This window comes from Nyctereutes procyonoides, unplaced genomic scaffold (genome assembly GCF_905146905.1).
Source record: "Nyctereutes procyonoides isolate TBG_1078 unplaced genomic scaffold, NYPRO_anot_genome, whole genome shotgun sequence".
Lineage (NCBI taxonomy): Eukaryota > Metazoa > Chordata > Mammalia > Carnivora > Canidae > Nyctereutes > Nyctereutes procyonoides.
In genome coordinates this window covers 36037253-36097620 of record NW_026575020.1, presented here as the reverse complement: position 1 = coordinate 36097620, position 60368 = coordinate 36037253, and the positions used below count along the sequence as shown (strand labels likewise).

The window sequence follows — 60368 nt, the reverse complement described above, 5'->3', positions numbered from 1 at the left end:
CCTGCTCAGTGGGCAATCTGCCTCCCCTTCCCCGCCCCTTGCCCCCCACTTGTATTCTCGATGTCTCTCTCAAATAAAATATTTTTAGAAGGAAAAAGATCGAAAGAAAGAAAAGAAAAAAGAAAGAAAGGAAGGAAGGAAGAAAGAAAGAAAGAAAAGAAAGGAAAGAAAGAAAGATCCTGAGAGACATGATGAGAAGACAGAGAGAGGCAGAGACAGGCAGAGGTAGAAGCAAGCTCCATGTGGGACTTGATCCCAGGACCCCCGGGATCACGACCTGACCCAAAGGCAGCCACTCAACCACTGAACTACCCAAGTGTCCTAAATAAATAAAATCTTTAAAACAAAATAACAAAGGCTAATAATGAGTACAGTTTTTAAAAATATGGCAAAACTTGCCAGACAACACATGGCTCATTCAGGAATGGAAAGCAGAGAAGGGTCTTCCTTTGCAAAGCTGAATGACTGGCAGGTAAGTGACAAGCTGGAAAGATTTTTCTTTTTTCTTTTCTTTTTTAAGATTTTATTGATTTTATTTATTATTCATTATTTATTAATGAGAGACACAGGCAGAGGGAGAAGCAGGCTCCATGCAGGGAGCCTGACATGGGACTTGATCCCAGGTCGCCAGGATCAGGCCCTGGGCTGAAGGTGGCGCTAAACCACTGAGCCACCAGGACTGCCCAGAAAGACTTTTCTTTCAAGGAAACTGCTTCTAACAAATGTTCACAATGTTGCTAAGATCATTCCCATAGTTCACAATGTTACTGAGATTGGAACGTTGGAAAGGGGATTTAAGACTTATCTGTGACTTGCCTGAGTGTTCTCTTATACACTTGTCCTTTTATCTAAACACTTCCTTGCCCCTTGCTCGCGATGGTCATCCCATGACAGGTCTGCCACTGCTCCAGCCTTGGTCCCCGGTTATGCCATCTTAGGGACTACATGCCAAGGACCCAGGCTTGTGCTTTTTTGCAGTAAAGACAAAACATTAGACGATATGGTGACAGGAACTTAAAAAAACACACACAAAGCCAGCAATGTAGAGCCTGAAAAGTTTCTCATAATGTTAAAAACCATTTTAAATAAAGTTACCACATTTTCAATAAAACTTAGACGTCCTTCCTTGAAACAGAAACACTTGAGATTAAAACATGATTTTTAAAAAATCATGAGCCCTGGGCTGAGTGGATTGGGAGCTGCTTCCTCCTCTGAACACTCTTTCGAAGTCCACGATCTGTAGGGTAGGACACTGGCAAGGCTCTGCTGGATGAACACTGCCTGGGGCAATGCCTGTCCTGTCCCACAGGAAGCATTCACTTTAGTCCTCTTCCAGTGTATGGAGCTGGGGGAGATATGGGAAAAGAGCAGTGTTCCAACTTGAAGCAACTCCAGTGCCGTGTCAGTCATCGTAGTAGTAATCTAACTTGGTGAACACGGTTTTGCAGCCTTTGTCAGAGAAAACTCTCTCCTCTTTGGGGAAAAATGTCATCTCGTCGGCCACTTTGGTGACAATGTCCTCATCAATATCAAAGCCTCGGGACTGCATTTCAACTCTGATGCACATTTTTAGGTGTTTATATTCCAGGGGGAGGAAGGGAACAAAATAATCAATGAGATTTCGGTCAATTAGGCTGCTATGCCAGAAGCCACCTGGGAAAAAGAAAAAGGGGCTGTTCATCCATTGTCCACCTGCCCACCCATCCATCCCTCACACATCCACTAGGCGCCAGACCCGGAGGTGGGGCCCACGATCCAATGAGGCAGAAGTAACCTGGGACCTGTCCATGGGCACAATCAAGCTGTGATGCCTTCATGAGAGTAAAGCACAGGTGACGTGGCACCTTCCTTATGCCTCGGGCTCAGGGGAGGCTTCTTGGATGGACCTACAGATCTGAAGCGGGAGAGAGACAAACGAACCCAGGCTGCTGGGAACAAGCAGAGGCGGAGGGCAGTATGGAGGGGACCAGGTCTCCAGGCTGGCAGGGTTTCAGAGAAAGATCAAGGAGAAGGGAGTCCCCAGGGAGGGACTAGCCACTCCTTTACTTGGGGAACCCGGACTCAATGGACTTTTGGCAGCTGGATCAGCAACAGGGCAGAAACCGGCACCGCTGCCCGCACGTGCAAAACACAGCACATCCAAACCACATGGGGCATTGAGAGACCGAGAACTAGAACCCTCAGCACCATACTGTGTGAACACAGCACTCTGGTGCGGCCACAGGGTACAGACTTTGCTGCGTGTTTTCACTAGGGATGAGTGCTGGCTCTGTGCATCCACCCACTGACCCAGTCACATCCCCTCCTGGATTCCCGGGGGAACCCAGCACACGCTCCCTCCTGACAATAGCACACCTGCTGCTGGATCACACCCAGCACTTCCACACTTGGAACAGTTTCTGTTCTGCTTTGCCGCTTAACTCTGGTCTCACTCTGACACCAATTCTGACATGTGGAGGTTTTTTTTTTTTTTCCACACCTTCAAGCAATTCTCCAATACCAGCTGGGTGTGCTACAATTCAGTTCAGTAAAAGCCCATCACCCAGATGGAAGGACGGCAGCAAGATGGAAGAGATGCAGAGGGCAGGGAATGCAGAAAGGATGTGAAGCTTCTATGCCCCCTCCCTGGGGACCACTCTCCCCCACCCTCCATGCGTTCAATCTGGAAGCTCTCTGAACCTCCATTCTTTTGGATATTTATGGAAGCTTCGCTACATAGGCATGTCTGATCAAATCACTCATTGCCACTGGCGACTGATTCCACCTCCAGCCCCTGGCCTCTCCCCAGGGGTCACGGGATGGCGCTGAAAGTTCCACCCCTCCAGGTACAATGCTTGGTTCCCCTGGAAACCAGAGCATGCCCCTTAGATGCTTCCCCAAAGTCCTCTTATTTACACAAACTCAGGTTTGGTTAACAAGTTTGTTATAAATATCAAGACATCTTTATGGCTCTTGTTACTTAGGAAATTCTGAGTGTTTTAGGAGAATTGTACCAGAAATGGTGACAAAGAGCTAATACACATTTCTTCTTATAAATCACAACCAAAACATACTCTTTCCTTTCTTAGCAGTGCTTTGCATGGAACTGGTGCTCAATAAAGATCTCACTGCCTGGATGGGGTGGAGTATGGCCATGGGAAAGAACAAGGGGGACAGCTCATTTCCTGAAGGCCTGCTGTGTCAGGCAAGGCAAGCCCTACACCCTGGGGAGAGAGCACGGAGCCAGGCAGACATGGATGCTGCCCTCAGGGATTCACACCCTGATAAGCCGGTTCACAATTTCAGATAGTGACCGGGGCTGTGAGTACTGAATGGGGCGAGTGGGCAAGGAGGACAGGCTACTTGGCCAGGGTGGGCATCCAAGGCCCAGCTGAGAAGGTGACCTCCATGCAGAGCCTACACGGCCAGAACAGCACCACGGGAAGTGCTCTGGCAGGACAAGGATCTCAGTCTCTTAAGAAATCACCTATGGACGACCGCTCCCCAATCTGTACCCTTAGCTGAGCACCCCTGGGGAACCCCACTGAACAGCCAAACATCTACCCTGCATCTCTACAGGGGTGCCTCGCTCACCGTCCACAACTGTCTCCATCTCCCATCTGGCCCCAGAAACTTGCAATTCCATAGTCTGTCCCCTGAAATGGGGGACACCCTTTCCACTGAGCAAGCCGGATCCCTGATTCGGTGCTCTCTCATTACCACACCTATCCTTCAGGAAATGTGACTGCACCTTCTAAATGTTTCTCCTTTCAAAACGCATCCTCATCACACCATGTCGCCCGATCCCACTGCTGGCACAAGGGGCCAGGCCACCAGCATCTCTCCTCTACACTGTCAGACAGCTCCTGCCTGTGTCCCTGCCTCTGCTGCCTTCAGTCTGTTCACTTAAAACCAAGCCTGGTCATGTCACTGTTTGCTCAAAACACTCTAGGGGCTCCCTCCTCCATTGGGAGTCAAACTCAAAGCCTCTCAATGGCTCTCTGGGCCTTCCATGACCAGTACTGACAGTGCAAGTCTCACCTCTTATCTGACCCCCTCTTCTCCTTTGTTCCTCCTGGACCCCCACAGGAATCCGGGCATACCTACACCTCAGGGCCCTGCATGTGCTGTTCCCTCTGATGGAATGCTGTTCCCTGTGGTATCCACATGGCTCATCCACCCTCATCCTTGGATCAGCTCAAAAGTCACCCTCACAGTGAGCCATTCCTGACCACTCTATTTAAAACTGTAGCCCATCCTCAGTCCAGCACCCTCAAGCCCTCTTTATTGACTTATTTTTTACCTATTGGGGGTGGAGAGGAAAACATATCTCTATCTCTACATAGATACACATATCCCATCATCCGACCCACTTCCTTCCTTATTTATTACCATTAGGATATAAACTTGAGGATAAGGATTTGCTTTTGTTCACTGCGATGTCCCCAGCTAGACTAGTACCTGTTACCTAGTAGGTGCTCAATAAACATCTGTAGAATGAATGAATGAATGAGTTCAGCCATCTGCCTGAGGCCACAATCAGAAATGGCCAGGTCGGTCAATTCTGAAGCTTATTCTCTGGAACCCTTTGTAACCTCCCAGCACATGGGTTCTAGGCAACTGGCCTCATCTTGCTGCAGCATTTAGGCTAAGGTTTCTAGTGCATGTATTCATACTGCTTGCATGCCAGGAAACCATCCAACAGGTTACAAAATATCCTGGCTTTCATAGTAAATACTCCAGCTACACAAACAGATACAAAACACTCCATACTGGGCAGCCTGGGTGGCTCAGCGGTTTAGCGCTGTCTTCGGCCCAGGGCCTGATCCTGGGGACCCGGGTTCGAGTCCCACATCGGGCTCCCTGCATGGAGCCTGCTTCTCCCTCTGCCTGTGTCTCTCTCTGCCATTCTCTCTCTCTGTCTCTCTCATGAATAAATAAATAAAATATACAAAAAAAAAAACCCCACCCCATACTGTTCACGTATTTCTGCAATAACACAAATTCCTTATTTCAAAGGAGAATTTTTGTTTTCTAAGCTCATGAAGTAAACTAAACAAAGCAGACTTTAATGGTAACAACCCGCATGGCTCCCAGGTAACCTGGTGAATCATTCTGCATTGTGGAGTCTTCCTCCCTCTAAGGGTTCAAGGTCAAAGGTGTGGGAGTTCACTGGGAAAACCAGGAGTTTGGCAGTGAAAAGCTCAGGCTCTGGGATCAAAGTCACCAAACAGGCTGGGTGGCCTAGGGCAAGTGGCTCCCTCTGGGCCTCAGTTTCCTTGGGGACAGTGACAGTTTCTACCCCACAAAGTTATTGTGGAGATCAGAGGATATCTTCAGGTAGAACGTTCTACATGGTGTCCAGTAGACACCCACTGCTTGGCTGTTATTCTTGTGCACAGAACCTCAGTTCCTGGGCAACACAGAAAAGAAAGGGACCTGAGAGGTCCTCTCTTTTGGAGGCACAACTACAGCAGCCCTTCTTTGCTCAGCTGCCTGCTTTTCTTCCACAAAGAAATAGGATATAGCTAAAGAAAACAAGGAACTAGTTTTTAAGACCTTGGTAATCAAGAATGTCCCTCTTTCTTTAGAACAGCACTTTCCAAACTTTAGGGTATATAAAAGCCACTTGGAGCTTAACACAAATTCTTCCAAGAAATTCTGCCTCAGTAGGTCTGAAGAAGGGACTGAGAAGTGGCATTTCTAGCCAGCTCCCGGGCCACGGTGATGCCAATGATCTACAGCTTAGTGACAGAGAGTCATGAATGAGAGAGGTTAGTAAAAGCGGGCACTTACTGTTCTTGTTATTGAAGGCCGACACCGACAAGGCCGGCTCCATGTCTTTGAGCCGGATCTCTTCCCTCTGCTTTCCACTCCTCCAGAAATCCAAAGCCACGTCTGTGATCCTTTCTGCTCCAGCATTGCTGCAACAGAATGCCAGTGAGTGAGGACTGGGCTTCGTTCCGAAGCCCACGGAGTTGGGCTCAGGGTTCTTCAATCATGTCCCGGCCCGGACCTTACCTGAGAAATATGAAGATGGCTTTCTGGTAGGAAACCCCATCCACATGATCATAATAGTCTAGGAAAGGTTTGATGGCATCTATGAGGCCGGCATGCATCTTGTCCATCTCATCGAATATGAAGATGGATCTGGCACAGGCGCTCACGTTGCTACGTATCCATAATTGTAACTGGTCCTTGAGTGACAAAGGGGAAAAGCCAACACAAAGTTCTCAGTACAATGGAAACAACTGGTATAAGCGTCAACGCTACAACTGTTTCCACAATGGCCATGTTTACGGAAGGCTCACTGTGTGCTCAGCACTGTACTAAGAACTTTACACACACAAGCTCCTTGGTTCCTCACAACTCCATGCTGCGCATGTTATCATACCCATTTTATAGATAAGGAGACTGAGGTACAGAGCTTCATCATCTTGCCCAAGATTACAAAATTAGTACGTGGTAGAGCTGGGATCTGAACCCTGCCCTGCCTGACTCCAAAGCCCCACGTTGATTAGAATTCCTGTGCTGTGCAGATATCATAGTGATGCCGTGTCACTGAATTGCTGGTCCTTCTCATTAAAATGGCGATGTTGATACATATCCTTTGTGCACACCAGGCTTCTTCAGTCCCAAGATGACACAACTGGCAGGTGGGAGAGTTAGGACTCACAACCAGGTGTGTCTGCCACCAAAGTCTATTAATCAGTGAGTTAAATCGTAAAAGCAGTTTGTAACACTTCAGCTAAACAACCTTAGGCCTTTCTAGAAATGTGTCCTCTTTTACACACTGAGTGAAATGTGATGTTCCTTAGGTTGGACGTAATGACATCCACCTCTAACCCCACTTACTGAACTGAGAATCATACCGGGCTGTTTTCAGCAACCACCGCAGAGCCTGGATGGTATAACCGCCCCATACATGTCAAACCCTCCTAACTTCCACACCTTTCAAAGGGGAACCCACACGTGTAGACGTCTTCAGGGCTCACTCATTCTTTTTTTTTTTTTTTTTTTTTAAGATTTGTTTATTTATTCAGAGAGAGCGAGAGAGAGGCAGAGACACAGGCAGAGGGAGAAGCAGGCTCCATGCAGGAAGTCCAACGTGGGACTCCATTCTGGGTCTCCAGGACCACACCCGGAGCTGCAGGCGGCGCTAAACCACTGTGCCACCGGGGCTGCCCAGGGCTCACTCATTCTAACTCGCAATCCCCAAATCCTACCCCACAACAAAGAAACCCTCAACCCTGCATCATCCAGGAAGGATTCCAAAATTCTGCTCTTGCCTTATACAGGGTGATGTTGGAGGCATGTGGAAAGTGCAGCGTGGCCACAAACAGGTGGACATAGTCACTGTTCAGACCTCCCTCGTAAATATTCTCCGCGATGATCTTGCTGACAAAATTTTTGCCCGTGCCCGTCCACCCGTGCAGAGAAAGGGTGAGAGGTTTCTTCGGCTTCGGGTTGCTTATGAAGCCAGACACAGCATTTAAGATGACTTTCTTTGCGAGATGCTGTCCAAAGAGCTTGCTGTCCAGATCCTTCTGCAGCGCTGGGAAAACCAAAGCTAGTCAGCGAGGGGGTGTCTGTGTGTCTGGCGCGAGCTAGCCGAGGGCGTACAGGCGCGTGGGGCAGCCGGCAAGGCCGGCGAAGCTGCTGGAGCACCCGGCGAGCCGCGGGGGGCGGGGGGGCTGGAGGCCGCGCCCCGCCCCGCCCCGCCCCGCCTCGCAGGAGAGGGCTGGCTGCGGCCGCCGCCCGCGCCGCCGGGACACTTCCCACCACCCCTCCCGCCCCAGCTGGGAAGAAGCGAAACTCGCGGCGGAGGAGGCGGCCCGGCCCGCAGCCCGCCTGCTCGGGTCTCCGACCAACGCTGGCCCGTCCCCAGTCGTGGCCGGGAGCCGCTCCGGCTGCGGCCCCCGATCGCCTGGCCCGGCCCGGCCCGGCCCCTGCCCCTGCCCCTGCCCCGCCGGCCGCCCGCCCGTCCTACCCTCCCGGCTGAGGCTCCGCTTCTGGCCGCAGCACTCCGTGAAGAGGCAGTAGAGGCGCGGGTAGATGTAGCCGGTGAGGACGCCGGCCAGGGCCAGTCCCAGGCTGATGGGCTCCACCGCCCGCACCGCCAACGGCGCCAGCAGCAGCAGGCCCAGCACGGCCCGGCCCAGCTTCATGCCCGGACCCGCGCCGCCCCGCGCGTTCTGGCGCTGCCGCGGACGGGCGCTACCGCCAGACCGCGCTTCCGGTTCCTCCCCGACGCGGCCGCCATCTTTGTGCGGGGCGGGCCTCCTCGCGTCGCCATCTTTGCGCGGGGTGGGGCGGAGCCCTCTCCCGCTTCCGGGAGGCGAGCACCTGAGCGCCGGAGGCCGCGGGGGTGGGGGCGGCCCTATTTTAAAAGTAAGCCTATTTTCTGGGAACAATTTTAGATATATGGAAAAGTTGAGAAGACAGTACAGTGAGGTATGCCCTCCCACGTAATTTCTCTTATTAACATACTAGCATGTTATATTCATTTAAAATAACCTACATTGATACAACTAAAATTTGTTCATTTTTCCTTAAGTTTTTACCTGATGTCCTGTATCTGAGCTAGGATCCCATCCACGATACCACATTATATTTCGTTCTCATGTCTCCTTAGGCTCCTCCTTGGCTGAGACTTTCTCAAACTCTCCTTGGTTTTGATGACCTTGACAGTTTTGGGGGAGTGCTGGTCAAATTTTTTGTAGGATACCCCGCTGTTGGGATGGGATGTTTTTCTCATTATTAGACTGAGGATAGCAGCGTTGGGGAGGAACATTCTAGATGTGGGTACGGTGCTGTTTTCATGACATGATATGAATGATACAGCAACATGATTTATGACTATTACTGACCTTCACCACCTCGATGAGGTCGTGTTCCTCAGATTTCTCCAGAAAAATTACTTACACTCATTCACTCAGTCAGGGTTTTGAAGACTCCCCATGTGTCGGGTTATGGACTAGACTTTGGGGATTTAAGAAAATGAGGTAGATGTGATTCCTGCCTTCACTGACCATTCATTCTAATGGAGGAAAAAATACAAAAATAAAATAGTCTCCATTTTACAGATGAGAAAACAAGCTCAGAGGGAAAGAGATCTGTCCAAGGGCAAAATAGGCTGTGAGCAGGGCTCAGCTCAGACTCCAAGCCGAAGTCTCTAACCACAACATCCACTCTAAAAATCAGCCCAAAGGTCAACCAAACTGGCTCTTTTCTCATCTCAACTTGTATAAGTGCTCAGGTAAATGAAAGCACAGGGGGCACTGCCCCCAACAGCCAGCTGATTGGAGCCTGCCGAGGTCTTTTAAACTCAAAGAGAAAATCTCTCAGTAAACAAATTTTGCTTTTGAGCTACCAACCCCCACCTCCAGGCTCACAACACATTACCTAGTGTCAGTATAAGGAGACACAATACAAACAAGAAGGATTCATTTCATATTTAATACTTAAGTCCTAAAAATGATAGAAACTGTTTCTCTTTCTTAGTGAAAACAGGTGACTGTAAAAGTCAATAAATATCAGTGTCCCTTTGATCCCATCCTAGATTTTCCTGCTGTCAGGTGGATCCATCATAAACAGTGAAGGCTGTATCTCTGAACTCCAGGTATTTTAAAGTAGAAGACACGATTGCATATATAATAATTAGCAGCACAACCTAAAGAGTTTATCTCACTCTGAACAGCTGTTTCCTCCAGACTCAGGGCCAATATTAAGAGAAAGTCAACATATTTACAAACAAGATTTAATAATGCTCACAAGAATAGAATTTGCCTCCAAATAAGGAAACTACACATTGTTTCAAAAGGTTATAAATGCAGTGCCTGAAAAATCCAGCATGTAAGCAGCAGGACTAAGAGTCTGTTTTTGGAATGGTCTGCTAGCAAATAGAACAGAAGCAAACTTCTGTTCAAGAAGCATTTCGTCAAGGGAATATGGGAGGGACAACACTATTTACATCCCAGTCTGCAACTTCTCCCTTCTCCCACCCTTAGTACCGTCTGTTCATCTTCTTGAACTTCTCATAGTGATAGTCGTCAGTGGCCTTCTCATTAGCAGGACGCTTGCGGTTAGGAGGGGATCCTGCAAAGGAAGAGGAAAAGCTGTTTGCCGTGTTGGAAGCCACTGATGGGTTTCAGCTCTGCTTAGGCTAGGACCAAGCCTGTCTCATTCCCCACAGGAGCCCCAGTGCCTACCTTGGTAAATAGGAACCTGGTAGGGCCTCAGTAAATACTTGTTATTGAGTGAATGAAAATTAACATAGGGTGGAGTCAAGTGACAGTATGGTGGCATATGCAGATGTCAGCAGCAGACTAAGTGGCCAGACAGTCGGTGTTTCACTGCAGTGAGAGTCTGGCTATGTACAAGGCCTGGTGCTTAACACTTTCAGATACGACTTCTTTTAACCTTCACAGCAATTCGAACAGGGGCATGTTGCCATCACTGTCCAGAGTGACTTCCTCAGGGTCGCTCAGAAAGCAAAAGTAGGTTGAGAGTTGAACCCAAGTCTGGTGACACCAAAGTCCTTGCTTACTATGTGTGAATAACACAAAACTCTGGCAATCAAAGACTATGCAACCAAGATGGTACAGAAAATAATTTCCCAAGTAGGAGGGAAAGGAAAACAATAGCCTGCTCAGCTTTTCCTTAGAATCATCCCCCCTCCTCCCACTGGTGCTGGTTAGCAAGAGGGAAGGGGACACAGCTGGATGTTGCTAGTGGGGGAACAAATCACCCCACTTCTAGAGGAGCATTTGGTGACTTCTTGGCCTGGAGCCTAAGGACATGATATAGGCAAAAACAGTGTTTAAAAGGGAAAGATGAAAAAAAAAAATAAAAGGGAAAGATGAGAAACAACCTAAGTGTCTAGCCAGAGGGAACTACAGTATATCCCTACAGTAGAACATGAGATGGCCACTCAACAGTAAAATATCTATCTACTGTCATAGAGAGACATGCAGGGCACACTACTGAGTAAAAATCTATGAGATCCTATTGTATGTATACAGTATATGTTTCTATACACGTTTTTTTAAAGTCTGGAAGGTTATACATAAAAATGTTAGCAGCGCATATCTTTGGGTGAAACTGTAACTTTTAATTTATTTTTGCTCATTGAAATGTCCTAATTTTTAAATTCTCTATTATATTTGATAGCCTAGTGAATCCTTGGAGCAACCCCAAATGTGTGGTTTTATTACTATCCCCATTTACAGATGAGTAAACCGAGACCTGGAAAGGGGAAGGCACATGGCCATGGTCCAGAGCATTGAGTGGAACCCAGGTGCCCTGGCTCTACCCCAGCCAAAGTCCACCCTGCCTCCACGGGCCCCAATGACTGCTCCAGGCAGCTCTTAGGCCTCTGATACACTCACGCTCAGGCTCTGGCTTCTCGGTGTCACCCACTCTCAAGGGTCGGGCTTTGGGCTCATCTTTGTTTCTCCGTATGGGGGCATTGAGCTCCTCATGATAAACTGGATCAAAAGAGACCAGGGAATGTGTCAGACAAAGTATGGGAACGAGGGGACCTCACACCAATGTGGCAGGGCTACTTCCCCAGAGCTTACATCGGTTGTGCTGCACATAATTCACGGCCATGTTGGTGGGCACGAAAGATGTCTCACTGTCTTTCTTCTTGTTCTGCTGCTCTGCCAGCAGACGGGCCTTGGCATCCTCCGTGGAAATGATATTTTTTATTTTAGCACTGTGGGGAAAAAGGAGCCACATGTGTTATTGCCTTACCTTTGGTCCTCAGACAGAATTAATGGTCAGGCTAGAAGCCCACCAGTGCATAAGGAGATCCACTTTCTTGGAGCACAGTGCTCTACAGTTTACCAAAGCTAGAAGTCCAGAAAAGAGGAGGGAATCTAGATGTCTTCCAACTTCCTACAGCACCCAAAGAGGATTCTGACCATCGTATTTCTTCCATAACAATCCTGTGTTAGAGCAGAGGTTTTGCAAAAAATAAAAAGGAGGATCATGGGGTAGGTAAGCCTTCAACATTGCTCCTGCTAGAATAAAAGAGAGGAATACAAGGGTCTGAATAGAACTGAAGAGCTGTGAACAAAGAATAAAAGCAAACACTTGTATACAAATATCGAATCATTATGTTGTATACCTGAAACCAATATAATGCTACTGTATCTCAAGAAACAAAACAGCACACTTTTGCTTTCAGGAGACTGTCCCTTAAGTCTCATAACACCAACTAATCTTCCAGAGACACTGTGGGCACAAACATCTCAGCCTGCCAGAGAAAATATAGTTGTTATTTGTGAGTTTCCAAGGAGACAGTCCCCTTAACTGGAAAGCAGAGTGCTCTTCAGTGGGCTAGGGGCAGGAGAGAGGCCAGACCAGGGGTCTGAAACGTACTCGATGCCCAGGTCCACCTCGGGGATGCCGCTCAGCATCTGGTTGGAAAGCATCTCTTCGGTCTTCTTTGCTGAGGAAACACGGATGTTTTCTGGAAGTTCGTAGAGACAGTCCTCTGCATTCTTCGGCTTGACTTTCTGTTCTTCATGTTCCACAATCCCTTTCCTCTTTTTCAGCTCTGTCTCAATGTACTTCATCCTGAAATGAGAAAGCCACAGGCTTCAGGGAGAGGCAGGACATTCACAAAACATGTCTTTGAAATTAGTGGTCCCCAACACTGGCCCACAGGGCAGTGATGGTCCATGAAGTTTTCATCAGTTCATGGAAAAATGAGATACAGAAAAATAACTTGAATTTTTTCATCAAATTTTTTTCAACTTAAAGCACTAATCTCTATTATGACATTATGCCCTTCCAATCTATTGATGTTAATAGATGTAAGGCTCATTGAAGACAGAATGGTAATGGTAGATGTAGTCATTTGTTTAAGTCTTGTTAACCAAAAAGTGGGCAAGTACGATGTTTCTTCCTACAATGTTCAGGAAAATAGTACTAGTCAAGGAATCTAAAATCCCAAGAACCACCCTTTTAAAGAATTTTTAGGGGGATGCCTGGGTGGCTCAGCGGTTAAGCATCTGCCTTCGGCTCAGGTCGTGATCCTAGAGTCCTGGGATCGAGTCCCACATCAGGCTCCCTGCATGGAGCCTGCTTCTCCCTCTGCCTGTGTCTCTCTGCCTCTCTCTCTCTTTCTGTCTCTCATGAAGAAATAAATAAAAAATCTTTAAAAAAAAAATGAATTTTTAGGAAAGCCTAAGTGGGGTGACGGGCCAACTTTGCTGCCTTTGGATAATTCTGGATAATGTCATCTGTGACTAAATATCTTGGACTCTATCTGGCTAGAGTCAACCCCTAATCACTCACAGCAAACTGATACCCACATGTCGGCATCCTCATCCCTTCTGTTGGTTTCTGCGGAAAATGACGTCCCCAGGTGGAGGTCTTCCTCTTCACTGATCCTAAAAGGAGAAGCAATGAAGCAGTCTTAAAGTCATAACTCAGTGAGGCCAAATTTGATATTATACAAGCAAAACGTGCTCAAAAAAGTACTTATGGTTGGGGAAAAAAGTGCTTATGGTTGGGAAAAAATATATACATGATATGTAAGTAGAAGAAACAGAAGAAAGCAAAACTGTTGGCCTCTGGAGATTTCTCTGGGGAATGAGTAGATACTTTTATTTCTTACTTTTCTATTTTTATAATTGTGTTTTTATGTTCTTTTTAGGACATAAAAAAAAAACAAACTTCTACATGGATTTGAAACACACTAAACAATGCACCTTTATGAATGGAGAGTATCTGTAGCACACTAAGCTAACTTTTCAAGAGTTTTTGCTTTTGGGGTGCCAGCAGGGCTCAGCTGGTTGAACACTGAACTCTTGATTTCGGCTCAGGTCCAGATCTCAGGGTTGTGGGATCAAGCCCCCCCGCTGGGCTGCATGCTCAGCAGAGTCTTCTGGAGATTCTCTCCCTCCCTCTCCCTCTGCCCCTCCGCCAGCGCATGTGTGTTCACACACACACTCTCTAAAATAAATAAAATCTTAAAAAAAAAAAGTTTCTGCTTTCATCTGTTTTTAAGCTACATACCCTTTACAAAGCACAAAGGAAACTTCAGGATGTCTCACTAAAGCTGCTGTTGCAGGCCCCAGCTCTTTGGAGTCACACAGACCCAGGCAGGGCCTATAGGTTAATGTGTATCTCAGTGATGCCTGCACTTACTTATCTTTGCCTCTTTCCTTCAGTTTCTTCATGTCCACCATACCACCTGTCTTCATCTGAAAGGGATCATCCTGCAGAAAGCAAACACAATTAAAAGGAAGCATCTATATAATTGGCAGTAGCCTTCTTTTTTAAAAAACACAACCACCCACTGGAGAACAGCCACAGCTTCCCATTACCCAGGGAGGACCCCACAACTTACCACTAGGGTGGTCTCTTCTTGTACCTTCTCTCCTACCAGCAGGGCCACAGCACTGAGCAAAAACAAAAAAGGAAAAGTGAGAGAGAGTGAGAGTGAGAGAGAAATGGCACAACCGAGATATGAGAAAAAACACTTAGGAAGTTTGTGCGTTTGCAACATTAGAGCAAAGGCAAGATCTGAGGAGTGGGCCTCAAAGCCAGATAGGAAACCCTACAAGCATGAAACGGAGTTCAGGGAGCACTGGGTTGGGGGCGGGTAGGGTGAAGTGGTACACTCTCTTACAAGGCCATTTGACATCATCTTGGCATGGAAACCTCATTTCTAAGATTAGCCTTTGGGCAAAATGAAGCTGAAGGCAGATGTAGAAAAATACCTATTGCACCCTTATTTGGTGATCATTTACGTTTTGGCCCCTACTAAGTAGGATATTAACTGACAAATTATGGCACATGCACGTGGCAGAATACTATGCTGCCCCTAAAAAGTTTTTTTGGAAAAATAACCCACATGCCTGAAATGTGAAAATGAGTTGCAAACAGCATAGAAGGAAAGCACTCACAATCTCTACAAAAGAGACAAAACAGATTGGCCAGAACATTGAATGCTAACACTGGTTACCTGTGGATGGGAGAAGTATGGGTGCCGATTATTTTTCTGATTACACTTTTCTAAATTTTCCAAACTTCTAACAGTAAATGTGCATTTCACAGTCGGGTCCAAGAAAAACATGAGTTAATATATCGGGTGCAATAAAACCACGAGTTAATAACCCGTTTCTGCACCTCTGGAGCAAACCTCAAGTCCACACAGCTGAGACCATCTCCTGATTAAACATCTTTAAACAACGCTGCACTCCTTTCAGGGCAGTGGACGCCCTACAGTGTGTCAAGAGAAGGAGCTCTGAGGTCATCGTGACGGCGACCCAGGCGGGGGCGTATCCCTGCCACCACCGCCGCCTGCCGCCGCCGCCGCCGCCTCCTCCTCCTCCTTCTCCTCCTCCTCCGGGTCCCCTCGTGGTACCCACCTCACCCCGTTGGGCCTCTTCCTCAAGTTTTGCACCTCGCGAGTCTCTTCCAGTTTTAATCTGAAAAAAGGCAACGCACAGACTTAGAGACCCTCCGCGGAGCCCAGACTTAAAAGGCAGCTTCGACGGGTGCCCGGCCCAGATGCTGAACGGCCGGCACAAGGGTCCAGGAGACGACCCCGCGCTTAGAACCACTGGGTGTCAGACCTGCTGTGCATCCTGGGGACGCCTCTCCCAACTGTGCGGCCTTGCGGCGGGGGCCTCAAACCTAGGAGCCTCAGTTTTTTTGTCTGCAGAAAGGGACAACAATCTCGGCTCACAAAGAGGCGCCTCGCGGGTGAGGAGTCCCACAGTCGGTTCCCTCTCTTCTTGCCCCTTGAAAGCCCCATCCCAAACGCACCGAACCTCCTCTGAGTCCTGCTCATCTTCCTCCGACTCCGAGTCGGCCCGGCGCCGGCGGAAACTCTTGCCGGTGACCGGCATGGTAGCGCCGGCCCCGCGGTCCCGCCGCCGCGCCCCAGTTCCCCGGCCGGGGCTGCTTCCGGCGCGTAGCAGTGCGGTCAGAGCGCAGAGAGCCTGGCGCCGGCCCCGCCTGGCCCCGCCCCACGCTCGTCTGGCCCCGCCCCCGGCCCACACTGCCCGCCGGCCCCGCCCCCAGCCGTGGCGTCCGCCTCTCCCGATTGGGCGGCCGAGGGGGAGGAGGCGGGGCGCGGTCAGCGGGTCCCAGGACCCTGCGCCTTGCGGCTGTGGGTGCGCTTAACTGACAGGCGGCGGCGGCGCGGTTGCGACAGCAGGTGAGTTCCGGGCCGCAGCCGGCTGCCTCGGGGGGCCGGGCCTCTCCCGGCAGGGGCTCCCCCAGCCTGGCTGCGGGCCGGATGGGGCCTGGCCCTGCCAGGTGCGCAGGACGCCGCTGCCAGGTGAGCGGAGCCCGGGACCCCCGGCCGCTGCCGCCCTCTCCCCTCCTCCGGCGGCGCCGGGGGGTGCCCTCGGGGCCCCGGAGCCCCACTTGCAACCCTGGGGGGCTCGTTGCTGCTCCGGAACTGGGGGCCGCCATCTCTTTTATTTCTGCGGCGCCTGACCCAGCACGAGTTGAAAGCACGAGTGCGGCGTCTTGGGGCGCTGACTTATTCCCCCAGGGTCTGGGCCTTGACGTGCATTTTTTTTTCTTTAGGGATAAAAGATGACCACCTCTTAGCAATGGTAAATTAAGGTCCTGGCGCCGACTGCCCCGCTAGTGGGGCCTCCAGCCGCTTCATCCCTGCGTCCGAGGTTTTGAACCTACTCCGGAGGGTTTGAGGGCAGAGAGAGGGCCCTTTGTCGTGTGTTTGCCGGCCGCCTCCCCGGACCGTCAGGGGCCTTGTTTTCGTCCTTTGTCACGACGACTGTCGCCCTGCCCTCCGCCTTTCCACCCCGAGGATGCTGTGAGGATGACGTTAATTTGAAAAGAAACAGGCAAACAGGCATCAACGAACCGCTTAGGAAATAACTAGATGTATCGATGATGGCTTACAGGACTTTTAGAAACCTCTTAAATAGTTTTCCTTTTCTCAGTGTAGGCCGGTCCTTTACTTTGAAAGCACTGCCTCTTACTAAGCACTGCTGTGTGGCAGGCACCGGGCTAAGCATCGTCTCTGTGAACTCCCGCAATCCTGTGAAGTAGATCGAGTTATTTCTCATTTCGCAAGCGAGGAGACTTTGGCTCAGAAAGGCAATAGGTGCCTAAGGTTACACAGCTCGAAGGTGGAACAGGGATCAGTGGCAGGCCCACCTCTGCTGCAGGTTATGCACGGTAGAAGCTCAGTAAATGTTTGCTGTAGCTGTTGTGATTGTTGGTTGGGGGGAGGCGCTGATGGAGACCGTACCGTTTTGGTTTCCTCTTCTGGAAGACCATTCAGAAGCAGGGCGGCACTTCTGGAATGCCTTCCTTTTCTCTGGAACAGTCTCTCGAGATTGCTGCTCTTTTCTTGGACCGAGACAGATGGACTCAGGACTTCTTGGAACAGCTTTTTGGCTTTGGTCAAAAGCCATATATTAAAATCTCAAAGTCTTGCCTTCTGCAGTCTGGTTCAGCGAACCCCAGATGCACCTGGGAATCACTGGACACCCTGTCCCTGCTGGCTGAAGGGGAGGCTCCCTGGGCACTGCTGCGGGAACCCAGGGAGTTCCATGTCTGCAGACGTCACGCTTTTCAGAGGTGGCTCTGATTTTGCCCACCCAGCAACCCTCCTACTGGGAGGTATTGGACAGCACTAAGGAGAGGGCCAGAAGGCCAAGGACATTTCTGGACCCCTCTTCTCTTCTGACATCCCAGGGAGGAGCACCTGGTACCAATGAGCTGTCCCTGCTTGGCAGGGCCAGAGTGCCCTGTGCTACTCACCACCTGGGTTGTGGCAGGTCTGAGATCTGTTTAGCAAAAGCAGTGCTTGGAAAGTGGCAGTTGTGAATCTGGCAGTGGGTGGCTGGGCAAAGGGGCTGCAGACTCTTTAAGTGTTGCTGGGCCTTTTTGGGGGGTGAGATGAAAGTGCTCTCAGAGGGAGCCTCCAGGAAATTTGGGTTCTCTTTAGAGATGTGTCATGTTTTAGTTTTGACAGTCGTGGTTTAAGGAAATGTATGGGTTTGGCTTATTTTGGGTTGGTTTGCTAGCTCCTTTCTGGAGTCAGACTTGTTTCAGGGTTCAGTGAACATTAATGTCTAGGTAGATTTGGGATGAAGCAAAGCCATTGCAGTTCACAGCCTGGCTGCAGTAAGTGTTCAATAAAATTTTGTTGGACTAATTTATTTATTCAGGTATTTCCTGAGCTTTTACTATATGAAGCAGGCACTGTTCTAGGTGCTTGAAGTATGCCAGGGAACAAAAGAGATGAAAGATCCCCGATCTAGTGGACTTTAGGTTGTTGTTGTTGTTTAAGATTTTATTTATTTGAGAGAGAGAAAATGAGAGCATGAGGAAGGAGGGGATAATGGGGAGGAGTAGAGGAAGAGGGACAAGAGGACTCCACACTGAGGGTGGGGCTCTCTATCCCACGACCCTGAGATCATGACCTGAGCAGAAATCAAGAGTCAGATGCCCAACCATCTGAGCCACCCAGGCACCATGGACGTTAGGTTCTAATAACATAAGTATGTAAAGTATATTAGCGGGTGATGATTGGTATGGAAATAGAGTGAGGTGAGAGAATCACGAATAGGAGGTGGGACCGAATTGCAAATTTAAATTGATATGTTCTCATTTGTGGTTAGGTTGGTAACATGATATAACAGTAGAGTGAATTCTAGGTCCTGACTCTCAGTTCAAGCCCCAGCTCTGCCAATTTACCATGTGACTCTGGGCATGACCCTTCCCTTCTCTGAGCCTCTTTCCCCACTGGAGTCCCTGTTCTGCCATTTACTGTCTATGAGACTTTTGGCATGAACCCCTCTGTGCCTCTCCTGCTTTGCGGTTTCAGGGTTTTTCAGTCTATATTTCTGCTTTTACTTGAGCACTCCAGGGTTTGTGGCTTCTCAGTGGCCGGGACCAGTCACTGCTTCCAGCCTACTAACCCCCCAAAACTGCCAGCCTGAGGTGGCCCCAAACCCATGCCCTCTCCAGTGAACTGACTCTTCTTCCAGAGCCTGGAACAAGTTGTAGTGCCAGGCTTCAGAGGTGTTCTCCTTGACTTCAGGAGTTTAAGTTGAGAAGAAAAGTGCTTTGTGAATCATGACTCAGAAATGGCTCCTGTGAAGGAGGCCAGAGGAAGCTGCCCTTGGGGGTGTTTGCCTGGGAGGAAGTAAAGATCGTCCCCACTCCAGGCTGGCTGGTGCTGTTTGGGAGAATGTGGAGCTGACAGTTCAGAACACTGACTTCAGGGAGGGCAGTCCTGGGTTCAAATTCTGGATCAGCAGCTCAGTAGCTGTGTGACCTCCAGCCAGTTACCCCACCTCTCTGACCCTCAGCCTCTCCTCCTTTAGTGATGGAGGTGGAGATGGATTGAGCACCCGGTGTTGCCTGCCCTCCAGGACAGCGGTAAGGATTCAGTGAGTGCAGTGAGTGCCGTTAGTATCAGTTTCACTGCATGGGGCCATTCTAGGCAGGGGCGAGGTGAGTAAGGCAAATGAGAACGGAGGTGTGGGGGAAGCAAGACTTGTCAAGGCCACTCCCAAGGCAGTGGGTTCTGCTTGGGAGTCAGGAGGATGTTGAACTCTAGAGAATTAGGACTGGGTTGATGGAAGGGATGTATTTGGGCTTTAGGGGAAATGGAGTTGCTTGGAAATAGGAGAGAGAGAAGAGGGCAGGAGGAAGGAAAAGGGATCATACTCTGAGGGTCTGAGGGGTATGGGCAGGTGTGTGGAGTGTGAGATGGCTGGTATGATAAGGATCAGGGCAGGTGGGTGTCCCCGTGTTGACAGGGGCTTGGCAGCATCCCATCTCCCGTCCTAAGGAACTGGGCTCCCAGCTGGGAGGAGGAGGTAGCCAGAACTGCCAGGAAAACGATGAGTAATGGGCACCCTAGGCCTGGTCTGAGTGGCTGGTGCAGGCCCAGAGGTGCTGCCTGTCTGCCTGGCTGGAGCACTTCCCCCCTTCCTTGCTGCAGGCTCCCCCTCATGCTGAACCCTCTCGGAAGCCTCACTGGGGCCTGAAATGGGTGGTCTCTGTGCCAGACCTGCCAGGGCCTCTTTCCTGCAGCTTTCTCTGCCCCAGGAGAGGAGGCCAAGCGTTCAGAGCAAGTTGCTGAACGCAGGGCTAGCTGTCTCATTGCCTCCTTCAGTTAGGGTCAACCCTGGGGCTAACGTATGTGAAAGCAGCCGGCATGGGGTATGAGCGCAGGAAAAGGTGGCTGCCACTAGTAACGATCACATCCCCAGTGGCTGCAAACAGCTACCCTGGTGTTGAAATACAGGCCTATGTGCCCATGAGGGCAGGGCCCAAACCTGGCATGTGTCCCATTACCCCAAGCCAAGCCAGTTGGGTACCAAGATAAAACGAAGTGAAAGCTTCTAGGCAGCAGAGATAAATGCAACACAGGCCTGTAGACCAGGTGCTTCTGACGTTTCAGGTGCTGTGTGCAGAACAGTGAACACCCACGGTTTACGGTACTGCCACTCAGCTTTTCCCTCCATACACACTGATGTTTTTAACCATCAGCTCTGAAAAAAAAATGTTAATCAACGTCAAACTTTTCTTTTTTTTTAAAAAAAAATTTATTTATTTATTCATGAGAGGGAGAGAGAGAGGCAGAGATACAGACAGAGGGAGAAGCAGGCTCTATGCAGGGAGCCTGATGCGGAACTTGATCCCAGGACCCCAGGATCACGCCCTGGGCCAAAGGCAGGTGCTAAACCACTGAGCCACCTAGGGATCCCAACTTCAAACTTTTCTGTTGGGCATGCTCCTTGGTAGGCAGATAAATTTAGATAGTGGATCTAGGAGGAATTTTGTCAATATGTATCCAGAGCCTTCAGAACATACATTTTGACCCAGTAATTTTTCCTGGGTCAAAGATGTAGTCAAAGATTTATATCCCAAAATATTTCTCACTGCCTTATTTATAATCGTAACACACACACACACACACACACACACACACACAAATATCCTAAGTGGCTAAGAGTAGGAAAGCAAGCAGCCAAGTAAGGGGTAGCTTAAATTGTTTTCTTTTTTAAAAGATTTTATTTATTTACTCTTGAGAGAAACAGAAAAAGAGGCTGAGACATAAGCACAGGGAGAAACAGGCTCTCCACGGGAGCCCGATGCAGGACTCATCCCAGGATCATGCCCTGAGCCGAAGGGAGAAGCTCAACCACTGAGCCACCCCAGCATCCCAGGTATAGCTTAAATTGTATGTGAGATGTTATTCAGCCATTAGAAATGAAGTTGTTGAAAAGAAGTTTAGTGACAGGAAAAATCTACATGATATAAACAGAAAAACCTTGTACACAAACTGTATCTGTTACATTCTAGTTTCATTCATACACATGAACAAGAGTAACTAAAACAGTAACCACCACCACCACCACCACACCCCTGAGGATCCCAGGTGATTTTTATGCCATTTTATGTTTGTCAGTGTTCTCCAGCTTCTACAGAGGTGTATATTAATTTTATTGAAGCCACGTAAAAAGCCTTTTTCTATTTTCAGGATAGGCGGAAGGAGATGAAAAATTATAATCCAACACGGAAGTTAATAAGACAAAAACAAAGGCATTAAGAGAGGATCTTCAGGTGAATGAGTCACATGGTGAAGGGTTAGACTTTCAAGCCACTCAGCAGCTGAGGCACTTCCTCTCTCAGGTATTTTGGGACCACTCAGGTGCTGCCCCCTCTCTAAAATGGACCTCAGGTGTCCTGTTTAGGGTCTGGAGAGCCCCCAGGGAATGGAGGTCAAGCTCCCCCAGTGTTCTCTCAGGGATGTGGGGAAAAGCAAGGGCCCAGGAGGGACAGCTTACATACCAACTAGGCCAGACAGACTTTTTATTTTGGAAACTTTAAAGATACTTACAAGTAACCTATCAGGTTGTGTATTGTGTATTACAAAAGCAACATCAATTCATTGTTAAAATGCAGACAAGCAAAAGAGGAGGAGACAAAAATCACTTTGATTCCATCCCCCTGAAATGATGATAACATCATCGTAGGCACAAAGCAAGATTAGTTTATCAAAGTGGAATTTTTCTGTGGTGGTGTTTTATGGCTTTTTATACTTTTGATCTATCCAACAAGTATTTACTGAGAAGTCACTGTTTTAGATGCCATTCTAGGTATTTGGGCTGTAGCAGTGAACAAAACAAGTCCCTGCCCTTGGGGGGAGTGTGCGTGTGTGTGTGTGTGTGTGTGTGTGTGTGTATGTGTATGTGTGTGTATGTGTGTATGCAACCTCAGAAATTTTTTTTTATTTTTGAATATTTTTTTGAAATATCATTAAAATACATATAAAATTTAGCATCTTGGTCATCTTTAGTGTGCAGCCTCTTGGCATTAAAGCACATTCACATTGTTGTGCAACCATAACCCCCATCCATCTCCAGAACTTTCCCTTCTTCCCAGACTGAAATTTCGTCTCCATTAAGCATGACCCCTCCCTCTGCCTGGCAGCCACCATTCTACTTTCTGTCTCTATAGATTTCATTCCTATGGTAGGTCCTAGAAGTGGAATTGTATAGTATTTATCTCTGTGTCTGGCTCATCTTACCTAGCATAATGTCCTCAAGGTTCATCTTTGTTGAAGTGTGAGTCAGAATTTTCTACCTTTTTAAAGCTAGAGAATATTCTGTTGTATGGATATAGCACATTTTTTTTGTATCTGTTCGTCTTTTGACGGACTCTTGGATTGCTTCCTCCTTTGGTTCTTGTGACTAATGCTGCTATTAACATGGTGTATGAATATCCAAGTCCCTGCTTTGAGTACTTTGGGGTGTATACCAAGAAGTGGGGGGCACCTGGGTGGCTCAGTCAGTAGAACATGTGGATCTTAATCTCAGGGTCATGAGTTCAAGTCCCACATTGGGCACAGAGCCTACTTACAAATAAAGTAAAAGAAAAAATCTTTAAAAAAAAAAGGGACTTTTGATCAACTTTACTGAGCTATAATTTACATGCACCAAAATGCATGCACTTTAAAGATGCAGTTCCTGAGATTTCATAGGTATAGAGACCTGGCTAAATCCCACCCCAGTCAAGATCTAGAACATTCCAACACCACAGAAAGTTCCCTCTTGCCTCTTTACAGTATAGACTCACCCTCTGCCCCAGGCAACCACTGACCCAGTTTCTAATGCCTTAAATTAGTTTTATCTGTTTTGAAATTTCATATAAAGAGAATCATAGACTATGTACTCTTTTGTAACTGACTTCTTTGACTCAGTTTAATGTGCTTGGAATTGCCCCTGTTGCTGTGTATATCCTGGGCTCTTTTTTTTTTTTTCTTAAGATTTTATTTATTTATTCATGAGAGACACACAGAGAGAGAAGCACAGACACAGGCAGGGGGAGAAGCAGGCTTCATGCAGGGAGCCTGATGTGGGGCTCGATCCAGGGACTCCAGGATCACGCCCTGGGCCGAAGTGCCTGCCTTCGGACAGACGGCTGAGCCACCCAGGGATCCCCTATCCTGGGTTCTTTTTGATGCTGAGTAGTATGTCATTCTATGAATACACTGTTAGTTGGCTTCAGTCTCCTGTTGTTGGACCCGGGGAGGTCTTTGCAATTTTGAGCTGTTACATATAAAGTTACTATGAATGTTTGCATACAAGTCTTTGTGTAGAGGTATGTTTTCATTTCTCCTGTGCAAATATCCAACAGTGGAATTGCAGGGACATGTGACAAGTATATGCTTGACTTTGTAGAAAACTGCCAAGCTATTTTCCAGCTTTTGACATTGTTTTACAGTCCTATTAATGAAATTCTTTCACATCTTCAGCAACACCTGGTATTATAGATCTTATTAGTTTTAGATGTTCTTGGTGTTGTGAGATGTTATCTCAAAAACAATGTTGAGCATGCCTTTATGTGATTGTTGGCCATTCTTACCTGGTGAAGTACTTGCACAGTCCTTCACCCATTTCACAAAATCGGACAGTTTATCCTTCCACAGAGGAAGTGAACACTTTATCCTCCTTTGGTTGTATATATTTTGGATATTTGTTAGATACAAGTAATGTGAACATTTTCTCCAAGTCTGTAGTTTGCTTTTTCATTTCTTTAATGGCATCTTTTGAAAAAGCTCAGTTTTTCAATGTTTCCTTTTATAATGAAGACCTTTTGTGTCCTAAGACCATTGCGGACTCCAGACTTGCAAAGGTTCTCTCCTATGATTTCCTCTAGAAGTTCTAGAGTTTAAATATTTACTGCTGTGAAGTCTGAGACCAGAACTGGCCGCCTGGACTATGCCAGGGCTTGTCATGGGGGGGTCAGGAATGTGGGATCACTCAGATCCACCCCTACTGAGGGAGGTGCATCTGCAGCAGCACCGTGGTAGCTCCATGGATGGACCTTGAAGGCTCTGCGGTGTTTGCAAAGCTCCCAAACCAAGTATACAGAAAATTGGTGGACAGGGGCTACCTGTTACATTATGGCTATAGGTTAATCTGGATTGGGAACGTGGATGTTAATCAACTCCTATTCTTCACAGATTTGTAGTCTCCAGGGCATTCAGGTACTTCCCACGGTAAAAAAGACTGCACAGGTGGAACAGTCCGGAGTTTTAATCAAAGGAGGTGATGTTGGGGCACCTGGGTGGCTCAGTCATTAAGTGTCTGATTTTGGCTCAGGTCATGATCTCAGGGTCGTGAGATTAAGCCCCATATCGGGCTCTCTGCTCAGCAGGGAGTTGACTTGTCCTTCTCACTCTGACCGCCCACCCACACACACACACACACACTCACTGCTCATGCTCTCTCTCTCAAATAAATACATCTGGTTTTGTTTTGTTTTGTTTTGTTTTTAAGGAGATGGTGTTCAGTTGCTGCTCACAATAGCTGATACCCCAGGATTTGGAGATACAGCCCATAATGTAATTGCTGGCAGCCTGTTTTTGACCACATTGCTAGTAAATTTGAAGACTAAGTGCAGAATTTCCGGTGAACGGACATCAGAAGCCTGATAAAGGTGCGGTGTTGCTCTACTTCATTGCTCCTTCAGGACATAAGCTTAAACCATTGGACATTGAGTTTATGTGAAAATGAATGTCATCTCACTTATTGCCAAAGTAGACATGCTCACTCACATCAGAGGCTTGCCAATGGTTTTAAAAAAAAACAGATAAAGAAATACAAGCACATAAAATATATTGGGGCTCCCAGATGGTTCAGTCAGTTACGCATCTGCCTTTGACTCAGGTCATGATCCCGAGACCCTGGGGTCAAGCCCCACATCAGGTTTCCTGCTCAGTGCAGCATTTGCTTCTCTTTCTCCCTCTCCCTCTGCCCTCCCCCACCTCCCACTTATGCTCTCTCTCTCAAATAAATTAATAAAAATCTTAAAAAAAGAAAAATAAAATCTTTCATAAACTGAGTTTATGGAAACAGAAGGTGAGGAAGAGAGAAAGCTTGTTAAAAACACAAAGGACTGGGGATCCCTGGCTGGCGCAGCGGTTTGGCGCCTGCCTTTGGCCCAGGGCGCGATCCTGGAGACCCGGGATCGAATTCCACATCGGGCTCCCGGTGCATGGAGCCTGCTTCTCCCTCTGCCTGTGTCTCTGCCTCTTTCTCTCTCTCTCTCTCTCTCTGTGACTATCATAAATAAAAATAAAAAAAAACACAAAGGACTAAAAAAAAACAAAAAACAAAAACACAAAGGACTGTTTAGCCCTCGTTATGGCAGGTAGCAATCGTGTGAATGAAGTGAGGGGCAGAAGAGTCGGAGGAAGGCAGGGTGCTGCCGGGGTTGAGAATGGTGAACATTGGGGCTTTACAATTCTAAGAAGTATGTTGATAAAAACACATGCATAAGCCTTGAAAGATGTCACTGATAACGTATGCTCTGAGAAGGGCAGCAGCAGGAAATAGCAGTGGGGTCTGGTAATGGAGGAGCCAGGCAGCATGCCCAGAGCCCTCCGGCACAAATGGAAGAAGGGAGTGTGTGGCTCGGGGAGGATCTGCAGATGCAGCAGATGACTGATGTGAAGGCCAGAGAAAAAGGGGAAAAACTGAAGGACTCTGGAGCTGAGCTCTGGCAGTGCCATGAGCAAATGAAGAACTAGAGGAAAAAGAATTAGGGGAAGATGTCATCAATTTGAAAATGGGAAAGCAAGCTGTGCATCTCAATGATGTATTTTGGAATAGCCCGACTATTTGAGAACCTTGGAAAAGAATAAGAAGAAAGAGAAGATTTTTTAAAACCTCAATTGGCCACCAATTACATAGTCTGTGTTCTATTTCCAAATAAGCTTTGTGTATGATGTGAGGTAGGGGTTAAAGGTAATTTTGTCTCCCATATAGAGAACCTCTATTGAAAGGACTGTCTTTTGCCTGTTGAATTATATCAGTACCTTTAAAAAGAAAAGATTTTATTTATTTAAGAGAGAGGAGAGGGGAGAGAATGAGCAACTGGAGGGGCAGTGACAGAGGGAGAAGCAGACTGCCCACTGAATGTGGAGCCCAATGCAAGGGCTAGAACCCAGGACTCCAGGATCATAGCCTGAGCTGAAGGCAGATGCTTAACTGAACCACCCAGGCACTGCTATCAATACCTTTTTTGAAATCATTTGACCACATATGTGCAGGTCTAACTCCAGACGCTCGCTTCTACTCTCTTGAGCTGTGTGTTTGTGTTTGAGTTAATGCCACACTGACTTGATGATTGAATCTTTATAGAAAGTTCTCAGTCAGATGGTCTAAGTCTTTCATCCTTGTGCTTTTTCCAAATTGTTTTGACTTTTTTCTGTATGCATTTGAGAACTAGCTTGACAATTTCTACAAGAAAGCTTGCTTGAATTTTGACCGAGATTGCATGGAATCTGTAGACCAATTTGGGCAGAATGGATATCTCAATATGGAGTGCACCAACCCACAAACATGGTGTATCTCTCTATATACTTAGATCCAGTTTAATTTTGTGGATAGGAAGATTCAATATTTACATTTTTAGTGGCTGCACAGTAAAACAGAGTGTGGGTGTGTCATTATTTGTCTGATACCTGTTGTCATTAGCTTAGATTATGTCCAGTTCCCCCCATTATAAACAGCACATATCTTTTATCATTCTGTCTTTTCACACACCCTGAGTATTTACTTGGAAAAAATCTGGAGCCTCGTTAAACCTCTGGACTCTTCTTTGCTATTTACCTTATTTAAAATGGTGATTTGGATCCCTGGGTGGCGCAGCGGTTTGGCGCCTGCCTTTGGCCCAGGGCACGATCCTGGAGACCCGGGATCGGATCCCACATCGGGCTCCCGGTGCATGGAGCCTGCTTCTCTCTCTGCCTCTCTCTGTCTCTCTCTGATGACTATCATAAATAAATAAATTAAAAAAAAAACTAAAAAAAAAAAAAAGATTTAAAAAAAAAAATAAAAAATAAAAAAATAAAATGGTGATTTGCCGTGAAACGTGGAATGTCCGTGATCCAGGCTCGTTTTGGTGAGATCCCAACAGCACAGTAATTTAGAACAGGAGGCAGTAAGCTATGGAAGCAAGCCCAGGTTATTTTGCAGAGCTCTCAAGCTAAGAATTTTTTTTAAGATTTTATTTATTCACGAGAGACAGAGAGAGAGGCAGAGGGAGAAGCAGGTGGGGAGCCTGATGCGGGACTTGATCCCAGGACCCGGGGATCATGACCTGAGCCAAAGGCAGGTGCTCAACCACTGAGCTACCCAGGTGCCAAAGAATTTTTTTTAAAAATTGTTTTAATACATTTTTTTTTGTTTTTTTTTTTAATATATTATTAAAAAAATACAAAGAATGTGTGATAAAGATTAACATGGCCCACAAAGCCTAAATTATTTACTGCCTGGTAGTTCCTAGACAAGATTTGCCAAGCCCTGATTCAGAGCATGGCTCTGTACCAGATAATCTGATCAAATACCCACCCATGACTTACTAGCTAAGGATTGACTGTGGCCAAGTCCTATAGTTAACTAAGCTCTAGTTTTGTTTCTTCTGTAAGACAGGGGCAATGAGGGTTGTTGGCCACAGGGCTCTTCCCCCCCCCCCCCCCATCTGGATTTGGAGGAACTTAAGTAGTCTGATTGCACATGTGAATCAAGACGGGCCTGTCACCATCTTCCTTGTCCTAAGCATCGTTTGTAGCTCTGGGCATCAAGCTCATAAGCTGGCTCTGTGATCTAGCTGGAGAGATGGGGCACACACCAAAGACCCTCCCTCCCCACTCTGCCCATCCCCCACATGTACTGCAGCTTGCCAACCCCGTGCACTTAACCTCAGTGGAAATGGGGGGGAAAAAAAAAGCAAAAAACCAAAACCCTAAAAATCTGGCTTCAAGTGAGGAAGCTTGGAATTTAGAACCTTGAACCCATCATTGTCATGTGACTATTTTAAGTGTTAGCTTCTAACTGCCTCTCCCTTTTTGAACTGCCCACATCTGGGAGACTGTGGCCCAGCAGGGAAGTGGGGTGGGGGGATGTGGATGGGCTCCGTTGTGCCTCTAACCTGGGGTTGCTTAAGACTTGAAGGTTGGGGATTCTGAGCAGCACAGGATCCTTGGAAGAGGCACAAAGAATGATCTGAGGGTCCCAGTGGCATGTGTGAGAGGGGCTGAGCCTTCTGTCTGGAGGGTTAATGTGCTGTGGCTGCCAGAGGGAGCAGTAGCTGGAGAGGCCCTTGGCCTCTCTTATAGACCCTTGAAGGTCAGTGCTCTCAGGGATCACAAAAGTAATGCCCAGCAGTGGCTACTGAAGGGTTGCACACCCTCAAGGTGGGGCTGGCTCTATTTGCCAGCTCTATACAAGCCTTCTTTCGCTATCCAGGTAGTGGTGTGTTTTTATTGTCCAGCTTATAGGTTGCCCAAATATCCAAAAATTCACTTGCCCCCCCCCCCCCCCGGAGGAATTTGGGCCAATTTTCAGCCTCTGGTCGGTGCAAAGAGGGATTTTATTTTATTTTATTTTATTTTATTTTATTTTATTTTATTTTATTTTATTTTATTTTATTTTATTTTTTTATTTATTTATGATAGTCACAGAGAGAGAGAGAGAGAGAGAAAGAGAGAGAGAGAGAGACAGAGACACAGGCAGAGGGAGAAGCAGGCTCCATGCACCGGGAGCCTGATGTGGGACTTGACCCCGGGTCTCCAGGATCGCGCCCTGGGCCAAAGGCAGGCGCCAAACCGCTGCGCCACCCAGGGATCCCGCAAAGAGGGATTTTAAAATAATAGAGCTGCATGAAGTATAGCTGGTTTGTCTCCCCAGGTGCCCTGCCCGAGGCCTCCACTCACCCCTGCTGACGTGGCCACCACTGTTGGCTCTCCACTGTCCACGGAGGATGCAGATGTTGGCTGCTCCCTGGGGGTGTCGCTTTACACAGAGGTAGGCCCACAACCTTCCTGTCTCCAGGGTAGCCCTTAAACACGGACTGAGGAAGAAATTCTTTTGGGTGAAATAACGGAACTGTGGTTATATCTTTTTTCCTTCTTTCAAACCCTTATCTTTTAGAAGAATGTGCACAGATGAAATGGTGTCGTATCTGGGAATCTCTTGCCAAAAAAAAAGAGGAAGTGGGGGGTTGGGCTGAAGCAGGGTTGGCCATGAATGGCTCATGGTTGAAGCCAGGTAACGGGTGCATGGGAGGGAGCTGTGCAGTTTTGTCTGCTTCTGCGTGTTTACATTTTCCCAAGTTAAAAAGAGAGTGAACATGGGCAGGGCCTTGGCTGTAGCACTCCTTCCTGTGAGACATGAGCTAAGAAGGACGCCCTGTTTCCTAATCTGTAAAATGGGGTGAACCACAGCTGCCTCGAAGATGGCTGGGGAGGTTTGTAATGAAATAATGGATGGAAACCACTCAATGTGCTACCTGGAACCTGATGGCACCCGTGGCACCTGTTCTGGCTGGGAGCCTGGGCTAGTTGCCCCCTGGCTGACCATTTCTGATTGGGAGGGGCCTTCCAGGAGAGGTAGGGGTCAACCTCCTGTGGTGGACACACACCCTCTGGCTTTGATTAAACCACCTTGATGCCACTCAGTCCTTGGTTGGTTTGGACCTTTTGTGGCAATGCTTTGGAGCTAGAATCAGCAGTCAGGCGGGGGTGTGATTTCTGCTGAAGTTTTGAGTGGCTAAAGCAAATTCCATTTTTATACATTTTCTTTTGAAATAGTAGTAACTCTCAGGGCGTTGCCATAAATGTGCTGGGAGGTCCTAAATACCTTTCTCTCGGTTTCCCCCAGTGGTACCATATCTTTGATATGTCTATAGTACAGCATTCCATCCAGTAAAGTTGACATTGGTACAACCCACAGGGCTTATTCACATTTCACCAGTTTCACATGTAGCCATTTGCGAGTCCTTGAGCAACCCGTTGGGATCAATGTCACTGTCAGGCCCAATTCCCAGAGAAGGACACTGAGGCTCAGAGAAGTTAGGTAGCTTCCTCGAGTCACCAGCTGATATGTGGCAGAGCCAGGATTCAAGACCGAAGTCATGTGGTGAACCAGTAACCCCTGCCTCCCTCCAGCAGTGGCTGCCATTAACCCAGGCTCCCTGTGTTTTCTTGTAGGTGAGACCAGGCCAGAATGGGGGACTCCAGGGACTTTTGTCCTCACCTTGACTCTATAGGGGAGGTAACCAAGGAAGACTTGCTGTTCAAATCTAAGGTAAAGGGTCAGGCTTTACAGGACTGGGGCCCACACCTGAGGCACTGCGGTCCTGAGGTAGAGGTGTTTCCAAAGGTTTATGGAAGATCTGGCTTCCCGACAGTCTCTGCTTAGCCTTTTGTGTAAATGGAAGGGCTGGCGTCTGTTCGAGAGGCCTTCCGGGGGCTGTGTCTTAATAGCCGTTAATTATCACTTAGCCCACTCCATTTGGAAGCCACCGATGCTCAGTGCATTAGCTGCCGGAGTGGGAGCATGGAGCCTTTCCAAGGCAAAGAATGAATCATGTTTTGAGAGTCCATGGGCATTTTGACACCTGTGACCTGAGGAGGACCCTGGGAGGCCCAAAGCGCAGGTGGGCCTCTCTGACTGGGGTTTCCTGTGGTTCAAAATCAAACAATATGAAAATATCAATGTCGAGAAATCCCCCTCCCACCCTCTGTGCTCACTCTCCCTGTCCCACCTTTAGGGAGCCACTTAGTTTCTTTTGTTCCTTTTGAGACTTTTTAAATGCAAATATGCTGATTTTTTCATTTCCCCCTTCATTACATAAAAGGTAGCATACTGCAGATACTTTTGTAACTTGCTTTATTCACAGGACAGTGTATCCTGGAGCTCTTCCAACCCTGTGTACATAGACAGTTTTCTCAGTCTTTGCCCTGGAATTGCATGGTATCTCGTTGTATGAGCCCCGTAACTGAGCCTCCATGGGTGGGCACCCTGGCTCTTCTTCGCGTGTGGGGGATATGATGCTGTGATGAAGGGTCTCCTGGAAATGCCATTGTGTGTAGGAGGTGGGGAGGGCAGATCAGAGGGTAGAACATGTGGAGGACACACTCCCCGGGAATGGGGTCCAGGGTCAGATTCCTAGACAAATTGCCAGCTCTTCTTTCTGGGCACAGGTCCTGGGTTTGGCCTGAGCTGGCTTCATCTGAGCCTGCAGGCAGGATCAGGTCTTCAAAGTACCTGTGGCTTCTTTTGAAGTAGTTTCTCGCTTCTCTGTGGTCTGGAGGAGGGGTGGAGTGAGGGTGTGGTGTATTGCACTAACGCTGGGTTCTCTCTGAGTCTGCACAAAGGAATAAATGAGACAAGCCAAGGGGATTTTCCTCCAGAAGACACAGGAATAGGGGGACCTGAGGGCAAAGAGGGGAGCAAGGAGGGAAGATTGGACTGGGTCATACAGCCTTTTGGAAGTGTTAGTGCTTCTGGAGCTGGAAGACTGAGAACATCTGGAGATGTCTCAGGCCTGTATTTCGGGGATCGTGTCTTCTACCCTTCTCTGAGCATCCAGGAATCTACAAAATGAAACCATGGTTGTTTTTAAAATACCGGAAGAGGTAGGGATAGGAACAGGTCACAGTGGAGGAGATACAAATGGCCAAGAAACTTCTAAAAGAAGATGCTTGACTTCACCAGTGGCCAGGGGTATTGCTGGTGATAGCAAGATGATGGCATTTTCATCTGCCGGGTGAACCACAGGCCGATGTGATCAGCGCTGACAGTGATGGAGGGAAGGAGACCACACACATGCTGGGCTAGGTAGGCATTCCTGTTCATTCGGAGATGCTATTCCACTTCTGGGAGTTTATCCAGCAGAGACATAAGCACCAGTTATAAAGATACAAATGCAGCAGTCTTTATCAAGCATCATTTGTAAGAGAAAACTGGCAGCAGTCTGAATATTCATCAAGAAGGGAGGGGGTCAATTGTGCTGTGCCTACTGGGTGGAGCACCTTGTGGTCATTGCAAAGGACGAGGTGTGGTGTCTGTGTACAGACTTGGAAAGATGACCACAAAAAGGTGGCAGAAGCATGAGTCAGGGGAATACGTATAGTATGATCTTATTTTTCCTACAAATCACACCCCTTGCCCTAAATATGTGCATATACATCTGTATCAGAAGATAGTATGAAGGGACATGGTTTACATTATTCCAGCACATAGATGCTTTCTGCATTTATATTCTCTCTTTTTAAAAAAATGTTTTATTTATTCATGAGAGATCCAGAGAGAGGCAGAGACACAGGCAGAAGGAGAAGCAGGCTCCATGCAGGGAGCCCGAGCGGGACTCGATCCCGGGACTCCAGGACTGAGCCCTGAGCCAAAGGCAGGCGATAAACCGCTGAGCCACCCAGGGATCCCCCTGCATTTATATTCTCTACTTCAAACTGTGTATCGTGTGTATGTGTCATCTGGACTGTTAGAACAAGCATACTCAGTGCCTGGCTGGCTCAGTCAGTAGAGCACGTGATTATGGATCTCGTGGTCTTGAGCTCGAGCCCCACAGAGACTCAGAGCCTACTTAAAAAAAGAGAAGTGCTTGATACTGTTGTCATTCAAATGACTGAAGCAAAAAGGACACCCTGGAAGATGGAAGTGAATTGTTGAAATCAGAAAATCACAAGAGATAACAAATTCAGGAAGGTTAGGGGCTACTGCTTCGAGGGCATGAAGTAAATGGGTCTCCTGCTGCCCATGGCAACCTCAGCAGGAGACCCTGTCAGGCTGCGAACCTCTGTTCCAACTTTCTTCACCTCAACCCGACAGAACCATAAACTGTGCTTCATGAGAATGAGAAGTTCCCCTTGGAAGCATGGGAGGAGGAGGTCTGCTTTGCTGGTGGGGGCTCGATGACTCAGCCTCCCCAGCTTCCCTTTCCCAAGCCTGCTCTGTAGCCCAGCAGGACCTCAGAGCCTCAGTTCCTTATCTGTCCAAAAGGAGTGCAGCATAGAGTGGTGGGGAATAATGTGAGTAATGTGTGAAGGACTTGGCCATGGTCATCCTCAGCAGGTGTCCCTCTTGCTCTGACTGAGCCCCATGCTGTATGTAACTGCTGTCAGAGCCGGCACTTAGAACCCACCTCCACTGATGGAGGCCCCTTGGGCACTGTGGAGGCTTACCTGGGAATTGCTGTTTGACATATGTGCAGACAAGATTATTTAGGGCACATTTTAAGTTGTAATGAGACCCTGAGATACAGTATCTTTAATGAGGTAGACATTTCCTTTTCTCTCCTGGAACAGTCCAGAGCTAGGTGGGATGGCAGGCGGGGTGGCGCTGCCATTCTTAACACATGGCTTTCATCTCTGAGTGCAGAGTGCTTGCCTCCGCTCCTGCCTTTGCATTTGCCTTCCAGCCAATGGAAGAAGGAGAAGGCATTGGGGGTGGGGGGCGCACGCACGTGTGAGTGAGTGTGTGTGTGCATGCACAGCCTAGAAGTGGCACATATCACTTCCATTGTCACTGTGTCCAGAACTAAGCCTGGTAACCATAGTGAAGGTCGAGAAATAGTCTGTGGCTGGCTGGCTGTGTGCTCAGCCCAGAGCCATGCATTTTGTTACTAAAGCGAGAAGAGGAGACACTGGTAGACAAGAAGCAGGCTCTGCCACCCAGAAGACCAGAGCGCTCGGTGTTTTCTGTGGTCAGCAAACATAGTGATCTCCCAGTTTGTACCAGGCTCTGTGAAGTCACGAGGGTAGACAAAGACCGTCCCTCTTTCATGGAACCCAGAGTCTAGATGGGGAGAAAGGCTTACACGATCATCAAAGGAAGAGTGGAGGGTGCGATAAAAGAGCATATTAACAGGTCTCTTTAAGTTTCAGATGATTTTATGGAAAATGTTTTTGCAGCACATGATGAAATAAAATTCAAACAGTAAAGTGTAAAGTGCCCTGTGAGGAAGGACATTTAGATTGGCAGGTGGGTGAAAGCCTTTTCGAGGCAAAAAATAAGCCTTTAAGTGGAGAGCTTTGGGGTACAACCGTTGGCAATGGTGGGGGTGTGTGGCACCTCTGGCTAGAGTGGATCCTTCAGGCTGCTCACTCTTGGCCCTTCCTCTCACACAGGGAGCCTGTCAGTCGTGTGGTGTTACTGGACCAAACCTGTGGGCCTGTCTCCAGGTAAGGCATCCTTGTCGCCTTTGGGAGTGTGGAGCTTGGTCTAGACTCTGGGCTGGGAGCGTCTGTCTCCGGTGGGTACTCCTGGAAACCTTAGGCAGGACACGGGGCCTGGATGTCTCAGGTGCATGGCCCAAACCAAGAGGGCGCCAGAGACCGCACATCCCCCAGCTGGCCACCTGGCAGCCACTACAAATGACAAGAGAAAACAGGAGGTTGTGGAAGACCCTGGTGTAAATGATCCCATCTGCGCGAAAGGCAACATCTATACTCGCACATCTATGTGAGACTTGCTTTAGGCATCTCGGCTTGGCTCTGAGCCCTGGCTCTCCTTAGTAGCAGCCTGTCCCTGGGCCAGCCTGGGTCTTGTCTCCCAGCCTGTAAAGGAGGGGCCACATGCTGGGCAACTGTCTCCGCCTTGTGCATGGGGTTAGGGGAGATTTGATGAGATATGATGCCTGTGATGGGTTCAACGGGGTGCATGGCCCGTAGACCATGCCCAGTAAATCTGGTCACGTCTCATTGTTATTGCTTATTAAAAAGAGTAACAGATATCAAAGCATGGCAGTTTTCTGTCGGGGGTAGTAGGGGGGTGGAATTTGGGCTAGTTTCCATTTTGTTCCTGTAATTCTGTAGTATTTTCCAAATTTTCTATAAGTATGTATTTATTACATTTTATAATCATGCCAAAAATGACTGCCACTTAAAATTTCTTTAAAAACAGGGATCCCTGGGTGGTGCAGTGGTTTAGCGCCTGCCTTTGGCCCAGGGCGTGATCCTGGAGACCCTGGATCAAATCCCACGTCGGGCTCCCGGTGCATGGAGCCTGCTTCTCCCTCTGCCTGTGTCTCTGCCTCTATCTCTCTCTCTCTGTGTGACTATCATAAATAAAAATAAATAAATAAATAAAAAATAAAAATAAAAATAAATAAATAAATAAAAGCAAATACAAGGGCAGCCTGGGTGGCTCAGCGGTTTAAGCGCCTGCCTTCATCCCAGGGCATGATCCTGGAATCCTGGGATCGAGTCCCACGTCAGGCTCCCTACATGGGGCCTGCTTCTCCCTCTGCCTGTGTCTCTGCCTCTCTCTCTCTCTGTGTGTCTATCATTCATAAATAAATAAATAAATAAATAAATAAATAAATAAATAAATAAATAAATAAAATCTTAAAAAAAAAAGTTTTAAAAACAAATACAAAAAAAAACCCAAAAAACCCTGACCTGAGCAGGTAAGGACATCACAGATCAAGTCTGTCTTTGCAGAAGACACAGGGGCCAGCCACCAGGGTACTCTGGTTTCATCCTCTAGGATCTATCACTCCGTTATAAAGTAGATCACAGGATACAGCCTGGGCCCTCGGGCGACAGCAAGAAATGTGAGACATGATCCTGCCTTCTGGAAGCCCCCTCCCCTAGGAGAAAATGACACATCCTTTGTGACCAGAGGTCCTACAAGCCTGTGTATAGTGCTGATCTGTGGAGAAGCAGGCTGATCACTGGGCTGGATGCCTGCAGTTTGGCACAAGGGAGCACAAGGCCAAAGGCGAGGTCATCAGGAACATACAGGCCCCTCTGTGGGCCACAATTGTGGTCCAGTTTGTGGGTCCTAATTACTGCCCTGAAAGGAAGTGTGGGAGAGTGCTGGGTGCCACATAGCCAAGCCTCAGCTTGGCCCACATCTAGCTGTGACCCCACCTGGGGTCTTTGCAGGAGGCCAATAGCTCAGGGCACCCTGCCCACCTCACTCAGAGGTCAGGGGCAGCTTTTATGGTAGCCATCCTGTCCAGCTGGAATTGCAGGTGTGTAAACCTGTTGTCCCGTGGAGTGGCAGGGCCTCAGTCACTTGTGGGTCCTGATGGCAGAGATGGGCCAGCCCCAAGCCTCTCCCCTTCCCTCTCTGCAGGTCGCCTGCCCCTATGTTGGCTGCGGAGAATCCTTCGCTGACCACAGCACCATTCATGCTCAGGTGAGTGCTGTGGCCAGGAGCGTGGGCCCTGCAGGTAGCTGGCCCCGAATTCAGGCCCTGGCTCCAGCAGCCCCTGAGCTCCATCTGCCCCCTCTGGGCCTCAATGGCTATGTCTGTAAAATAGGAATAAGCATGACCGGGTTCCTATAAAGGAGCAAGTGCTGATATGCAGGTGCAAGCTTATAGCATATGCATGTGTTTGATCAGTGGTGGCCCTTGGCATTCCTGGCTGGAGGTTGAGCAGATTCTGAGCTTCCAGGCGTCTGTCCCAGCAGGGCCTTTTACTGAGGCTGCAGCAGGACCTCAGGGCACTGCAGCCTCAGGGCACCTGCTACTAGGCCAGTGTGTCTTCAACCTCATTTTGGATCTTGCCCCCTAGGCAAAAAAGCATAACCTGACGGTGAACCTGACCACATTCCGGGTGTGGTGTTACGCCTGTGAGAAGGAGGTGTTCCTGGAGCAGAGGCTGGCAGCCCACCCAGCAGGCCCCTCACCCAGGTTCTCGGAGCAGGTAAAGGGGGTGCAGTGGGGTCGGTGCAGGTGGTGATGACACATGTCGAGGGCAGGGCCTTGTGACCCAGGTGTTGGTAGAGCAGGGATTGGTGGGTCCCAGATGGCATCTGTTCCTGGGCAGTGTTCTCGGGTGCCAGGAAATGCTTACTGAGCCCTGACTTTGGGCTAAGGCTCACGTTGGGGGTTGAGGACACAAAGGTCCTCTTGGGAAGGGCCTCCCTTTGGGAGTTCATAGGCCATGGGGAGGCTGTGGGCAAGTACAGGGCTTGTGGGAGCCTTGGCCTGGGGCCTGTGGAGAGCCCCCGCAACCCCAGCTCTAAGATATATTCCACAGGAACCCCCAGTGGTCACCACGGCATGTTTCTATGTGGGAAATGTCTGGAAACCCTCCTAACGATGCTCCAAGCAGGACCCTGCGCAGCACTTGTAGGTGGTGGGCCCAGCAAGCCCATGCCTGGAGGCCAGCCTCGGACTAGGATCAGTATGCTGGCTGTCAGATTGGCCAGCTGGAGTGGGAGCTCAGGGAGGCCTGTGCATGTATGTGTGTGTGTGTGTGTGTGTGTGTGTGTGTGCGCGCCCTGACTCAACATTTACATGGCCACTGTCACCTACTAGGCACTCCATGAGTGTTTTTGGAATATGTTTGCAAATATGGTAGATGTTTATGATTTTTTACAGAAAAGACTATAAGACAGTATGTGTACAGTATTTTATTTGGGGGCCTATGTGTGCTAACAGTTAAAAATCTGCATAGCCGTGTATATGATTGTCTATGCATATGATGTAGAGTGATTGTCTCAGGAAAGTTGCGTTGTCTTTTGCTATTGTTTTCTATTTTTTGCCAAATCTATTACAAATAAGATTATTTTTTAATTCTTGTAAATAAAATATACGTTCCCAGAGTAAGGCCGTCGGTGCCATCTCTTTCTGGGGTGTCCTCTGCTCAGATGGGCTGACTCGGTGCGGGCTCATAGCTAAGGGCTGGGCTTCCTTTTCCCCTGCGGGTGGTTGGGGAGGGGGGGCCCGGGCAGTGCATGGGGCTCTGACCCCCACCCCTCCCTCCTTACCTCCTTACCTGTGTTAAAGAGTGTTCCTCACTCCACATCTTTCACACAGGACTCTCCACTGCCCTCCCACCCTCTGAAAGCTGTCCCTATTGCTGTGGCCGACGAAGGAGAGTCCGAGTCAGAGGATGATGACCTGAAGCCTCGAGGTAGCTGACCCCAGAACAAGGGGGTGTTGTTGGGCCGGACGGGGGGGTCTCAGCTGTGGGTGCGCCTTGCGCCTCATGGGCAGGGAAACGTGGCTTGATCGATATCCTGTAGAGCGAGGTGGCTTCCCTTGGAGTGCTGGCCATCCAGCTGAGTCCTAGCAGCCTGCCATCCTCATCCTCCATCTCAGCTGTGTGCCTCCTGGGCAGGCTGGCCCCTCTGCTCTGGGCCTTCTCACCTGTGCAGTGTGGATGGTGGGCCGGGCTGGGTGGAGGGCAGAGGAGTCCGCCTATTTGAAACACTCAAGCACCCGCAGCTGTTGTGAGAGGGAAGCACATTAACTCACTTGGCAGATGTTGGGGGTGGAACACCAGCCTCCCATGTCCTCCCCTGGTTGGGGCCTGGTGGCTCAGGAGCCACAGCTCATGTAGGAGGGGCAGGACCCTCACCTTCTGTCCTCCATGTGCCTTGGTTCCTAGGCCTCACGGGGATGAAGAACCTCGGAAACTCCTGCTACATGAATGCTGCCTTGCAGGCCCTGTCCAACTGGTAGGTTGTTATATCGTCTGGGAGCTGGAGGCCAGGAGCTGCCGCCCGGCGCCCTGGAAGTAGCAGCAGCCCCCAGGCTATGCTGTGTGTGTTACCCACAGATGCATGTATACGGTTGCGGGTCAGAATCCTTAGAACACACATGCCCTTTGACCCAGCAATCCCTCCTGTCAGAATCCTGGGAAGGTCATCTGAGAAGTGGAGCATGCCCTGGGGGGATGTTCCTATCTTGTTGTTTATGGGGAACCGTTTAATGGTCTACATTTAGTTTTTTTTAAGATTTTATTTATTTATTTGAGAGAAAGAGAGAGCATAAGCAGGAGGGGGAGCAGAGGCAGAGGGAGAAGCAGATTCCCTGCTGAGCAGGGAGCTCGATGTGGGTGGGGCTTGATCCCAGGACCCTGAGATCATGACCTGAACCTAAATCAAGAGTTGGCCACTCAACTGACTGAGCCACCCAGGTGCCCCATTGGTCCACATTTTTTTTTTTAAGATTTTATTTATTCATGAGAGACACACACAGAGAGAGGCAGAGACACAGGCAGAGGGAGAAGCAGGCTCCATGCAGGGAGCCCGACTTGGGACTCGATCCCGGGTCTCCAGGATCACGCCCTGGGCTGAAGGCGGCGCTAAACCGCTGAGCCACCCGGGCTGCCCTCAATGGTCCACATTTAAAGGCCAGCTTTACAGTGAGTGCAGGACAGTATTTACTGAATGGGAGGGGGTCAGAATATGGCGAGGGGAGGAAGGAGGTCATGAAGCTTTGTGTGGTGCAGTCCCATTTGGGGGAGAAATGCCTAGTTTCTCTCTAGGATAGGCTGCTAGCTCCGTGAGGCCAGGGCATTTCCTATGCCTGGTACACAGATGTCTCACCTGGTAAGGATTCAGTACCTGCATATGTGTAGGAAGGAGAGGATGTGTGCCTAGGAAAGTCTGGAAGGCTATGAGCCTAAAATCTTCAGAGTAGCTGTCTTCACATGGTAGGATTAAACTCCCTTACTGTTTGCCCATCTTCAGGTAGGGGAAAGTTTCCAGAGTGGGCTGGTGGGAGGAGCAGGTACTGGATCCTGTCATGGCTGGGCAGCAGCCGTCCATCCCCTGACCCCACGGCCCCTGAAATGGGCAACTCGGCAGCCCTGAGAGAGGGAAGGGGGCCGTTTAGTGTCTTGGGGTGGCCTCACTTCTTGACTTCTAGATGGCGACCTTCTCTTTGTGTCTTCATGCCATCTTCTCTCTGGGCATGTTTGTGTCCCATCTCCTCCTCATGTAAGGACACCAGTCATACCAGACTGGGGCCCACCCTGAGGACCTCATTTGAACCTAATGACCTGTCTCGAAATACAGTCACCTTCTGAAGTCTCCAACATGTGAATTTGGGGAGACACATTTCACCCCATGACAGGTCATCTGCAGACATTTCTTGCTCAGAGTCAGCAGTATCCCCCTCCCCCCCAGAGGCTTTTAGTTCTCTACCCAGTTCTTTCTCACCAATGCCACGTGCCCCTCCTTTTCTGAGCCGGCTCTTTCCCTTGCCCTTAGCCCTCCGCTGACCCAGTTCTTCTTGGAGTGTGGAGGCTTGGTGCGCACAGACAAGAAGCCAGCCCTGTGCAAAAGTTACCAGAAGCTGGTCTCTGAGGTCTGGCACAGGAGACGGTGAGTGACTGAGCCCCTGACCTTGGGCAGGTACGTGGGGCTGGGGATTTTTCTCTTGGCCCCTCACTGTGTACTTGGCCACACTTCACCTGTGTGATTCTCATGGCAACCTTGCTTTACAAATTGGGGGAACTGAGGTGCAGAGAGATTTATGTGTCTGGCTCAGTGTCATCCAGCATGTGAAAGATGGAGCTAGAATTTGAATGTGACATTTCCTGGAGCCTGCGGCCACTTCCCAAATATGGGTACCAAGGCCCAGAGACATGCGCCGTGACTCCTCCCAAGTCCCAGCCACCACCATGTATGTGGGAGAGACTCGCACAAGTGGTGGCTGGTGCTGACGGGGCAGGGGCTTAGTTCAGTATGAATTGAATTTAAAGACTAGAAGTTTGGAGTAAACCTGTTTCTCCAGGAAAATTGGGAGTAGCTTAAAATGAGAGCATAGAAATAAATATTCTATGTGTAAAAGCAGATGATAAAACAGTGCGATGGAATATAATTCCAGTTCTGTTAGAAGCCAAGTTTGTTTTCTTTTTTTTTTTTTTAAGATTTTATTTATTCATTCATTCATGAAAGACACACACAGAGAGAGAGAGAGAGAGAGAGGCAGAGACACAGGCAGAGGGAGAAGCAGGCTCCATGCTAGGAGCCCGATGTGGGACTTTTTTTTTTTTTTTTTTTTTAATTTATGACAGTCACAGAGAGAGAGAGAGAGAGAGAGGCAGAGACACAGGCAGAGGGAGAAGCAGGCTCCATGCACCGGGAGCCCGATGTGGGATTCAATCCCGGGTCTCCAGGATCGCGCCCTGGGCCAAAGGCAGGCGCCAAACCACTGTGCCACCCAGGGATCCCCCGATGTGGGACTTGATCCGGGTCTCCAAGATCACACCCCGGGCCAAAGGCAGGGGTCAAACCGCTGAGCCACCTGTGTTTTCTACCTGTGTCTGTTTATATGGAAAAATCTGGAAATCTTTTTTATTTTTTAAGATTTTATTTATTTATTGGAGAAAGAGAGCAGAACAAGAGAGAGAGGGAGGGGCAGAGGGAGAGGGAGAATCAGACTCCCCCCTGAGCAGGAACCCCAACTTGGGGCTTGATTCCAGTACTCTGGAATTGTGACCTGAGCCGAAGGCAGACGCTCAGCCGACTGAGCCACCCCAGGTGCCCCAAAATCTGGAAATCTGAATGGTATTTATCTCTGGGTGGTGATGTTTCCTTATTGGGCTTTTCTGAAATTTTAGATTTTACAATAATGAACATGTATTACTTTTGAAATTAGAAAAAAACACCATAAGTATTTCAGAAAGAAACCAGTTTTAAAGTAAGCTTGTCCTAGACTAAGGGGAAATGATGCTGAGCCAGTCAAGAGTTCTTTGCCTGGTTGAGCGGTGACTTGACATTTTCCTTGTTGACTGTGGGGATATGGGAGCTGGCAGGCACTTCTGGCTGAGTTAGGATGTCCCAGAGTTTCAGGAGACACTTCACTGATTCTGATGCAGCCACCCTGGTCCATCTGCTTACCAACCCTCATGGGATCATGTGGCTCCGAGCGGGCCACCTGCGCTAACATGTCTGGTCTTTCTACAGCCCAAGCTATGTGGTTCCCACCAGCCTGTCTCACGGGATCAAGTTGGTCAACCCAATGTTCCGAGGCTATGCTCAGCAGGTAGGCCATCCGAGCTGTGCAGGGGACACCCAGTGCCACTACCAGGGCCAACTCTGAAGCCCAGGCCAGCATGGAAGACAGCAGGGCAGCTCGGCATTACAGGGCAGGTCTCCTCACACTGCCTGAGCCGTTCGTGTGTGTGAGGACACGGTAGCCTCTGGGTGTTCTCTGTACTTGACGGTATGGAGGCTGAGTCACTTGCCCTGGCCACGTGCCTGGTACATGGCGGAGGGGAGATTGAACCCCCAGCAGGCTGGCTGCAGAGTCTGACTGCGTGCAAAATGGCACATGTTTTCTCATTCCCCAATCACAGGCAGACTTTCACTTTTATTAAAGGAAGACGTTTGATTACAAGTTTTTATAAATCTAGGGGACCCTTTGGAAATCAGTGATACTTTCTATTGCATAAACTCAGGACCAAGACGAAGCAGAATGCAGCCACATGTTTACCCTGGTCCCAGGCTGAGCTGATAGTTCACATGGTCTGGTCCCCGGGTCAGATGCCACATGGCCTAGGGCTTCACTGCCAGGCTTGCGGGTGGAGCTGGGTCTGTCTGGGTGGCTGTCCCTGCAGCCTGAAGGTGGGGGCCAGGAAGAGAGAGCAGCGGTCAGACAAGGGATGCCTTCCATCCTCTCCCTTGGCCCCCATCACCCTGCCTGCTGTCCCTTCCCAGGATGAGGGTTGCTGGGCATTCCTCTCCCTACACCCTCAGTTGGATGAACACCGGGCTCCTGACTGAGAAGCTAGCACTACCCGAACACCACCCTTTTTAGAAAGTGACCGTGTCCTCCATGATCACAGTTCACCACCTCCCATTTATTAGGTTGTCACTACCTGCCACACAGGGACAGCCCTGTTTATCCTTGCAGAGCTTTCCTGAGGGGGGCCCTGTCATCACCCCCATGTTATAGGTAAGGAGCTGAAGCTCAGAGAGGTTCTTCAGCTTGCTCAGGTTACACAGCACAGAGCAGCAGGGTGGGACACAGGCCGAGCTGAGCCATTCCCCAGGCTCTCTATGAGGACACCATGGAGCAGGGCTGCTGCCTGACACTCACCGGGCTCCAGAAGCATCCCTGTCTCTGGTTCTTAGGTGTAACACAGGGAACATATTTCTGAGTCTGAAACGTAGATGCAGCTGTGGACCTCTGTTAATGACCAGAGCATGCTGTCACGTTTCCACAGGGCTTGAGATTTTAGCAACAAACACAGTACCATTATCAAAAGGAAGAACCAGAAAGAATAGTAGATGGCATTTCGATGGCCCATTTTTCTTTTTTTTTTTTAAGATTTTATTTATTCATGAGACACACAGAGAGAGAGAGAGAGAGAGAGAGAGAGAGGCAGAGAAACAGGCAGAGGGAGAAGCAGGCTCCATGCAGGGAGCCTGACGTGGGACTCGATCCCAGGTCCCCAGGATCAGGCCCTGGGCTGAAGGCGGCGCTAAACCGCTGAGCCACCTGGGCTGCCCTCGATGGCCCATTTCTTAAACCTTCCAGGGCCCCTGACACAGGCAGGAAGGATTCACAGGCATGAATCCCTCCCCCCAACTCCCCAGTGTAGGATAAGCTAGTGATTAATTTATCTGATCTTCGAATTGGACATTTTGCCTGAGGAAAATCATCTAGAGCCCTCCTTTCCCTGTCCCAAACTGAGAGAACGAGGCCCTTCTCTTTATACCCCTGATGGAAGGCTGGGGAGGCTTGGCTGGGTGCAGCTACTCCGTGATCCAACATGGTGTTGATCAGGTGTTGGGCAGGGGGTACTGCTGCTGATGCTGGGCACCGTGAGGGGCAGGGCCTTGAATCCAGTGGCCCAGCATGGCATCAGTTACCCCAGCCATTGGAGACCAGCCACTGCCACTGGCTCCTGGCCTTCTGAAGCACCTGTGTGTGTGCACCTCTTGGCTGGTCTCCGTGAACAGGTGTGGGAAGCCTTGCCACCCAGGCTTTCTGCTCGGTGTGGAGATTTAGTCAGAGGTATAATAAAAGTGCCACTGCTGTGATTCGAGGCCCAATCAGCCTGAAGGGTCAGCTTCAATAGGTCATGCTCATGTCTCTGGAAGGGTGCCATCCTGCCTCCAGAACCTGTCCCCATACCACACAAGCCACAATGGTGAGGGAAGGAGTGGGCCCAGGGACTGGCAGAAGGGTGGGGAGAGCAGGGAGGACCAGAGGAAGGGTGGGGTGGAGGGTGCAGGCCCCTGGCCTGCTGCCTGGCATCACCCCTGCAAAAGTCACCTGAGCTGTCACATACACATGGGTCTGTCACCTTCATCCTTCCCAGGGTCCCCTCCTGTAGGCAGCAAGGTGACTCCAAGGCCGAATGCAAGCCCCTCCGCTCTTTCACACTGAGTGGAAACAGGGCTATAAGTGCTTAGCATGAGCTGGGGAGTCACATGGACCCAGTGGGGATCTTGGACCTGCCACTTCACAGCTGCAGGACTGGGGAGGGGTCACTTACCCTCTCGAGGCTGCAGCATCCTCAGTAGAGCAGGGGTTCGGACAGAGCTGCCATGGCGGCCACTGTCAGGGCCACCCAGTGCATCTGAACACCCAGGATGGATCCACTGGTGACCTTGGCCGCGGAAGCAGCGGGATGCTTGCGGCAGGTTCCTCTGCGCCGGGGAAGCCCTGGTGACACAGCCCCTGCTTCCAGGACACCCAGGAGTTCCTGTGCTGCCTGATGGACCAGCTACATGAGGAGCTCAAGGAGCCAGTGGTGGCGGCTGCCGCAGCGCTGGTAGAAACACGGGACTCAGACTCGAGTGACACAGACGAGAAGCGGGAGGGCGACCGGAGCCCATCAGAGGATGAGTTCCTGTCCTGTGACTCGAGCAGCGACCGGGGCGAGGGTGACGGGCAGGGCCATGGCGGGGGCGGCTCGCAGGCTGAGGCGGAGCTTCTGATCCCCGATGAGGCTGGCCGCGCCATCTCTGAGAAGGAGCGCATGAAGGACCGCAAGTTCTCCTGGGGCCAGCAGCGCACCAGCTCGGAGCAAGTGGATGAGGACGCTGATGTGGACACGGCCATGGCTGCCCTTGACGACCAGCCATCGGAGGCCCAGCCACCATCGCTGCAGTCCCCCAGCCCCTGCCGGACCCCAGGTGCCAGACAGCTGCTTGGGGATCCCCACCCGCTTTGTCCAGCACGTCCCACGTGCCAGGCACCGACTTGTGCTGGCCCGCTGGCCTGTCCCTCCCTGTAGGGCCCCCCATCAGAGCCCCTCTGGGGTGAGGACCACGTAGTGTGCAGACTCACTCAGAACTGGGGTGTGGCTCAGCCTGCCCTGTGGCCCCCACTGGACACTGGAGGACATGTGTCCTGCAGGTTTGGTGGGCACCAGGGCGGTGGGGGTCAAAAGGCAGAGGACACCTGGTGGGCTCTGGCCTCGGGCCACAGTAGATGCTGGCAGGTCCCCTTCCTGATCAGGCCACGGAGCTGGAGTGGCTCCCCAAGGCCCAGCAATGGTCTCCTGTCTGCCCGTAGAGCCAGACAACGAGGCCCACATGTGGAGCACCTCCCGTTCCTGCAGCCCCGTACATCACCACGAGGGCCACACCAAGCTGGGCAGCAGCCCTCCTCGGGCAAGCCCTGTGAGGATGGGGCCATCGTACGTGCTCAAGAAAGGTTTGCAGGGTGGGGCAGGGAGGGTGGGTCAGCAGGGCATCCACAGGGGTGCGAGTGGGGGCTCCCCATCTTAACTGACAGTGTTCCAGGCTCTGGGAGAGAGCTGCATACCCCACCATGTGACACAGACATGACCCCAAGTCCCCACCAAGCAAACCCCAGTGCCACTCCTTGCCCCAGACTGGCTGGTGGGGTTGGGCCTAGTCCTGTGCTGTGCCCCCAGCCCAGGTGTTGAGTGCAGGCAGCCGCAGGCGGAAGGAGCAGCGCTACCGTAGCGTCATCTCTGACATCTTCGACGGCTCCATCCTCAGCCTCGTGCAGTGTCTCACCTGTGACCGGGTGAGCCCTGGGAGTAGAGAGGCCCAGGCCAGCCTTCAGTGGCCCTGGTGGCCCTCCCTCAGGTTGGGGGTGGGGGAATGGGTTCTTCACCAGGGGGCCCCTGCCTTTCTGGATGGGGAGGGCCCTGATGGCCTGGCTCCCATGTCCAGGGGATGGGGAGCCAACCCTCTGTCCTCTACCTGCCATCTGGTGGCTGGGCTTCGGGCTGCAGACTCTGCTTGGTAAGGGCAGGGCGGCAACCTGGAAGGTGGAAACCTAGGCTGACCTTTAACCTCACAGGTGTCCACCACGGTGGAGACATTCCAGGACCTGTCGCTGCCCATTCCTGGCAAGGAGGACTTGGCTAGACTCCACTCGGCCATCTACCAGAATGTGCCGGCCAAGCCAGGTGCCTGTGGGGACGGCTACACCGCCCAGGGCTGGCTCGCCTTCATCATGGAATATATCCGGAGGTAGGCCTGCCTTCCTGCCTGTTGGAGACACGATGTACAGATGTTGGTTGAGTGGGGCGGGAGCTTCTTCAGCCACACTGGGATGGCCTGGATTGGGTGGGCCTTATCTGAAGAGAGGGAATGTCAGGGGAGTCACCAGGTGGCAGCTAGAAAGGATGACAGCAGCTGGAGAGCAGGCCTAGCCCGGCAGGGAGAGCAGTGGGCAGCTTTCCGGAGCCCCCACTGTGTGCCACGAGGCCTGCAGATGGCCAGGGGAGTCCCATCGGCCTAGAGGATGGGCCGGTGTGACCAGAGCCATTTCACAGATGTGAAGATGAGGCTCAGGGAGAGGTGATGTCACTCTCCCAAGGACACTGGGCTGCTGGCTGGTGGGCCCAGGTGTTTGGCTCCAGACCTCTGCCCATTCCACCCACCTGGCTGAGATGCCTCTCTGGGCCCAAAGTGGCCAAGTCTTTGTCTTGCCCAGACCCTGGCAGTACCCTGCCACCCGCTTTCTGTCTCCCTAGGTTTTTGGTATCCTGTACCCCCAGCTGGTTTTGGGGGCCAGTCGTCACACTGGAAGACTGCCTTGCTGCTTTCTTTGTTGCTGATGAACTGAAGGGTGAGTGGTGTGGGCTGGCTGGGTAGGGGATTGCTGGGTGAGCATGCAGCTGGTTTCTGGAACTCACTGTTAGTATCAGCGCCCCTCACTGCCCCCATGTCAGGCTGGGCCTGGGACTGCATATCCGCCCAGTCCCACCATCTGGAGCTCTTAGGGCTTCATCTGTTTTTCTTTTGCTTACCCATTTAGTGGACAGAAATGATAACTGTGCTTTCATTTTGTATTTCCTTGGTTACTGATGAGCTTGGAAAGTTTGCATAAATGTTTTGCTCTTTAATTTCCTATTTTGAAATTCCCCATTCCTGTCCCTTTCCCATTTTTCTGAGTGCTTGGCATCTTTCAAACCTTTGGGAAAGCTCTTTTTAAAAATCAGATGAATTGTGATAAAACACACATAACCTAAAATTTATCATCTTCATAATTTTTAAGGATACAGTTTAGTAGCATTGATGGTATTCACATTGTTGTGCAATCAATCTCCAGAACTGTTTCATTCTACAAAATGGAAACTGTCTGCCCCTGAGACAGCACCTCTCTATTTTCTCCCTCCCCTGGCCCCTGGCGCCCACCATCCTACTTCCTGTCTCTAAGAACTTGACCACTTTAGGCACCTCATCTAAGTCAACTCATGTGGTATTTGTCTTTTTGTGACTGGCCTGTTTCACTCAATGTGATGTCCTCTGGGTTCATCCGTGTTATAGGAGGTGTCAGAATCTCCTTCCTTTTTAAAGCTGCGTCGTATTCCACTGGTAGACCATGTGTTACTTATCCGTTCAACTCTCAGTGGTCACATGGGTTGCATCTGCCTTTTGGCTTTTGTGAGAATGATGCTGCAACAAACATGGGTCTGCATCTGTCTCTTCTAGACTGATTTTACTTCCTTTGGATGTATACCCAGAAGTGGGGTTGCTGGATCGTATGGTAGTCCTATTTTTAATTTTTTGAGGAACCTCCCTGCTGTGTTCCATGATGGCTATGTCAATTTCCATTCTAGTAGTTATGCACAAGATCCCCTTCTCCACATCCTTGCCAGCACCTGTTCTCTCACTTTTTAAAAATTTCTTTTTGATTAGAGGTATTCTAACAGATGTCGGGTAATATCTCATTACAGTTTTGATTTGAGTTTCTCCTGATGATGAGTGATGTTGAGCATCTTTTTAATGTACCCATTGGTCATTTGTTTGTCTTCTTTGGAAAAATGTCTATTCAGGTCCTCTGCCACTTTTTGAATGGATTATCTGGGGGCAGGGTTTGGCTATTGATTTGAATGAATTCCTTATTTATTCTGGATATTAACCCCTTATCTGATATATGGTTTCCAAATATTTCCTACCATTTCTGTAGGTTGCTTCTTTATTTTGTAAGTTGTTTCCTTTGTTGTGCAGAGCTTTTTAGTTTGATGTAGTCCTGCTTGTTTGTTTTTGCTCTTGTTGCCTATGCTTTGGTGTCCTATCCGAAAAATCATTGCCAAGACCAATGTCAAAGAGCATTTTCCCTGTTTTCTTTTTTTCTTTTTAAAGATTTTATTTATTTATTCATGAGAGACACAGAGAGAGAGAGGTAGAGACACAGGCAGAGGGAGAAGCAGGCTCCATGCAGGAAGCCTGATGCAGGACTCAATCCCAGGTCTCCAGGATCACACCCTGGGCCAAAGGCAGGCGTTAAACCACTGAGCCACTCAAGGGACCCCCATTTCTGGGCTTTCAATTCTGTTCATTGGTCTGTGTCTGTTGTCATACCAGTACCAGACTGTTCTGATTACCGTAGTTTTGTACTATAGTCTGAAATTAGGAATTGTGATGCCTCCAGCTTTGTTCTTTCTCAAGATTGTTTTGGCCGTTTAGGATCTTTTGTAGTTCCATATGAATTTTAGTTTTTTTTTTTTTAATTTCTGTGAAAAATATCACTGGACTTTTGATAGGATTCCATTGACTCTATCGATGGCTTTGGGTAATATGGACTTTTTGACAGTATTTATTGTTCTGACTCATGAATGCAGGGTATCTCCTCGTTTGTCTGGTCATTGTGTAGGAACAACTCTGTCTTTGTCCTATCACTCTTACAACACTCCTGACACCAGATGTGTGGTGGTTTTCCCATACCAAGCAGTTTCGTGACACCGGCTGGCTATTGAGAATTCAACTCCATTGTGACACTGTCTACCTGGAGACAGCATCAGATCCCCCAGGTTAAGGACTCAGTCCTACAGGATTTCCCCTCCCCAACTTGAGGCCAGTCATAAGTCCTGGTTGTCGCCTGTGCTTCTGACTGATCAGCTATAGATTGAAGGTCCTCCTCCTCCTTGAGCTTGAGTAATTTGCTAGAGCTGTTACTTACTAGATTACTGGTTTATTGTAAAAGGATGTAACTCAGGAACAGCCAGATGGAAGAGAAGCACAGGGCAAGCTATAGAGAAGGGGCACAGAGCTTCCACATTCTCTGAGCTCTCTACTTTCCCTGTCTTCATTATGTTCACCAACTTGGAAGATCTCCAAACCCCTTGCCATTGAGATTTCTCCTCATGTAGGCAGGATCAGTTATAAACTCTCTGTGTAGAACATGAATGTGGCTGAAAATTCCAAACTTTTTGTTTAAAGATTTTATGTATTTATTCATGACAGAGAGAGAGGCAGAGACACAGGCAGAGGGGAAACAGGCTCCGTGCAAAGAGCCTGATGGGGGACTCGATCCTGGAACTCTGGGATCACACCCTGAGCCAAAGGTAGATGCTCAACTGCCGAGCCACCCAGGTGTCCCTGAAAATTTCAAATTTCTAATCATGGTTTGGTCTTTTTGGTGACTAGCTCTGATTCCAGAGCCATCCAGAGTCACCGTGTTAATTTCTTTTTTTTTTTTTTTTTTAGGATTTTATTAACTTTATTTTAGAGGGAAAGAGAGAGTGGGTACACATGTGAGCAAGGGGAGGGGCAGAGGGAGAGGGAAAGAATCCCCAAAAGCCTCCACACTGAGCAGGGAGCCTGATGCTGGGCTCAGTCTCACAACCCATGAGATCATGACCTGAGCCAAAACCAAGAGTTGGATGCTTAACCGACTGAACCACCCAGGCCCCCCCAGGTCATTTTGTTAGAATGAAAGTTAACTGACAAAAGTTAACTGCCATCACCTAGGGAATTCTGAGGGGCTTAGGAATTTTGTGTCAGGAAGCAGGGTCAAAGAGCAAATATCAGAACAAATGGTGCTCCTAGTACTCTTACCCCTTAGGAAAGTATAACGACTTCAGGAGCTCTGAGCCAGGAACCTTGGGCTATATTTTCTATAGTCTCACAGCTATTTTTGTTAGTGCCACGCAGGCATCCCTCAAATGCCTTTTCTGTTTCTGTTGAGAGGATCAGATGATTTTTATCCTTTATTCTATGAACGTAGAGTATCATGTGTACTGATTTGTGTATGATAGACCATACTTGCCTCCCAGGGTTAAATTCCATTTAGTCATCCTTTGTGTGATCCTTTTAATATGATGCTGGATTTGGTTTGCTAGAATATTGTTGAGAATTTTTCCATCTATATTCATCAGGATATTGGCTCATAGTTTTCTTGTAGTGTGCTTATCTCACTTTGGTATCAGGGTACTGCTGGCCTCATAATGAGTTTGAAAGTGCACCCTACTCAGTTTCTGGAAGAGTTTGAGGATTTGTGTCAGTTCTTTTTTAAATGTTTAGTAGAATTCACCAGCAAAACCATCTGGTCCTGGACTTTTGTTTGTTGGGAGGTTTTTTGTTTGTTTTTTTGTTTGCTTGTTTTGTTTTTTATTGCTTCAATTTCCTTACTCATTATTGGTCTATTCAGATTTTCTATTTTTTCATGATTCAGTCTTGCTAGGTTGTATGTTTCTAGGAATGTATCCATTTCTGCTAGGTTGTCCAGTTTGTTGGTGTACAATTAATTGGCCAAAGTGCTTCTTATGCTCCTTTGTATTTCTGTGGCATCAGGCATAAAAGGCATAAGAGTCCTCTTCCATTTATAATTTATTTGAGTCCTCTCTCCCTCTCTCTTTCACTCTCTCTCTCTGTCATTTTGCTAATCTAGCTAAATGTTTTTTCAATTTTATCTTTTCTGAAAATCAATTCTTAGTTTCAGTGACCTTTTTTCTGTTCTTTTCCTTATCTGTTTCATTTATTTCTGCTCCAGTCTCTATTATTTCCTTCCTTCTGCCAAGTTGGGGCTTAGTTTATTTTTCATTTCCTAAATCAGGTTGTTCATTTGAAATCTTTCTTTTTTTCTTAATATAGGCATTTATTGCTATGAAATTCCCTCTTTGAACTGCTTTTGCTGTATCCTATATGTGCCAGTATGTTGTGTTTTCATTTTTGTTTGTCTTGAGATACTTCCTGAGTTCCCTTTTGATTTCTTTGACTTGTTGGTGGTTGAGACATGTATTATTTGTAAATTTTTTAGTTTTCCTCCTGTCAATGGTTTCTGGTTTTATACCACTCTAGTTGGAAAAGATACTCAATATGACATTCATCTTCCCAAATTCATTAAGGCTTGTTTTGTGGCCCAGCTCCTGGAGCTGTTCTGAAGAATGTTCCATGGGCACTTGAAAATATGCATTCTGGTGCAGTTAGATGTAGTGTTCTGTATATGTCTGTTAGGTCCATTTGGTCTATACTCATTCAAGTCTGGTTCCCTTATTCATTTTTTTGTCTGGACGATCTGCCTGGTGTTGAAAGTGGGGAATTAAAGTCCCAACTATTAATTGTAGTGCTTACTATTTCTCCTCCAGTTGTGTTAATATTTGCTTTAAATATTTAGGCACTGCGGTGGTGGATGCATATATTTACAATGGCTACCTCCTCTTGTTGAATTACCCCTTTATCACTATATAGTGACCCTCTCTGTCTCTTGTGACAGATTTTGACTGAAAGTCTCTATTATTTGGTATCAGTACAGCCACCTCTGCTCTGTTGGTTTCCATCCGCAGGGAATGTTTCCTTCTGTCCCCATCTCTCAGCCTCTGTGCCCTTAAAGCTGAAGTGAGTCTCTTGCAGGCAGCATATTGGGTCATGTTTCGTAAGCGTAAATCATTATGTTCACCTCTGTTCCCATTTCCTGTCACCGCTCACTGTTGTCTGCATTTACTGCCCTAGGTGATAATATGTACAGCTGTGAACGGTGTAAAAAGTAAGTATGTGTGTTCTGGGGGTTCTCCCCAACTTCCCGTCCCGACCCCATTGTCTATCTGTGTCCCGTGTACTTCTCTGGTTCCTCCAGAGAGTTTGATCCTGACCTCACAGAGGTGACCATGTTGGGAAGGTGCTCATTGGGCCCTGTTGCCCCCACATGGGATGCTCACCACTTCTCACCCGTTCTTCCCTGCCAGGCTGCGAAATGGGGTGAAGTACTGTAAGGTCTTGCGGCTGCCCGAGGTGAGTAGAGCAGCCTCTCGTTGTCTCTGCCTGCCACTGACATGTGGTGGAGTGTAGGACAGAGGGAAACCCCTTTGCCTCAGGGAGCCTGAGCTGAAGAGGCCCAGGGCTGGGGGGAGTCTACTGCTTTGGCTGAGAGACCTACAGGGAGGGGAGGGTCCGGCTGGTGGAGGGTTTCATCTTTCACTTTGTGGCTTAGGACTCTCCCTCAGTGCCTCCTATGCTCTGCAGGTGTGGGGCAGGTGTGGGCAGAGGGTGCCACTTGGAGGAAGGCAGGTGTGTGGGGAGGGATGTGGCCACTATGCTGTCCCTGTCAGGGAACACCTTTCTGAGGAAGTGGGGCTGAGTGAGCCCTGGGCCCCCAGGGACTGGTGTCAGCCTCGTGGGGGGAGAATGAGGAAGGAGCCGGTGGCAAAGCTCTGTGGCAGGAACGGGCTTGGCCAAACTGAGGAAGGCCTGTGTGGCTGGAGCAAAGGAGAGTGGCCCAAGACAGCAGGTGCTTGGGGTGGTTCTGAGCAGGGTTGGGAAGCCCGTGGGAAAAAGCTATCTAAAAGTCAGTGCCGCAGAACTGGTTGTCAGAGTTCTGACAGCCAGCTTCCTGTACCAACCAGTGCAGCTCTCGGGGACAGCCTGTCTCTACAGCCAGTGCTGTCAGTGTGGCCCTGCCATCACGTGCGCCTCTGTGAGGGGACATGAGGTGACCCCTCAGGTGGCCCAGCCTCTGGAAGGCTCTAGCTGCTAAGTTTCCTGTTTTCACCTGGTTGATGAGATCTGGGTGGGTCCCACAGTGGGCCAGTGGGGGTCCCAGAGTCCAGCCTTGAGACCCTGCTTGGTTAGCAGGGGCCACAGGGCCTGGCCAGCCCTGCCTGGAATGACCTCTACCTCCCTCGCTTCCCCAGATCCTGTATATCCACTTGAAGCGTTTTCGGCATGAGGTCATGTATTCGTTCAAAATCAGCAGCCATGTCTCCTTCCCCCTCGAGGGACTGGACTTGCGTCCCTTCCTTGCCAAGGAGTGCACGTCACAGATCACCACCTACGATCTCCTGTCAGTCATCTGCCACCACGGCACAGCAGGCAGTGAGTCCAGCCACCCCTACCTCATCCCCGCCCCCTAGGGTATCTGTGACCAGCCTACCTCTCCCGGCACAGGTGGCCACTACATCGCCTACTGCCAAAATGTGATCAACGGGCAGTGGTATGAGTTCGACGACCAGTATGTCACTGAGGTCCACGAGACGGTGGTGCAGAGCGCTGAGGCCTACGTTCTCTTCTACAGGTGGGACCCTGGGCAGGCCGTCGTGGTAGGGCTGGGTCTGGCTAAGGAACAGACCGGTGACCTGGGGGCCTGGATGTGCTTGGAGGCAAGTGGTGCCTGGGAGGGTCCTAGGCCCGGGCAGTTAGGGTTTCAGTTTGTAAGAAAGAATCTTCTGGCTGAGGGGAAAGTGGGAAACCCAGGAAGCTGAGTTTGGGTCTTCTGTGGGGGGTCCTTTGGAAGGTGATATGGCCAGAACTCTGGCAGGGGTGGCAAGGCTCCTGGGATGCTGCTGGGTCGCTGAGGGGTTGGGGAGGGCGGTGATAGGTGACTCCAGACACGCCCCTGGCAGGTGTGGCTGGTGCCCCAGCATGGAGAGAGTCTGAACACAGCAGCTCCTGATTTTCCTGCCCCACCCGTGTCCCACCCCTGTCCCATCCTTGCCCCATCTTTGCTCTACCCTGCTGTACCCCTTGCTCTGCCTACCTGTGCCCCACCCCTGTCCCATCCCCTGCTGCAGGAAGAGCAGTGAGGAGGCTGTGCGGGAGCGGCAGCAAGTGGTGTCCTTGGCTGCCATGCGGGAGCCCAGCCTACTGCGGTTCTACGTGTCTCGAGAATGGCTCAACAAGTTCAACACGTTTGCTGAGCCAGGGCCCATCACGAATCACACCTTCCTCTGCTCCCATGGAGGTGAGGGCGCTTCCTCTGGGATTGGAGTGTGGGACGGGCGGCCGAGCCCCCCAGCCCTCCATCCCTGTGCCTCCCTCCACAGGCATCCCGCCCCACAAATACCACTACATTGATGACCTGGTAGTAATCCTGCCCCAGAACGTGTGGGAGCACCTCTACAACAGGTAGGGTGTTGTGCTGGCTCCTGTCCTGGCCGGACATCAGCGGGGTAGAGAGGGAAGCTGGGGAGCAAATGCCACCACGGTCCCCACCCCCCACCCCCGCCCAGGCAGCAAAGCAGCATGTGACTGCAGCAAATGAGACACGTGCGGGCGTCCCTGGGATCCTCACAGTTGGGAGGGAGAGAGACCGGCCCAAGCAAAAGCAAGCAAGTTCCCCTTCCAGCTAGTCCTGGGAGTACCGGCTCGGGGTGGCCCAGGCTCTGTGGCTGTGGGTCTTCCAGAAGGTTCAAGTCCCTCACGACCAGAAGCATGTGGCTCTCGTGTTGAGGACCTGCCTAGGCCCAGGTGGCTCTTCAGATGGGCAGACAGGATGCATCACACTGGGAGAGTGGCCAGACAGGTTGGGAGGGCCCCTCCTAAGATAGGCTTTGCCACCTCCTCTGGCGGGTCAGGTGCAGACTCAGCCTGGTTGTCAGTTGGGGGGGGGGGCGGGTCAGAGCCCCACAGAGAGCTGTGTCCCCATATCCCATGGGCATCCACCCTCCTATCTGCAGACAAGACAACCTTCTGCCTCCCTCTGAATGTGGGCTCTTGGCCACAGCAGCTCGTGCCCAGTAGCCCGGAGAGGAAGCGAGAATGCTCATCTGTCCTTTGGCCTTTAAACATATATTTGTGACACAGCTGCCCTGGGGCAGGCACTGTGCTGGATGCTGGGGCACACCAGCACGCAGGTCCCCTTGCCAGTCTAGTGAGGAAGACAGAAAAGCAAACAGGCTGTGCACAGGGCACCCAGAGCTGCCCGGGGGGCAGGGGGGGTGGCTGGCAGCATCTGGGAGCCATGGAGGAGGAGGAGGAGAAGGAAAAGAAGGAGGAGAAACTCACCACGTGGCTGGAGGTTCTTGGCCAGCTCTGCGGCCTCCCCTACTGGAACGCTCCCCTCAGGGCTGTGTCTCTCTCTCCCTCTCTCTCCCTGCCCTCCCTCTGGGTGCAGGTTTGGGGGCGGCCCTGCTGTGAACCATCTGTACGTGTGCTCCATCTGCCAGGTAGAGATCGAGGCGCTGGCCAAGCGCAGGCAGATCGAGATCGACACCTTCATTAAGGTGTGTGTGGGTGCGGGAGGGTGTCATGCCTGCAGTCTCTGTTGGGGACACACGGGGATTTGGGGGCCAAAGAGCCATGTGCAGTCAGGCTCTCTTTGCAGGGCCTGTCCTGTGAGAGAACAGTGACCAGGCATTTCAGATTTTACTGACAGGAGGGTCGGGTTCAGGAGGCTGAGGTCTCTCTGCTTGGTGCGCTATTAAGCCACTGTGGAAAGAGCAGAGTGCTGCTGTTTGGAGCTGGGGGACTCTTTATCGTGGGGACTGTCCTGTGTGTGATAGGACAGTTAGTGTCCCCACCACGCCCCAGTGAGAACCATGGGGTTCTACAAACCAACAGGGCAGGTATATTAAGTGAAAAAAGCAAGTGGCAAAACAGGACCCAGGATGATCCCATTTAGGAAAGGGGCTTCTGCACTGGAAGTAGGTGTGTGTGAGGCCAGGGTGGGTGGGGGGTCCTGAGCATGACCCCGCCTGGGCACCACCCGCCATTCAGTCAGTAGTGGAGCGTGGGTAAAAGACAGTTGGAAACGTGGAGCTTTGTGCCCCTGAGAAAAGGATGCGTCAGTATAGTTAATGAGGGAGCAGATCAGTGTGTCCTGTTAAGTGGAGGGAACCATGCCTGCCTGTAATCTCAGTTCAGGAGATTCACCAACATGTTACCTGTGGGACCACGGGAGACGTTTCTTTGAGCTTGTCTGGGAGCTCCTTGAGGATCTGGTGTTTTCTAAGGGAGGAGGGGAGAGGGGAGGGCAGGGGTGTTGGGGCCCTGGAGCTGACCCTCCCTTCTGCTCCCCCTGGTGGTGGCCCAGCTGAACAAAGCCTTCCAGGCGGAGGAGTCCCCCAGCGTCATCTACTGCATCAGCATGCAGTGGTTTCGGGAGTGGGAGGCCTTTGTCAAGGGCAAGGACAATGGTGAGTGGAGCATGCGTCTGGCACACCGCCTCCAAGAGAGCCACCAGGCTTCAGATCTGCCGGGAGTGCTGGGGGAGTGGGGGGCCCTGGGTCTGTGGCTGCCCAGCAGGTTTTAGGTGCCACCCTTCAGGCAAGTGTCTGCCTCCTACAGGAGCAGAGAGCACAGGTGTTCTTCTGGCCCCAGGGCTGGGGTCCCTGTCCACCCCCTTGCTGCCTCCCATGTCCCGGGGCCAGGTCACCCCATACCCCGTGCCCCAGGGCCAGGCCTTCTTGCTGCAGTAGGATAGGAGCCGTCTTGCTCTGCCCCTTCCCTCACGTACTGTCCCTGATGGTACCAGACAGGGCTGCCTTCCACCTGCTGGGCCCTTTCCTTTGTGGGGTCAAGATTTAAGTGGACAGACGGCTTCAGACTCTTAGGAAAGCACATGGACATGGTGCCCTCTGACCTCTGGCTTTACAGAGGCGGAGGCAGCCTCCCGCAGATCTGGCAAGAAAGAGCAGAGCTCAAGCTCTGGCCTGCCAGCGGCTGCCTCACCACCCCCAAGCCCCACATGCAGGGTCGGCAGGGCCAGCAGGCTCTGCAGGGGACATTTGCCCTTCAGGGCCTAAGTCCTAGCCTGGCCTCAGGGCAAGGAGAGGGGCCTCGCTGCCATCCAGCCCCATACAGGGGTGCCCGAAGGCTCCCTAGTGTATGTGGAGGCGGTCACGCCTGGCTGTGGTGTCGCAGCCTTGCCCTCGGGCCCTGGCATGGCCTCCTGCCAGCTCTTCCCTGGGCAGTCCTGTCCCCTGCCTCTGGAAACAGCTCTCGAGTCATGTGATGTTGAGGATGACATGAGGTCTGGAGAAGGGTGCTCAGCGAGTGGCCACTGCCATCAGCAGTGAGGGGTCTGAAACTAGTGCACATGTCCCAGAAATCCCCTCTGCAGGCTCCAGGGATACTCCGAGTCCCTTCTGGCTCTTCAACTTCTGTGGATGAGCCTCTGGTGCCCAAGCTCCTGTCCCTGTAAGGACGTTACACAGAACCCTTGGGCCCCAGACAGCCCCTCCAGGGTCACAGTGTAGGGGTCCCACCTTGAGGCTGTCTCTTACCTGTGGAGAGGTAGAGGGCCGTGGTGGGGGGCTGGGGTCTCTTCCCGCTGCTGCAGAGGCCCAGAGGCACTGAGCCTGAGCCACGTCTGTTCCAGAGCCCCCAGGACCCATTGACAACAGCAGGATCGCTCAGGTCAAAGGAAGTGGCCACATCCAGCTGAAGCAGGGTGAGTCTCGCCAGCGCCAGCCCTCACCTCCCAGGCCCACCAGGCTCCCCACGGTCCTTCGCGGCCACCAGTCACAGGCCCAGGGACCCCGCTGCTCATACCCATGCCCTGTGCCGGCCTCTGCCTGCCCTTTGTGTGAACCCCACACCCTGGAAACGGCAGCAGCCAGAGATGTGCCTTCCCAGGTCCTCAGAGGATGGATGTCCCACTGGAGCATCCTGAGAGTGCTATTTGACAGCCGTGCGGGGAGGTGCAAGGTTGCCATCCCTCCCTTTTGGGGCCTGGACCTCCAGGAGCCCCCCTATTGCCAGGGACCCTGACTTCACTGAGGCGGGGGGCGGCCTGCAGGTTAGCACAGGCCCAGCCCCAACCAGGTGGCCTCTTGGGCCCTGCAGGAGCCGACTACGGGCAGATTTCAGAGGAGACCTGGGTCTACCTGAACAACTTGTATGGTGGTGGCCCGGAGGTCGCCATCCGACAGAGTGTGGTCCAGCTCCAGGACCCAGAGAGCTTACATGGGGAGCAGAAAATTGAAGCTGAGACCCGGGCGGTGTGACTTGGTGCCAGTCTGTAAGTCCCTTCCCTTTGCAGAGACCCTCTCCTGCCCCTGTGCATTGGAAGAATGCATCCCTCAACACACCTTCTGTGAGGCTGTTTGGAAAAACACTCCTGTGGGCCCTGCTGGGCTGAGTGACCCAGGTGTCCCCACAGGCCCCAGCCTCTGCCCCCATCCCCGTGGAGGGTGTATCTGTGCCTGGAAGAGAGGCAGGCCGCTTTGGAAACCCAGATGTGTAAAGAGGCAGAAAAGTTGTTTGGGTTCCAGTGAATAATGTCACAACCAGGAAACATCTACTTCAGGCTCTTCACACGACCAGGGCTCAACTGCCTGGGTCCTTAACTGGGGCCTTTGTGTCCACTTGTTACTGTCATCGGGGCCCAGCTTTGGTCCCTGGAGCTGCAAGTCAGGGGCTGTGGCCTAGAAATGGAAGGGCGGGAGGGGCTCCAGGAGATGCTGGGAGCTGGGGTGCAGGAGTGCTGGAGCCGACTCCTCCCCAGCCCCCGCTTTGGCCCCATCCTGGGGATCACAGGAAGGCTCCGGAACCCTGGAACCCTGGGCTGCTCTCAGCGTTTCACCTCAGACTGACAACTCGGGGCTCATTTGTGATGGGGACCCAGGGTGAGGGGCAGATCTGTCGGTAGAGGTGGTTTCCGGAGGCAGCTGGTCCCTTTGTCCCTGGCTGCCCGTGCTGCCCCCACCAGGGAACCAGACAATGGGACAGAAGCATACCCCGCTTCACTGTCCTTTGCTGTGAATGCAGCTTCCAGGGTGGGGACTCCCCCTTTCTCCCCACACTGTCCTGGGGAGCCTGGGGAGGTGCGGCTCTGCTGCGGAAGCCCACCCTGGATGCTCAGTGAGGCTGCGCTGGGGTGAGCACAGGGGGCCGGGTCTTGTCTCCAGTGGCCCCCAAGCCCCTGGATGAAGCCACTGGGGCGAGCTGCCCACCTGGTCAGGCCCAGAGTGCATGGGAGCCAGGTCCCCACACCCCGTGGCCTTCAGGCTCTAGAAGCAGATGGGGCCGGGATCCTGGCAGCGCCCTGCAGCTTATTCGGTTCCTTCCCCGCTCCCCCCAAGGTAGCATGTGGTCCAAGAACAAGCGCCCTGGAAATCCCTTGACATTTGCTACAGTCTATTGAAAGTTCCTGCTGCAGCCGGCTGCCGGCTGCAGGTCGCCCCCCGCTGGTGACAGAGATTCCGCGCCAGGTTGCAAACTCGCCCGATGTCTGCGAGGCCTGTCGATGTTCAGACTGTCCTAATAAAGACTTATGCGTTCCCCTCGGCCCACACTGTCGTCTGTGTGCCACGCTCGCTTTGTTATTGGAGGGAGGGGGGGGGGTCTGCATGGGGTGGGGGTGGGGGCCGCACCGGGTGACCAGCCTTCCAGACCATGCGGCATGCGGGTGTGGTCTTGTGGGCATGGGCTCGGCGGGGCTTGGAAACCAGGCAGCCCCTGGATCCTGCAGGAGGGGGCGAGGAAGAGGGGCCACGAACACAGGCCTTCCTCTCCTGGAACTGGGCCCAAACCCAGAGAAGTGAGGCCAGATGTGGGGTGGGGGGTAGGGCAGCACATCCCAGGGCCTATCCCCGATTGGCACCGCACCGTGCCCCGGCCACTCGGGGTATACCCTGCAACCTGGGAGCACCCTCCCCCTGGCTGACAGCAGACATCGGTGCCTCCGATCACAGCATCGCAGTTGCCGGGGTTCTGTGCGGGGAGCTCCCTGATGTTTAATGATATTAGTGTTTTATTTTCCCTGTGGCTTTGGTTGGGTTTTCTTTACACTTCTTGGGGTTTGGTGGGGAGAGAAGAATTGGAGATTTTTATGTACTTCTGGAAACACACATATACTTGGGAAATCCCATCAGATGTGAGTGTGCAGACCCATCACCAGTCCCCACGAGCCCCCGTGGGTCCCTCCTGAGCACAGCTACCCCCTCCACCCGCAGCGTTAGCTCCTGGCCTGTCCCTCATCCCC

The 60368-nt window shown here is 50.5% G+C and overlaps 3 protein-coding genes and 1 pseudogene across 8 annotated transcripts; 2 read left to right on the top strand and 2 right to left on the bottom strand.

Moving 5' to 3' along the window:
* Positions 1 to 1043: 1043 nt before the first annotated feature.
* On the bottom strand, positions 1044 to 9591 carry TOR1A (torsin family 1 member A). The gene is made up of 5 exons (XM_055328290.1): positions 7970 to 9591; positions 7269 to 7534; positions 6001 to 6176; positions 5776 to 5903; positions 1044 to 1653 (listed from the first exon to the last, which is right to left on the bottom strand). The coding sequence occupies exons 1-5, from the start codon at positions 8145 to 8147 to the stop codon at positions 1403 to 1405; spliced, it is 999 nt and encodes a 332-aa protein (XP_055184265.1). The 5' UTR covers positions 8148 to 9591; the 3' UTR covers positions 1044 to 1402.
* A 132-nt stretch (positions 9592 to 9723) lies between these two features.
* CUNH9orf78 (chromosome unknown C9orf78 homolog) lies at positions 9724 to 15938 on the bottom strand. The gene is made up of 9 exons (XM_055328302.1): positions 15769 to 15938; positions 15369 to 15428; positions 14345 to 14396; positions 14143 to 14213; positions 13305 to 13382; positions 12367 to 12564; positions 11562 to 11698; positions 11370 to 11468; positions 9724 to 10077 (listed from the first exon to the last, which is right to left on the bottom strand). The coding sequence occupies exons 1-9, from the start codon at positions 15849 to 15851 to the stop codon at positions 9986 to 9988; spliced, it is 870 nt and encodes a 289-aa protein (XP_055184277.1). The 5' UTR covers positions 15852 to 15938; the 3' UTR covers positions 9724 to 9985.
* Positions 15939 to 16087: 149 nt separating this feature from the next.
* On the top strand, positions 16088 to 59672 carry USP20 (ubiquitin specific peptidase 20). 6 transcript variants are annotated; one of them, XM_055328228.1, is made up of 27 exons: positions 16088 to 16162; positions 24789 to 24948; positions 29205 to 29321; positions 30506 to 30602; positions 34445 to 34498; positions 36399 to 36461; positions 36841 to 36972; positions 38091 to 38187; positions 38665 to 38734; positions 40274 to 40387; positions 41975 to 42053; positions 44710 to 45157; positions 45540 to 45680; positions 45904 to 46019; positions 46299 to 46471; positions 46978 to 47072; positions 52181 to 52214; positions 52414 to 52459; positions 53359 to 53539; positions 53612 to 53738; positions 54235 to 54404; positions 54487 to 54568; positions 55557 to 55665; positions 56475 to 56577; positions 57762 to 57833; positions 58229 to 58403; positions 59467 to 59672. In XM_055328228.1, the coding sequence occupies exons 4-26, from the start codon at positions 30522 to 30524 to the stop codon at positions 58387 to 58389; spliced, it is 2748 nt and encodes a 915-aa protein (XP_055184203.1). In that variant the 5' UTR covers positions 16088 to 16162; positions 24789 to 24948; positions 29205 to 29321; positions 30506 to 30521; the 3' UTR covers positions 58390 to 58403; positions 59467 to 59672. The 6 variants fall into 6 exon arrangements, with proteins under 6 accessions (XP_055184203.1, XP_055184220.1, XP_055184229.1 ...); XM_055328254.1 differs by lacking the exon at positions 16088 to 16162 and adding an exon at positions 16169 to 16285 and having other exon boundaries at positions 59471 to 59672; XM_055328218.1 differs by lacking the exon at positions 16088 to 16162 and adding an exon at positions 16169 to 16285.
* LOC129499379 (septin-7-like) lies at positions 25656 to 26177 on the top strand (annotated as a pseudogene).
* Positions 59673 to 60368: the final 696 nt, after the last annotated feature.

Coding starts and splice junctions, on each gene's coding strand:
- TOR1A (XM_055328290.1), bottom strand. CDS start 8,147: ATGAAGCTGGGCCGGGCCGTGCTGGGCCTGCTGCTGCTGGCGCCGTTG. Junction 6,177..7,268: donor CCAACATCACCCTGTATAAG/GCAAGAGCAGAA, acceptor TTGTCACTCAAG/GACCAGTTACAATTATGGAT. Junction 5,904..6,000: donor GCCATCTTCATATTTCTCAG/GTAAGGTCCGGG, acceptor ATTCTGTTGCAG/CAATGCTGGAGCAGAAAGGA.
- CUNH9orf78 (XM_055328302.1), bottom strand. CDS start 15,851: ATGCCGGTCACCGGCAAGAGTTTCCGCCGGCGCCGGGCCGACTCGGAG. Junction 12,565..13,304: donor AGGGATGAGGATGCCGACAT/GTGGGTATCAGT, acceptor TTCTCATTTCAG/GATGAAGTACATTGAGACAG. Junction 11,469..11,561: donor TTATGTGCAGCACAACCGAT/GTAAGCTCTGGG, acceptor CTTTTGATCCAG/TTTATCATGAGGAGCTCAAT.
- USP20 (XM_055328228.1), top strand. CDS start 30,522: ATGGGGGACTCCAGGGACTTTTGTCCTCACCTTGACTCTATAGGGGAG. Junction 56,578..57,761: donor TGTCAAGGGCAAGGACAATG/GTGAGTGGAGCA, acceptor CGTCTGTTCCAG/AGCCCCCAGGACCCATTGAC. Junction 57,834..58,228: donor CCACATCCAGCTGAAGCAGG/GTGAGTCTCGCC, acceptor TGGGCCCTGCAG/GAGCCGACTACGGGCAGATT.